The following is a 72,089-nucleotide window of genomic DNA, read 5'->3' as shown; positions in this document are numbered from 1 at the left end:
AAAGTTTAACTCCTTATCACATCTGCCTCTACAGCCTCCAGTGGTCCTGCCTATTTTCCTCCTCTTCTGAATAATATCTGATAACAGGGGGAAATGAACATTTCTTCAAGTTGTTGGCAGGAGGCCCCATTTGCGCAAAGCCATTTCTGCAACTTGGCCATGACTATTACTGCTGGGCTCTGGGTTAGAATCTGTTCTCACTGTCTCAGAGCTGGAGACTTAAGTCTGCTCTCTGAGCAAGACAGTTGCTCCCTGAAAGCTGGGCCATTGCTCTTTGTTGGCCAGACACCACTCAGGCTCTGGATGACACAGATTCCCTGCTATCTGGCTGTAACTCCTGTTTGGTCCCTGGCTCTGGTGATTCCCCTTGTGTCTTCAAATGTAGCATTCCATGGCTCCTTGCTGTTGAGACTTCCCTGGTATTTGGAACTGGGACTTGCCTGGCATTGTGAATCTTTGGGTAGCCACCAGACAGCACTTAGGGAGTTTGGAAGTCCCTTGGAGCTCCTCAATGGAGGACTCATGGCATTGGCATGGTATTGGATGAGCAAGAGCCAGTTTACTTGGGTGAGGTCTTTTAGGACATTAGCTCTGGCAAGGACCCAAGGGGATTAGGCAAACTCACTGAGAGGGTGGCTCATAGAAGTCTGAAGAAAGTAATAGCCCATACTGAGTAATGTCGAAGTGCCTGAGTTACTGTGGAAGATGCTGAGGATGGGATTAAAGGGCTCAAAGAGATAGGCCTGTTGGAATGTGTATACTACGTGAAGCCACAAGACCCACCAGAGTATATTTATGAGAGGGTCCAGAGGACATATCATTCATGAAGCACATTAAGAATATATTGCCTGAGAGAAGCATCAGCATCACTAAGGAATCCAGTGGTGGCTCTTATCCGCAGGCTAGGATCTGTATTAGGAAAGGTGGTACCGAGCTTGGCTAAGGGGATGATGGCGCCCTGAAGAAATAGAGGCTGGAAGTGGCACTCGCCACCAGACGCCAGGGGCTGCAACTCTTGCAACAAGTTGGGCAACGTTTATTTTTTTAAGTCACTGAAATCTTGACGCATGTTTGTTTTAACAACTAGGATTCCCCTAACACAGAAAATTGAGCCTTAAAGGGGCTGCCATAACAGAAAACTAATATATATTGTATTAATTGAGACACTGGATGCCAGATGGTGAGGAAATGTGAGAACTCTCATTTAGTTAGTAATTCATTTCGGAAAAATAGATGTCTTGTGCAAAAGAGCTAACCAAAAGCCTATATTTTATTTTGTTTAAAGGGTACAAAATTATAGAGAGTTATTAATCCTAATAGAAACCCTAAAGAAACATTAACCCTAAAACCCCGACGTTTCCTTAAATGTAACTAAACTTAGTAAAATGCCTGTATATAAATAAAAAAGTATCTTTCTTAGAGGAAAAATCTTAAAATTATTACTTGTCTATAACTAATTGCTTTGTATGTAAAAATGTGTTTAGTTTGCATACCATTAATATACACACTGATCTTCAATATGCTTACATATAATTCTGACATTCTATCAGTTGTGTTTGGAATGTTTCTTGAGTACCTGCATTTTTTTGGTTGTTGTTTAAAATATTTTATTGAGTTTTGGGAACATAAGTATATATTGTTTTCCATTAAAATATGTAAGAGGAAAAATGCTTTACTGAGAGATATACCTATTAAGTATGTGTACTGAAAACAAGATGTTTTCTATTGAGAAAACATTTAACTGGAAGCTATTTTTCAGGGTATGCCTGTAAATTGCACAGGATGAAAGCTGGAGATACTAGTTATGCATTGAAAAGGTAGTGGGATCGATGCATGTAGGTCCATTTGGAGAATTTTCAGAGTCAGACTACTGGATGGAGTGGACCAGAATTATACAAGGAAGTGGTCAGAAATGTTTAAACTTGAAAGGATCTTGGCATCAAACATATTCAAACCTCGTTGAAACCAATACCAGATAGTTACTAGTAAAATAAGACATTTTTTCTGTCCTATTATCACTTCTCACTCACCTCCCTCCAACTGTGGAGGCTTCAGAGGTCACAAGATATGAGTGGATGGAAGCGGGCTGGGAGGGTACCACGGTAAGCTCCCTGTCTTCTTGGTTCCAAGCTAAAAATGTGGAGAAGTTTTAACTTTGAATAAGAAATCTTTCCCACATATTCAGAAGTAATTGACCCCTTCTTATCATGCTTTTGTGATTCTCTTTTTTTAAATTGAAGTATAGTTGATTTACAATATTGTGTAAGTTTCAGGTATACAGCAAAGTGATTCAGTTATTTTTTTCAGATTATATTCCAGTATAGATTATTACAAGACCTTGAATATAGTTCCCTGTGCTATACAATAAATCCTGTTGTTCATCTGTTTTATGTATAGTGGTTTGTTAATCCCATACTCTTAATTTGTTCCTCCCCTCTCCCTCTTCCCTTTGGTAACCGGAAATTTGTTTTCCATGTCTGTGAACCTGTTTCTGTTCTGTGTATAGATTCATTTGTATTATTTTTAGATTCCGCATGTAAATGATATCATATAGTATTTGTCTTTCTCTGTCTGACTTCACTAAATATAATATTCTCTAGAAGCTTCCCTCACCTTCCTATCTGTGCATCTCTCTCCTGCGATTCTGCAGATGAGGATACTGCCAGTTAGCTGGCCTGGAATGGTTCTCTTGTTAGCTCTGGATGCCCTGCAGTCCACCCCTGCTAAAGCTGCCTCTTGGTTTCCAGTGCCCTCCAGGATGCCTTCATGCACAAACCAAGGAGGTTTTCACTCTTTTTTCTCTAATTCGTTTTTCTTATTTTCTTAAGATGTTATTAATCCCCACCCCTACCCCCAAGTGGAGACTTTTCTGTGTGTCTCCATTATATTCATACTTACTTTCCCTCTCCTAGTTCTTTTCAGACATACACGACTGAAACACAAGATGCCAATACTTTTTCCCACTGAGAAGCACTATTTCCCCTCCACAGTGCCATCATTCATCTCACAGTCCCCTAACCCAATGTGTTGAGAGCTTCAAAATACATTTATTTCCTTTCTCTCCTTCCTTCTACCCTAATTCCCTCTCCTTGAGGGAAAATTTGGAAACTTTTATCTCTACCACCTCTTGCCCCAACTCTTAGGTTTTAGGACATGTAGAGTACTTATGAGGGTTTCCCTTACAGTATGTCCTCTTTTGTTCCAGGTTTTATATTTTGCTTTCCCAAATTATCAACCCATTAAAATATGACTTAAGACAGAGGCACATATTCTGTGTTTCTATGTATATATATATATTCATTTATCAATATGGTTCTTTCCATTTTTCGTCATCCCCATCAAGTCTGAGTTTAGTTTCTTTTGTTATTTGGATGGTATTTCTTTTTTTCTTCTTTTTTTTTTTTAAATCCAGATACACAAAGGGCAGTTTATTACTCACAGCAATAGCAATGGCCAGAGTTTCATCGTTTTTTTTGTAACAGTTCCCCCAGCCCCAATTCCTGCAGGGTAACACAAAGAGGGTCATGTGACACATGCACATGTGGGGATGCATTACAGGGAAGGAACTCTGAGCTTAGGGAACACTAATCTTTCAAAATGGATAATAAGCCTGCTTGGTCTTTACCATATAGGGAGGCATTATTTTTATTATAATGGCCAGTAAACAGCTCTGCCCTTTATTATTTCTATCTTCCAAAGCTGTTTGCTATACAAACATTCTTAAAAAGATGTTCCAGAGCAGAGGTAGTCTCCCCAGGAGACACGCAAAAATGCAAGAGACCTCGGAGATGGTCTCCAAATCCTCCTTCTGTGCAATTTTCTCTCTCTCCTCCCTAAACACCCCTCTATGAAGCTTATACTATTTGATAACCCTTTCTTGTTGCAATCATCTACAAACCTTAGGTTACTCCCTCTCATTTTCTGAAGATTTCTGGAAAAATCAGTGCATTGATTATTCATTTAATACAATGACCTTTTGGTTCCATGACTTCTTTTCCTTCATGATCTTAACCTCTACTCTATTTTCTGATTATTTGTGAAACTGAATATCACTTCAAATATTAGGTATTTGATGGATAGTATTTTCTTTCAGATGCTTTGGATATCCTTCTTTTAATGTTATATGCGTATGTATGTATATATTTATTTATTTACTTATATTAAGGTATAATTGACATACATTATATTAGTTTCAGGTGTATAACATAATGATTCAATATTTGTTTATATTGTTAAATGATCCTTATTGCCTGACAGGTATATACAATATTCTAATTTCTAATACAACAAATAGGACTGATGTCTGACGTCCACTTTCCTTTTTTTCCCTTTTAGGTAATTTGTTCTTTCTGTCAAAGAGTTTGAATTTTTTTTCTTATCCTTTAGGCTCAGGATTTTACCATGTTATGACTTAGGCACGTGTAATTTTTCACCATCCACCTGAAAAATAGATAAGCTCTTCTAATCTGCACACTCACATTTTTCTTTCTTTCTTTCTTTCTCTTTTTTTTTTAACTAAAGTATAGTTGATTTACAATGTTGTCTTAATTTCTGCTCTACAGCAAAGTGATTCAGTTACATATACATTCTTTTTATATTCTTTTCTATTATGGTTTACTGTGGGATATTGTATATAGTTCCCTGTGCTCTACAGTAGGACCTTGTTATTTATCCATTCTATATGTAATAATTTGCATCTGCGAACCCCAAACTCCCCCTCCATTACTCCTCCACCTCCCTCCCCCTTGCAAACCACATGTCTGTTCTCTATGTCTGTGAGTCTGTTTCTCACATTTTTCTTTTACTTAGGAATTTTTACTATTACTCTTTGTTTAATTATTGCCACTCTTCCACACCTTCATTTTCCCCCCATTTGGACCTATTGTATTAGCTCTTCTGTTTCTTAGCTTCTCCCATAAGCTTTCTATCTTGATATGTGTTTGTACTGTGAGATATTTTTTGAACCTAAACTTTCTGACCAATAAAATGAGTCTTAAGGGTAACAGGCCTTCATTAAAACGTTTATTGATTTCTTTAGTTTGCTAAGATAAATTTGGCTCCAGAGTGTCTTATTTTTATGTGATGCATTGAATCTTCTTAAGTGCTTTATCATTTGGTTACTTAGATATTTGTACAACTGACTGTTTAAGCAATTCTGTATCTTTGATTTTTTGTGTTCTGAAATTTCTGCTCACCTTGTCTGACTACTAGACTCCTTTACATAAGTTATTTTTAATCTTTAGACTCATTTTGGCTCATACCTGGTTACTATAGTATTCTTCTCAGGATTCCATAGGTGGTGAAAGGCTAAGAAACCTTGGTTTTATGACTAGAAATGTAAAGAAATTACCAAGATGGCCTAATGTTCCCTTCAGCTTGACTCAACTTTAGACAGACTTGCTCTTCATCATGGACCCCTGATCTCCCTTTTCTTACAGCATTTACCTTAGGAAACTTGTAATTGTAAATTCTTTTGTTGCTTATTTCTAAAAGTTTCTTGGCATTTGTAAAACCCAGGAATGTCTCTCTCCAGGACCTAGGAGCTGTTCTTTGAAATGTAACCATCAAGGATGATAGCATCCCTGTCTTCCAATCTGTGGTAATGCAGGAGCCTAACTTCAGTGAGCCCCACTTAGCAAACAGGTGGCTTAATCACAGAGAAAACATGTGCAGATTTGCAAATTTAAGAAAACTCAATGTGCTTGACACATCTCATTGATGAACTTAGCCCCTAACATTCTCCAGTACTTTTCCACCAGCTCACTTCAGCACTTAAAAACTCTCCTGACTTTTCTTTTAGCAGAGTGGAGTTCAGTCTCTCTTCTCTACTGCAATAGTCTTGAATAAAGTCTTCCTTGCATGTGTAATTTTTTCTTGTGCAATTTTTGCTTTGACAGAACCTAGGAAGCCTTCTGGTCTGCATTTTCTGTCTCCATGGCAGGAGAGACTCAGCTCACCAATCAATCTCCCTTCGGGCTCTAGAGAGTCAAGAACACTCATTCTCCTCATAAGATGTCTCTCTCCCATCATGTGCAGCTGAATGTCAAGCTTGTACCTAGATCTGCCACTTCCCAATTATCTCCCTAGACTCTGATGCATTCTTCTAGACACATGCCCAAACTTATTTGTAAATTTAGCCAAATTGCTTCCTATTCTCACCAACCATGTAATCTTTAAATTTTCAAAGTGGCTAAATGTTTATAAATATTCTAAATAACATGAAAAAAGCTACCAAGTAAAAATGAGATTTCCTACTCTATATTTCCTTTGCCCCATTAGGGCTTTGTCATAAAAATGCAGACTTCTGTTTTGTACAAATGTAGAATATGTAACCGTATTTTTCTGTATCTTATTATTTTTACTCCCTGATGTATCTTAGATATATTTAATTTCTAAAACCTTGTAAAATGGTTACTTTTGAGGTCCTTGCATACTACACACCCACATTAAATGTTGGTCAATATTAAAAGCACTTATAAAGTTAGGATATGTTGCACACATAGTCATTGAATCTCCCGAAAGCAATGGAACCAAGGGACAGGAAAAAATGTACTTTCCTGGAAGACTTTGAACAGAGTTTTCCCTTTTAGGGACTTTTAAATTTCAGTGGTAACACCAGAAAGTATGGAACGATTCTGTTAAACTATAGGTGAATTGGTTGAAAATAAACCGGCTGATTTAACAAATTGATCATAAAGACAAATTGCTCAACTTGACAAATTGGTCAAAAATGAATATTTCTAGTCATTGGTTTCCAATTATTTGTAATTTTGTGCACCATGGAGATGCTTTTGCAATTTTTACACACCTTTAAGTATTTTCATCCTTTTATCAAAAGTTGGGGGGAGAAGTAATATTTTTTGTGAACTCTGGGAGGGTTTGAAAAATTTGTACATGTTTCTTAGCATTTTGGTTCAATTTTCTTCTCTAAACATGTCACTGACTGTGAATTGATATTGCAGATACTTCTTTCTATAGCTTCAATCTTGAAGAAGAAATTGTTTGAAATTGCAACAATGTAATGGCATGGAAGGGTAAAAATTATGCTTAAAATGTTGCTGGAAAACCCTGAATTAGAGTAAAATACATATGCAGCGGGAAAAGAGGACAATATGATCAAAATAATTGAAATAAACTCATTGACAGAAAGCTAACTTTAAAATATAGAAACTTTAGAAAATAGAAAATGTTATCCAAATGATATTTAAAGTTTTGAAATTTGCCTTTAGACAAATCACCTGGAGCTAGAAATAAAATTAAAAATTAATGAACACAAACAAAACAAGTATTATGGTTAAAAGAGAATTTAAAAAAATAGAAGGAACAGAAATACAAAAATATATGTTACAAACACCTCTATGTGCACAAAGTTAATAACTGTGATAGGAAATGATTAGCATCTAGAAACGCATTTGTCGTGTCAACTAAATCATTTATGACTTCATCAGTTACCTCAAATTTGTTTTTTGTATAAATCACTTAGTAATTAGCATGCATGATGCCTAGCTGTCCATAAATAACCTTAAGTATATTTTCTGTTTCTGTGGAAGTAACAAGATCTTCTCTATCATCCATTAAAAAGGGGGGAGTATAAATTCAAATCTCTATAGGAAAAACTTTGCTAACATTTGATATATGATTTGAAGTGATAAAATATATTTTGTTTGTGGCTCATGGGTTGAATTTTATCTTCATAGAAAAAGTTACATAGCTAATAAAAGGAATTAAGGTCCTTGGAAATACTATGTTTTCAGATACTAAAATGAACAGATTTAACTCACATTTACTCTCTGTTTTTTTTCAGTAATGGCAGAAGCTCCCATTATTTGTCTTTGTGCTCTTGTTTCCTTCTAGCACCTGGAACTGGCAGCACATCACAGAGCAGACACAAGACTAACAATGGAACTATTCTGGGCAACGTTGTCATTAAGAGACACACTACAATTTCCAAAGAATGCTTCTTTTTGAAACAAGGGAAAAAAACCTATTTAACTTCAGGGAAAGTGAAACGATTCCCTTAAATTGAAAGACAGCATTAAAGAAAAATTGTCTTTCCTTAAAAACCAATTATTTTGAGAAATCTTTAACTATTTAAATGAGATTCAATTTCTAAAAGGTCATCCGTGAGAAATTTTTCCTTTCTAAAAAAAGTTTTACTTCCAACAAACCAGGTATAACATAAAATGACACATTCTCATAAGAATTATATACTTTTAAGTATCCAACATATTTAAACTTGTCCTCTCAATGTAAATAAAATGTAGAAAGGCAGGGCTCTCTTTGTGTTGGTCCTTTTGCTTCAGTGCAGTGAGCTGAGATGCAAAGAAAGCATTTCATTCTGTAATAAGCAAACAGTAATCTAGAAAAACTTTAAGGAAAAATAGAACGTAGTTCACCAGTGGATCTTGAATAGTGTCTGTATAATATTCATAAAGCATGTTTCTATACTGTCTAAGAATGTAGCTTGTTTCCATTTTCATCTTAGTGTTATACTCAATTCTCAAGTCCTTGTAAATCCTCACTCTATTGTAGAAAACATTTTTAAGAATATAATTCATCACTTTGACTTTCTTGAGGAATTGAGGGAGACATTGATGGTGGCAGTAGGCCCTCATCCTGGAAGGCTCACCAGCGCTGGGGCTTTAAATAAGAAAGAGGATCCGAAGCCTGTGTTCTAGCCTAAAGTAAACAAAACAGAGAGCTATAAACAGAGGAAATGTGCTGTGTTCTGGACTCTGTATGGGACTCAAACATATATTCCAATGTGATCCTTCACAGAGAGCTAATAAAATTGTGGAAATCCTATGTACATATCTTGAAGGAGCATCAAAAATAAATTTCATAAATAGACTCAGCAGCTTGGTTTGGAGCTTTGCTGCTATGTATAATGCCCACTTGCTCTTTCTCAAAATTGTGATTTTTGAAGTTTCCTAAATTATATAGTGTAGTGTGACCTTTTAGAATAGTTAATAATAATATTCCTCAATGGTACAACTTCTCCTGAAGAAAGAAATCTTGCTTCTATAACAGTCCTTGAAAAGGCCCTAGGTACCAAATTGCAGAAATTGAAGGAGCAGCTTCTAACATAAATGCATTCTGTAAATCATTTGGAAACCTTTTGCTCAGAGGATTTACAGAACACAGGAAATACGCATTCTAGGATGCACAAAGATTAAAGCAGTCTCTCGGTCTGAGGAAGGTGATGCTCTGCTCATAGTTTTAAGCTTAAAGGACCACTGATCCTGACATATGAAATGTCACCTTGAGTGAATATGAAGTTTCAAATGAAACAGGATGAAGCCCCCAAATAATTTAGCACGTCACATGATGTGGTATCTGATGCTGGCTAAATTTTTGATCTTTACAGGGTTGGGTGAGCAGTGACAAACAGAACACCATGAGGTAAGTTACTGTGTTAGATTTTACTATAAGAGGGAGAAGAACATGCATAGGCAAGTGCACACATAAATATTACTCTGCATAAAAGGTAGGCTGGGATGTGCCGTGCTGGATTGTGTTGAGTGATCACAGGGTGGGGATGTCTGACACATCAAAGAGGAAGGCTGGGGGCAGAGGTTGAATTTTTATAACAGAAATCACCAGATCATTAGCTGTGTTTGCTGGAAATCACCAGATCATTGGCTGTGTTTGCTGGCTTCAGCGTAGGTGGCTCCTGGTTCATAGGAATTGGAAATAAAGGATTTTCAAACAAACCTGTTCATCTCACTTCAATATGTGCACTTATGAATTTTTTAAAAATAGACATTAAATTACTCATCAATGCATATTTCCAAGTATACAGAATTTTAAAAATATATCCTATAATTAATATGAAGTGAATGACAAAGATGACTAGCCTGACAGTCTTGGGACTTTTCCTAAATTTTGCTTAAATTTAAAACTAGTAAAATGCTTGGGTAGAAACAAATTACATTTGCATAAATAAAGAAGACTCTGGAAATTGAGTTAAGTTGTTCATATATATATATTTCAAATAGTAAATATAACAAAATTCTGCTCAGTATTGTAAGCCAGTTAATGTGGAAAGACAAGCCCACTCACTGCAAATACATACACACACATCATATACATACATGACAGGTATAATAGTTTTAAACAGTACAGTTAGTTTTTTAAATAAGAAAAGGAATGGACAATTTCTATAACTAAATGGTAACTAGAAGATAATTTGGTCACTGTGCACCAAAGCAGGAGACAGAAGGCTATAAGAATCAAAGTTCTTTGAGGTTGGGGTTTTAATGCTCTAATAGAAATGAGGAATACAAGTTTAATGCTCAAACTTGTACAATATAGGCAACAGGTATATCCCTGAGTAAGTCAGGGATTCACTGACTCTCCCATCCAGGGACAGGAACCTGGGCAACTGTGCCTACGGGCATCTGGAAGCTGCATATAGTAGCTGTCTAAGCAGGGATATGAAAGGGTGAAAACTTATCAAGGAGGTATCAGAACCTCATGCTTGACTCATTGCTATGGGGCTTGGTATTAAGCTTCCTCCATGGTTCTGGAACACTGAGCCAAGAAATTGGCATAAAACTGGTTCAGAACAGTTGAAACCCACAGGGCCCTGGTAAAAGCAACTTGAAATCTGGCCTGGACAACCCAGGGTTTGGGAAGTGCTTGTAGAAAACAATCCTCATTGAAAATAAATTTATAATCAGGAGTTATAAGCCATGTAGGATTAAAAACTAGACAATTTATAGTCCGTGAACTGGAGGTAAGAAAAATATGAAATAATTTGCTTAAAATATTCAACAAGATTTAAAATAATTCTGGCAATCTGACAAACTTGATGTCTGGGTAAACCATTCCTGAATAGAACACCTAATAATTCTGGATAATATATTTTAAATATCTTTTAAAATGCATAACTGAACAAGCAGGAGGGAGGAAAGAAACATCAGAGGTCAGAAATTGTGATAAATGTGAATCAGAAGAGTTAAGAAAGGACAAAACTGGCATTTGCCCTGAGGCATCTGCCCATCTGTGGTGATCTGAGTTTTTTGTTTTTTAAATAATTAAATCACATTATTGGAGTGAAGGAAAATTGACTTTTTGTTGCCACAGGGCATATTTATTACATGAAAAAAGAAAAGACAACCCTGTTGATAATTGTTAACTTGATGAAGTAGCAGCAACAGTAAGGTTTTAGTTATGTTGAGCAAGATTTTAGGCGTTTGAGGTTCAGCTCTGCCACTTTTTAAAAATAAAAATATAACATAAAGTGCCCACATTTTAAGTGTATGACTAATGAATGTTTGTACAAATGAATACTTGACCTCCATATTATGAAATAGAGTATTAGAATAGACCAGGAAACCTCTCACATATATACTCCCCCATTTCAATCACCAACCATGAAAATCATTATTATGACTTCTATCATCCTATATTTATTTTGCCTGTTATTGCACTTTGCAAAAATTGAATCTTTTGTGTCCGTCTTTATTGACTTAACATAATGACTATCAGATGTACCCGTGTTGCGTGTGGCAATACTTCATTCTTATTGCTATACAATATTCCATTATATGATTATACCACAATTTAATTATAATGTCTACTCTTCAAGACTATTTATGTTTCTTCCATTTTTTTGGCTATCACAAACAGGGCTACTAAAAACATTCTTGCACATGTAGTTTGGTGAACATATATATACCCATTTATGTTGGTTATATACTTAAGACTGGAATGGCCAATCATAGGGTGCACATATACAGAGCTTTAGCAGATTCTGGCAAACTGTATTCCAAAATGGTTTTTTCTCACCAGCAGTGTATAAAGCCCTAGTTGTTCCACATCCTGGTGATATTTCAAAATTTTAGGCTTTTTAATTTTTCCACCCTAATAGATAGGAAGTGACATTGAATCATTGCTTTAACTTGCTTTTGCCTGATGAATGATACAATGTAGTGAAATTCTTATTGACCATTTGGATATCCTCTTTTATAAAATGCCTTTTTCAAATATTTTGACTAGATTTTTGAAATTTAGTTTTCTTTTGTGCTTTTTTTTTTTTTGGTTTTTGGTGAACGTCTGTATTTTACTTATTGATTTGTGGGAGCTCTTTCCATATTTTGAATAGAAGTTGTTGTGTTTTTATTTTTTTACGCTACATATATGAAAATATATTCTCCTACCCATGGACTGCATTTTTCCTTTCTTAGTGGAGTCTTTTGATAAATAGAAATGTTTAATTTTAATGAAGTTGCCCTTACTAATATTTTATTTATAGTTAGGGCTTTTTGTGTCCTATTTAAGAAAAAGTTTCTGCCCTAACAAGAACAAACTGTATGTGCTATGAAATCATAGTTTTACTTTTAAACCCATCAGAGAACTTAGGGTGACTAGAAACCTAACTATTCCAAGGAGGAAGCAGCCTCTCCTAGGAGAGGAGAAGGACCCATAGCTGCTTTTTTCTTTGTACATATAGTGAGAAGAGAGTGAACCTGTGATAGGATAGCATAAGAAGAAACCAGCAGAACCTTTAAAGAATTGTAATGTCTGCATATGGCCTGACATGACTCATTAGTATCCCAAGGGATCTCCTTTAGTGCCCATCCTCCAATTGTTTCACAGAAGGCCTTCACTGAGTGCATGACAGCAGTGCATTAAATGCCCTAGGAAGACAGAACAACTGATAGAGTACTTCTTAGAGCCAGCGGACTTTCACCAAGTATAAAGCAGGCTAGGAAAAGGGCAAGAGAACTGAAAGAATGTTCTCTCAGCTGCACAAGATCACTGAGTTCATGGAAGTAGTGCGTTGAAAATGGGCTCAGGGTAAAAGTGCTGAGAAAGTCCCTCCAGATGTACAAGACTTTCACTGAGTTTCTGAAGGATGGGAGCAGTGGAGAAGGGCTGTGAAAAATTCCCTGGAGGTACACAAGGGTTTCATCAAATGCAGTCAGGTGCTCTTTGCTGGGGGAAAGGCAGGGTAGCTGAGAGGAATCCCCACAATGCACAACAGACCTTTATTTAGTTAAAATTAGAGCCCATGGTAGGCAAGGAACAATGCAGCAAGGTGGAGAAAGATATCTCAAAGTTGAAAAACTAGGAGCAGAGTTGGAAAAGAAAGAGAAGTCCCAAGTCACCTAGAAGGCCAAATACTAGACTATAAAGCAGAGAGGGATCTCCTACAACCCTGAAAATTAGCTCCTAAACTGGAAAGCAAAGAGAGATCTCTGGAAATCTTCCCTGTGCTCAGATCCCAAGCCACACTGAAGGAAATATTCTGATCTCAAAATCAAAATATTGAGAAGCCAGTGGTGAAGTTGATCGAATAAAATCTGCAACAAGGCACAGAACCAGCTGAAGCATATGCTATATTGATTCCTCTATTGCCCTTGAAGCAGCTTAATAGTGGAAGAAGAGTGTCCTTTTTGGAGGTTAAATATCACTGATTTTAATCTTTATTTTTCTTTGGCACACAAGGTCAATATATGATAAAATTTATGAGATATGCAATAAAACAAGAGCATGTGAATCATAAACAATGAGGAAAACAGTTAATATAAGTTAATCTGTGGATGTTTTAGATATTAGTATTATATGTACAAGGAATTTAACTGTGGTTAACATATCAATAGTAAATGATTTAGTAGAAAGGTGGGCAAAATGGGTAAGTAAGTAAATGGGAAATTTCAACAGAAAAATGTGAAGTATAAGAAAAAAAAATGAAATACCAGAACAGAATAATATGGCATCAGAAATGAGAAATTCATTCTATAGACTTAACAATAGACTCTACAGAGTGAAAGAAAGTGAAGACAGGACAAAACAAACTACCTAAACAAATACTCAAAGAGGAAAAAAAAAAAGAATATAAAAAAAAACTGAGCAGAGCTTTCCAATATCTATGAGATAATATTAAACATACTAACATATTTGTAATTAAAGTCCCAAAAATGAGAAAAAATAGGGAGTGGGAGAAGAAAGTTTTGAAGAGATAGTGGCTGAGACTTTTCAGGACTAATGAAAGATATCAATCCACAGCTCCAGGGCCAGTAACTCCAAGCATGAGTACACACACACACACACACACACACACACACACACACACACACAACCACTAAGCTTATAATCAAATGTCTGAAAATCAAAGACAGGACAAAAATCTTAAAAGTAGCCAGAGATAAAAAGATACATACAGGGGAACAACAAGAGCAAAAGATGGCTAATTATGAAGGCTGGAATAAAGTGAGGCAAAATCTTTAAGGTGCAGAAAGAAAAAAATCAACCCAGAATTTCATACTAAATACAATACCCTATAAAAATAAAGGTGAAATAAAGATATTTTCAAAATCAAAGGCCAAAAAATTTTAGCCCCAGCACAGACACATAAAATAAATTAAAAAAGAAGTTCTTCAGGCTTGATGAAAAAATTTTTCTTAAAGACCTTTGGCTCTTTAAAGCAAATATAATGAAAATGCATTGTATGTTTGCAAACTGTGTAGAATTAAAATATATGTCAACAAGAACACAAAGGTCAGTGGTGGGAGAAGTGGAATTACGTCTTTGTGAAGTGATATAATATTATTTAATGTTATTCTGTGATAAATTAAAGATGTCTATAACCGCCATTATTTGTCTTTTAAAATTTTTCTTGAAAATACATTTCAATTTTTCAATACTATGGTACTACACATCTTTCCTCATATTCAGACCAAGCTATCTTTATTTTATGATTTTTTGATAGTATTGTGGTAATATTACTAAAATTTCATTTTCTGTTTTTACTATGTATATGATATACATGCATATATTCATACATACATTTGTATCCACAGACTGTAGAAAACTTCTGTATTAATTATAAAAGCATGTCTCTAGTTTTTTTAGTTTTTCTGTGTACACAATTATGTGAAATTAGTGGCTATTTTATTTCCTTTCTCTGAATCCTTATATATGTCTTAAATTTTGCTAAACTTATTATGCTGGCTACAAACCCCAGTATAATGGTGAATAAAGAGACAACAGTGATACTTTCACTTTTTACCAAACTAGAGGAAAATTTTTCAATATTTTATCATTAGGAATGATGTTTGTTGCAGTTTTTTTTTCTTCTTTTGTCCTTTCTTTTATGTTGTAGATAGTCTTTATCAGGTTAAGAACGTTCTCTTGTGTCCTAGGTTGCTGAGAGGTTTTTGTTTTATTTTGTTGCGTTTTACTTTTCTTTACCTATCCAATCACAGGAATTTTCTTTTTATCTGTTAATGGTGAATTGTGTTACTTTTTTAATGTAAAATGTATATTTCAATCATTAGAAAAATGTCACCTGGTCATGATGTATTTTTCTATATCACTGGTTTCACTTTGCAAACATTTAACTTAGGATATTTGCATTTATAGTCAGGAGTGAGATTGTTCTGTGATGATGCATTCTAATGATATTCTTATGGAGTTTTGGTTTTAAGTTTATGCTTTTCTCATAAAACATATTGGGAAATGCTATCTCTTTTTCTATTCTCTGGAAGAGTTTGTGTGAGATTGCTTTTTTCCCTGTAAGTAGTATTTGGAAGAATGTACTGATGAATCCATCTCTGCCAGAGGGCTTCTTTTGGTCAACAGACTTTAGTAACATTCAGCTTTTAAAATAGACATCAAATTAATCTGATTTTTAACTTTCTTCCATCAGCTGCAATAAGGTGAGGATTTTATTTTATTTTTTGAGAAACATCCATTTTATATAAATTTTCAAATTTATTTTCTTAAAGGTATTCATCATATTTTTATATTATCTTTGTGATGTTGTCACATCAGCAGTGAGGTCCCCTTTTATGTCCCTGATACTAAACTTGTATTTTCTTTTTTGTCTTGATCAGTCTTGCTAAACATCTATAGATTTTATTAATCTTTTCAAAGAACCAATTTAAAAAAAATTTAATTGAAATTTCATTGATTTACAATGTGGTGTTAGTTTCTGGTGTACAGCAAAGTGATTCAGTTATATATACATATATATTTTTTTCCTTTATCATATTCCTTTCCATTATGGTTTATTACAGGATACTGAATATAGTTCCCTGTGCTATACATTAGGACCATTTTGTTTATCTATTTTATATATAGTAGTTTTTATCTGCTAATCCCAAACTCCTAATTTATCCATCCCCCACCCCCTTTTCCCTTTGTTTTCTATGTCTGTGAGCCTGTCTCTGTTTTGTAAATAAGTTTATTTATATCATATTTTAAATTTATTTATTTATTTATTTTTGGCTGTGTTTTGGTTTTCGTTGCTGGACGTGAGCTTTCTTTAGTTGCAGCGAGCTGGGGCTACTCTTCGTTGCAGTGTGTGGGCTTCTCATTGCAGTGGTTTCTCTTGTTGTGTAGCATGGGCTCTAGGGCACGCAAGCTAGATAGTTGTGGCGCATGGGCTTAGTTGCTCCATGGCATGTGGGATCTTCCTGGACCAGGGCTCGAACCCATGTCCCCTGCACTGGCAGGTGGATTCTTAACTACTGCACCACCAGGGAAGCCCCTATCATATTTTAGATTCCACACATGAGTGATATCATATGGTATTTGTCTTTCTCTTTCTGACTTACCTCACTTGGTATGATAATCTCTAGGTCCACACATGTTGCTGCAAATGGCATTAGTTCCTTCTTTTTTATGACTGAGTGGTATTCCATTGCATATATGTATACCACATCTTCTTTATCCTTTCATCTGTTGATGGACATTTAGGTTGCTTCCATGTCTTGGCTATTGCAAATAGTGCTGCTATGAATATTGGGGTGCATGTATCTTTTTGAATTAGAGTTTTCTTCAGATACATGCTCAGGAGTGGGGTTGCTGGATCATATGGTAATTCTATGTTTAGTTTTCTGAGGAAACGCCATATTGTTTTCCATAGTGGCTGCACCAATTTATGTTCCCACCAATAGTGTAGGAGGGTTCCATTTTCTCCATATCCTCTCCAGCATTTGCAAAGCACCAATTTTATCTTTTGATTTTTTAGTTGCTTTTTTATATTTTTAAGATGTATATTTCTTTGTTTTTATCTTTATTTCTTCCTTCTTCTTTATTTCTTAGGTTTTATTTGCTGTTTTTTTTTCTTGTTGGGGTAGAAGCTTAAATATGTAATAAAAATTATATAACTTACCCTGTCTCTCCCATGTAAGGACCAATTGTAGTCCCTTATACTTTATATGTTTCTGATCTGAAGCATTCACTCTTTTTAGGTAATGCAATTGGGATATGTGGTTATATGGTTAATTGAAAAATAATTAAAAAATCACAATAAAAGTTATAGAAGCATATTCATATTTTAAGCATTAATTTTATCTTAAAACATATAAATACAATTGTAATTTATAGCTGTACTGAGTTGAATAATGTCCCTCAAAAATTCACTTCCATTCATAACATGTGAATGTGACCTTATTTGGAAATAGGATTTTGAAGATGTAATCTCATTAAGATGAGGTCATATTCAATTATGGTGGACCCTAATCCAATGACTAATATCCTTTTAAGAAGAGGTGAGGCCAGACACATGGAGACAAGAGGGGAAGGAAATAGTCATGTGAAGATGGAGGCAGATATTGGAAGATACAAACTAAGGAACACCAAGGATTGCTGGCAACCACCAGAAGCTAGGAGAGAAGTGTTGAATGTATTCTCCCTAAGTACCTCCAAAAAGGAACCAAACACGCTGTCATATTGATTTCAGACTTATAACCTCTGGAACAAACGAACAAACAAAACGAATACTTTTTGTTTGTTTGTTTTGCCACCTAGTTTGTGGTACTTTTTTACAGCAGCTCTCAGAAACCGTACGTTGGCTAATCACGTGGTATGGGATGAAGCTTTTTTCTTCACTGACTAGAATGCCAAAGAGCATGTTTTTGCTTAAACTGTGGTTTCCAATTTTAATTTTTTTAAGTGAAGCAATTGGAGTGCAGAATTTATTGAGATTTTTAAAATTCATCTCCCCATCCCCCCAATCTTTTATTGTGGTCTGGCTTGTGACTATTTTGGAAATCATTTTAAATGACATACTTACATTTATCTAATGTTGCTAAATAGTTCCACTTAATTTTTATAAAAACAACCATCTTTGTTTCACATTAATAATCTTTAATCTGCATAATATTTACTTAAACAAATAGGGTTGGAAGCAAGTACAACTGAGTGTAAACATGCAACTGGTGAGAGCTGACTTGTTTTGAGCTTCCACCTGCTGTGAGCATCAACAGGGGGCCTTGTGGCAGAATGGAGAATAATTTTGAATCCAGAAAGTCTGTTTATTGGAAAAGACAAATCTATTTTGGTTTTCTTGAACTTTGTTATTTTACTTTATTGTTTTTTCTTTTTTCCAACATATGCTCTTTTGGTAAGATGCCCACGGAACAAGGGGGGTAGACAGAAAGAAGGGAGATAGATAGGCAGGAAGTAGGGAAGAGGAAGGAAAAATATGCCTATGGATGATCTCCTATTCCAGTTATTGACATCAGGTTTTAAATTCCTGGCTCCATTCTCAAGCAACTTATCTTCCTTCTGATCTGCTTTTCTCAGTTGCTAGGTGATATAAAGCAAGGGACACAAACATTGTTTTAACAGTATAAGAGAAACAAAAATAGCTAGGAAGGTAAATTGATTCCATAGTGAAACAATAAACTTCAGATATGTGCCAGATAAGTTGAGATTGCACTTTTTCCTTCTAGTGTAGATCTGATGGTATAAAAACACCTTAAAATCAGTGAATGTGTCTTTTTCATTGAGCAAATGATAGCTAAAACATACTCAGTACTTAATATGTGCCAGGAAATGTTCTACTTGCTTCATTGTTCTTATTTAACTCCCAAAATAATGTTTGATGTAGATATTATTTATCACATTTTATAGATAATTGGAACATAAGTGTTAGTAATCTATTCATTCTCAGCTTAAGAGACTGAGCTGGGATATAAATCAAGAACTTGTGAAGATAATCATTACTCTATATGCCTTCTGTTGTAGCTTCAAACACAGTGCTGAGCACAGGGTAATGCTCATTTGGTATTAATTGATATATGTAGTGGATTGAATGGTGGCCTTCCAAAAGATGTATCCCTGTCTTAGTTTTCAGAACCAGTAAAAGTTACCTTGTCTGAAAAAAGGGTCTTTTCAGATGTAATTAAATTAAGGATCTTGAGATGAGGAGATCAACCTGGATTATCTATGTGGGCCCTAAATCCAATGATAAGTATCCTTATAAGAGACACAGAGAGGAGAAGGTAGAGGCAATGTGAATATGGAAGCAGAGACTGGAGTGATGCAACCACAAGCCAAGGAATATCAACAGTCACCAGATGTTGGAAGAAGCAAGAAATAGATTCTTGCTAGACCTCCAGAAAGAGTACAATCTGGCTGAAACTTTGATTTGGGACTTCTGGCCCCCAGAACTGTGAAAAAATAAAGTCCTGCTGTTTTAAGCCACTGTGTTAATTTGTTATAGTAGCCATAGAAACCTATAATACAGGAAATTAAAAAAATAATGAAAGAACAGAAGAAGCAGACTGAGAGGCAATGAGAGACATTTGCATCCATTATAATTCGATTTTTGTATAAAAATGTTTCAGATCTCATTTTCCTATTTAATAAACGTACCTACCCACCTTTGAGATATTCACTTATATGAATTTGTAAGTTATTTTTAAGAACCTGTCATTTTCTATTTTTAAAGTAATAATTTCCTAAAAGAAATACATAAAATCTGTCAAATAAAAGCAAATGTAATAATAATTACCTGGGTAAAATCTTGTATAAGGATGCTATGCCTCAAGCAAATTGCTTTTTAACACCAATTTAAAAGAGTTTAGATATCTAATATTTCTCTCAGCTACTTTTATTGAATTTTTTCTCAAAGCTTTGGAATAAAGGAGTATCATCTAGTGGGAGAAATCATTGAATCTCCTTCACCTGACAGTCAAGCCTAAAATAATCAAATTGTGTTTTTGCCTTTTAGTATGCCTTGTATTTTTTCTTGATAGCCAGACATGATGTACAGGCATACCCTGAAACTATTGTAAGCTCTGTTCCAGACCACTGCAAGAAAGCAAATACCACAATAAAGTTAAACCACAGGGTTTTAAAAAATTTCCCAGTGCATATAAAAGTTATGCTTACACTACACTGTAGTCTATTAAGTGTGCAATAGTATTTTATGTCTGAAAAAACAATGTGCATACCTTAATTTTAAAATATTTGATTGCTAAAAAATGCTAACCATCATCTGAGCCTTCACAAGTTATAATATTTTAGCTGGTGGAGAGTGTTACCTCGATGTTGATGGCTTGTGACTTATCTGGGTGGTGATTGCTGAAGGTTGAGGTGTCTGTGGCAATTTCTTAAAATCAGACACCAGTGAAGTTTGCCACATTGATTGACTCTTCCTTTCATGAACAATTTCTCTGTAGCATGCAATTCTGTTTGATAGTATTTTATCCACAGTAGAACTTCTTTCAAAATTGGACTCAATTCTCTCAAACCCTGCTGCTGTTTTATCAACTAAGTTTATGTAATATTCTAAATCTTCTGTTGTCATTTCAACAGTCTTCACAGCATGTTCACCAGGAGTAGTTTCCATCTCAAGAAGCTACTTTTTTTGCTCATCCATTAGGAGTAACCCCTCATTTGTTATAGTTTTATCATCAGATTGCAGCAACTTAGTCACATCTTGAGGCTTTACTTCTAGTTCTCTTGCTATTTCCACAATTGCAGTTACTTCTTCCACTGAAGTCTTGAACCCCTCAAAGTCATCCATGAGGGATGGAATCAACTTCTTCTAAACTCTGGTTAGTGTTGATATTTTTATCTCTTTCCAGGAATCAGGAATGTTCTTAATGGCATCTAGAGTGGTGAATATTTTCCAGAAGGTTTTCAATTGACTTTTCCCAGATCCATCAGAGGAATCACTGTCTATGGCAGCTATAGCCTTATGACATGTATTTCTTAAATAATAAGACTTGAAAGTCAAAATTACTCCTTGATCCAGGCTGCAGAATGGATATCTTGTTAACAGGCATGAAAACAACATTAATCTCACTGTACATCTTCATTAGAGCTCTTTGGTGACCAGGTGCATTGTGAATGAACTGTAATATTTTGAAAGGAATCTTTTTTTTTTTTTTTTCTGAACAGTAGGGCTCAACAATGGTCTTAACATATTTAGTAAACCATGTTGTAAACAGATGTGCTGTCAACCAGGCTTTGTTGTGTCATTTATAGAGCACAGGCAGAGCAGATTTAGCATAATTCTTAAGGGCCCTAGGATATTCAGAGTGGTAAATAAGCATTGGCTTCAACTTAAACTCCCCAGGTGGATTAGCTCCTAATAGGAGAGTCAAATTGTCCTTTGAAGCTTTGAAGCCAGGCATAAACTTTTCCTCTTTAGCTGTGAAACTGCTAGATAGTGTCTTTTTCCAATATAAAGCTGTTTTATCTAATTGAAAATCTGTTGTTTAGTGTAGCCACCTTCATTAATGATCTTAGCTATATCTTCTGGATAACTTGCTATAGCTTCTATATCAGCACTTGCTGCTTCACCTTGCACTTTGATGTTATGGAGGCAGCTTCTTCCTTAAACCTCATGAACAAACCTCTGTTAGCTTCAAAATTTTCTTCTGTGGCTTCCTCACCTCACTCAGACTTCATAGAGTTGAAGAGCATTAGGGCCTTGCTCTGGATTAGGCTTTGGCTTAAAGGAATGCTGTAGCTGGTTGGATCTTTTATTCAGACTACTAAAAGTTTCTCCATATCAGCAATAAGGCTGTTTTGCTTTCTTATCATATATGTGTTCACTGGAGTAGCTCTTTTAATTTCCTTCAGGAACTTTTCCTGTGCATTCACAACATGGCCAATTGTTTGGTGTAAGAGGCCTACCTTTCAGCCTATCTCAGCTTTCGCCATGCCTACCTCACTAAGCTTAATCATTTTTAGCTTTTGATTTGAAGTGAGAGACATGCAACGCTCCCTTTCACTTGAACACTTAGAGGCCATTGTAGGGTTATTAATTGGCCTACCTTCAATATTGTTGTGTCTCAGGGAATAGGGAGGTGAAAAGAGGGCTAGAGACAGTGAACAGCCATTCGGTGGAGCAGTCAGAACACACACAACATTGATTGTCTGCTTCCTTATATGGGTGCAGTTCATGGTGCCCTGAAATAATTACCATAGTAACATCAAAGATCACAGATGACGCATAACAAATATAATAATATGAAAAAGTTTGAAATATTGCAGAAATTACCAAAATGTGGCTTAGAAATATGAAGTGAGCAAATGCCGTTGACAAAATGGTGCCGATAGACTTGCTCTATGAAGGGTTACCACAAACCTTCAGTTTGTAAAAAACACATCTGTGAAGCACAATAAAATGAGGTATGCCTGTGCTAGGTAAAAGGCACTGTTGGAAACAGGCTTTTAATAATGTGGTCCTGAGGTGTGGGGGAGGGAAAGCATCCTACAGGCCTATGATTAGGTCTCCTTCTGTTAGCCTTTGCCTCTGAAACGTGAACTCCACAGGTGTTTCTCATTTTTTTCCCCTCTCATTTTAGGTAGGATGGCTAGAGTGAACTGGGATTGGGTATTTTCCTTCTCCCAGGTGAATTAGGCTCTGCTAAAATTCCAGCAGGCTAGTAAGCTCTGTTCAATTAGTTTCTCCTGAGGGGAGGCCTTGATAAGACCAGAGCGCTCGGGCGTATTTCAAAATAGTTCCCTCCCCGTTTCCCCTGCCAGAAGCAGGAGAGGATTTTTCTCTGATATTTACTGGGAGAAGCTGGTCAGGCTCCTGGAAGTAAAACTCACAGAAGCGTGGGGCTCCCCCTGTGACTGGGTCCCCTGGAATTTTTAGCTCTCAGAATTGTCTGCACTGAGCCTCCAGCAATTTGTCAACCGCAGATTAGGTTTTCCTACGCCAACACTGGTTCCTCCAGAGGTTTCAGCTCGGGTTTCTGCTCTGGTAAGTTGTGATTCTCCGTATCTGCCTGTCTCTCTGGTCTTGGGGGCAGTGTTTTGCCCTGTGACCTCACTTCTCTTATGGATTTAAGCGGGGTTGATTTCTCAGGGTGTTCAGTTTTTTACTTGTTAGGGCAGAGTGGTGATTTCCAAGCTCCTTACGTGCTGACCTGGAGGTCCCCCAAATTTGACTAATGTTGACACAAAAATGTACCCATGTAATCAACAACACAATAAAACTATGAAAGATTTCTGTTATTCCAGAAAATTCTTTTATGCCCCCATCCAGTCAATTCCAATGCCCACAAGAAATGACTCTTCTTTTTTTAATCACCATAAGTTAATTTCACCTGTTCTTGATATTCATGTAATAGAGTCCCACAGTAGCTTTTTGGGTTCGGCTTCTTTCACTCAGTATAATGTGTTTGAGATCCATCCATGTTGTTCTACATGCTAGCATTTCATTCTTTTAAAAATAGTATATCATTGCAAGCATATACCATAATGTGTTTATTCTTCCTCATGTTGAGGATAATTGGTTGTTTCTGTTGCTACAGAATTGTTTTTGTTAATTTCCAGTGTTAAGTTCATGTTGTTATGAGCATTGTGAACACGCTTTTTGTGGATATAGGTCTTGATTTCTCTAGAATAATTACCTGGAAATGGAGTTTCTAGGTCATAGGGTAGCTGCATGTTTAGCTTTATAGGAAACTACAAACTGTCTTCGTAAATGATTGAACAATCTTACATTCCTAGGAAGGTAGGAATACTCCATTATCTCCATACTCTAATTAATTCTTGGTGCTTTCCTTTCAATTTTAGTCTTTCCAGTGTTTTTAAACTGATAGTTTTAATCTGGATATTCCTGAATACTAATGATATCAATGAGGGGATTACTGAAAGAACCTGGTCAGGCTCCTGGAAGTAAAACTCACAGAAGTGTGGGTCCCCCCCCCCACCTACGACTGGGTCTCCTGGAGTTTTTAACTCTCAGAATTGTCTGGATGGAATTGAATACTAATGATATTAAAATATTTTAAAATTATGTTTATTGGCCATTCATATATCTTTTACAAATTGCTTATCTTCTCTCCCTTACCCAATTTTTATGGGGGCAATTGTCTTTTTATTAATAATTTGTTAAACTATATTATGTATCCTGGATACCATTCCTTAGATATATGTACTAAAATATCTTCCTGTCTGGGCTTTCCTTTTTATTTTGTGTCTATTGTCTTTTGATGAGCTAAAGTGTTTAATTTTGATGAAGTCCAGTTTACCAGTTACTTTTAACAGTACATTTTATGTCTTTTCTAAGGTATCTTTGCTAACCCCAAGTCCTCATATATGTTCTTCTATGTTTTTCCTAGAAGATTTTCAGTTTTAGCTTTACTTCTTATGTCTACAGTCCTTTGTGAGATAATTATGATGTGTGGTAAGAAGTATGGGTTGAAGTTCTTTTTTTTTCCCACAAATTTATCCTGTTGTTTCACATCATCTATTGAAAATACTTTATTTCCTTTCATTGAATTTGTTTGGTGCTTTGGTTGCAAAATAAGGAACAGTGTAAACATGAGTGTTATTTCTGGACTTTCTATTCTGTTTGATTGTTATTTTTGTCTAATTTTATGCCGATACCATAGTGTAATGATGAGTATAACTTTCTAATCAGTGCTGAAATCTGATAATGCCAATCCTACAACCTTGTTCTCCTTTTAAAGATTATTTTTCCTTTTCTAGGACCTTTGCCCTTTCCACACATATGTTAAATTGGAGAGCCACTTTCTACCAACAAAAAGCCTGTTAAGATTTTGACTGAAATCACATTACCTCTATAGGTCAATTTGGTTAGAATTTGTGACACGTTTTGTAGTTTTAACTGTAAAAGTCTTGCATGTGTTTTATTGGATTTAGTTAGTTCATCTGATGAAGGAAAAATAGAGTTAATAGAAAGTTAGGGGTAGAACTGAAAAAGTCATCATTAATAAATTAACATTTATCACTGTTAATTATGTGAAAATCATGTTACTCTCGGTGAAGAAACAAGGTTACACACATGCATTGTCTCCAGAAGTTATAACTAGCTTGCTGTATCTAATTCTATGAAATAAATTTTCCCATTAGATAAAATTTTGTATGATAAAACAATGCTTTTATGTGGATTATGAGAGCTAAGAGAATACTTTCTCTTAAAATCATTTTCATAAATCACAGATGCCCCATTATTAAACAGCCATAGTCTAAATTGTCATTGTTTGGATCAACCAAGAGTTTCCTCTTTGACCACCAGCCTGCCTATTGTCAGCAGCACTTAAATCCTTTCATTTGTCAGTATACACTGAAAAGAGGACATTTTTAATTACATGCAGAGAGACTGGGTGTAGAATCTCGGGATGCTGAGAATAAATCCTGCTTCCCTGTGGATGCCTCCTATGAACTGCCTCCATTAACCAGAACAATTCCTATGAACTGCCTCCATTAACCAGAACAACGGACCCTTAGCCCACATGGATCTTTACTGCTGAATATCATCACAGTGCTAACTGATAAGGGTCCTCAGTGTTTCAGAGTCCCAAGTGCACCATAAACATGAATTTACAATTGCTATAGAACGGTGGAGTTATCCTCTACTTTAATCTGCACCTGAACATTTATAGATGATGATATAATTGGAGAAGATGATACTAGATTCATCCAAGTGATGATCATCTTAAAGTCTTACTCTGAAAAGCTTTGGAAATTCAGCCAATGATAGAAATTGCCTTGATATCCTTTATTTTTCTTCTGAATCAATAGTAGGAGTTTCTCGTCAGACTCATCTCATGCAAATGGTGTCATATCTCACCTCAACCGTTTATTTAACAAGCATTTATGGCTTTCCCACTTCATTCCAGGCAATAAATGTCATTCTCTTTCACACTGCTTACAGACTAGTGAGAAGAGACATAAAATAACCGAGTAAACCACAAGTTAAACAAAATATTGTTAGTGGCATGAAGAAAATAGAGTTACGGGATTGAGATCCTGAGAGAGACAAGGGGGATTCTTTAAATTATACATGCCCAGTACGTTTGTGATGGGACCTGAGCTACAGGAAAGAACGGACATATTCAGGTCAGGGAAACTGGTCTTTAGGCAGAAGAGATAACCCTTGCAAAGGTTATGAGCTTCAGATAAGCTTGATCATTTTTTTAGGTACAGGAAGAAGGCTAGTGAGGTCAGAGTGCAGAAGACGTGGGGGATGATTTTACCAAATGGTGTGACAGAGATAGACCAGGAACAAAATCACTGTTTGTTGGCTAAGTTAAGGTATTTAGATTTTATTCTGCGTTGTAGAAAGCACTGGGAGGTTTTCAATGAAAAGTAAGCTTTTAGTTGGTTGACAAGACTAGTGGGTTTGAGAAATCCTGAAATTTCAACATAATAATTTTTAAAGTTAGGATAGGTAAGATGATGATGGTACAGTAAACAAAACTGTCCTTTACGCTCTGAGGTCAAATGCAGTTCTGCTTCTCTTTGCTCAGGATCAATGCAGGTGGGTTTCCCCTATCTGGACAATGCTGGTGGTCATGCAGAATAAAAAGAGAACACCGTGAATCATGTGCTGATTTCTAAGGTTTCTGCTCAGAAGTGATACATGTCACTTCCACTCAAAGTTTTTCATGAAAGCAAGTCACCTAACCAAACTTGATGTTTGTGCAACAGGAAAGGAAGTAATGATACCTCACCAAGATAGGAAAGAGTATTTTTCAGCAATACAGTCTACCAAATAAAACCTCATGTCACCGAAGTGCTTCAGCAATTAACTGTATTTCAATATATAAGATTATGTGCTAAGATTACATATTTAAAGGCAACAAATTTTTAGTCACTTTACAAGAGTTGGATTTGGTCTCATTCCTACAACTAATAAAAAAATTTAAGTTTATACTTAGGACAATTGTAGGCAATATCATAACTTTAAAAATCTGCCACATAAAATACTAATCTTTAAGAGTTTCATAAAATGCCATGGGCTTTCCTATTTCTTCTGTCAACAGATAATCTGGGTTTAGAGAGTTAAAGATCAGATTTGGGAAATGGAGAAATAAAAACAATGTTAATCTAGAAGGAAAAGAAAAGAGAAAATATGGCAGAGAAATGTAGACATCTTCAATACCTATTGTTCCTTTTCCAATGTGATATAGTTGTTGATTTGGGGATAGGCACATGGCTACCCAGAATGGTGACCACATTTCTCACACTCCTTTCCAACTGAATGTGGATATATAGAAGAATTTTGGCTACTGAGATGTAACTGGAAGTGTATCATGGCAGTTTCCAGAAACTTTTCTTTAAAAAAAGAAAAAAAAGGAAAAGCATCTACCCCTTTTATTCTTTATTTCTTTATTCTACTACCTTCCATGCAGGTGCTTCCCTAAACCACGAAGATGAGAGATACATACCAGGAATGGTAGAGCAGTGAACTGGAAATATTGTGGTCCTTGTACATATAAGCCTTAGATGACTTTCCTCTGAACCCATACTTACATGGGAACAAAATAAATCACTGTCTTCTTTTTTAGAACATATTTAAAAGAGAGCAAAGAAACAACCCCATGTCACAAATATATATTACTGTTTTGTAGGAAAAAAAAATAGTGTCAAAAAATTGTATATTAAGTGGTCTCAATTTTTAACTGTTTCCCTCTCTTATGGATAAAAGGAACAGAGTATGAGGTTATAGATCCTTTTAGTTTTAACTGCTGAGATGAGCACTCAATTTAGGACATTTTCATTTTGACACAGAATCGAAGTGAAATACTTTGTCATTTAAAATAATCATAGTAATCATTAGCTTTCTTCATGTAAATTATACATTTGAAACTTGAATGACAAAGATTAAAGACCAAATTCACTGCATGATTGACAGCCAGTTCTATGGTTCAGAGTCTTGAATCAACAGCCTTACTTTTATTATTCTTATTCAATTCATCAGAGCGGGAAAACAGAAGGAAAAAAATAACAACTAACAAATGCCTTAGAATAATAGCCTGTCTGGATGATTATATATAGAAACATAGTAAAAGTCAGAATTATTCTCATTTCTGTCACAGGTTAGTATGTTTTTATTTGCACAAGTAGGATGAAATGGTGGGGTTTGTGAGACAGGACAGTCTCCTGATGAGAAGATGTGATATTTTTTTAAAGTAAAGGGAAAACTAAAAAGAAACACCTGATTATACCAGTTATAGTGAGTAGAGGTTAATTCCAACTTCAACCAATTTATCTCTGTTCTGGGAATCAAATGGTAAATTTTAGCTCTTTTAATGTATGACTAGTGCCTTGATAAATGTTGATAAACAATTCTGTGAGTTATAGAGCAGTTAATTATTTTCAGCTTTAAAATGGTGGGCTCCAGTTATAAATATCAAAAGATAATTTCAGAATGCAAGATTTAATCATTTTATTTTGGTCCTATTAATTTCAGTCAATCTGCCTTTCTGTCTGTCACTCACACACACACACACACACACACACACACACACACACACACACACACACACACACACACATCTGAACAACCATATTTTCAGAGTCCTACCAATTACTAAAACTTTAAATGTATACTAAAACATGATCAGAGGCAATTGAGTTTAGGAAGCAGAAACAGCCTTTTTGTTGCATCTGGGGGACATTTAGCCACTGAAATGAAAAGGAAGAATACAGCTGATTTTGAAAATTCATATCAATTTGGAGTACCAGTGGATGATGGAGCTGTTGTTACCATTGTTTCTTCTCATTCTCCAGTCTCCTGCTCTTCTCCTTCCCCTCTCCCTCCAATTCCCCCTCCTTACCTTCTCCTTCACTTTTTTCTTCCTCTACATCTCTTTCATTTCTTCTTTTTCCTTCTTTCTTCTGCCACTTTATCCTCCTGTTTTCCCTTCTCCCTCTGCTCCTGGTCCTCCTTCCCTTCCCTCTTCTACCCTCCCCCATGTTCTTCGTTCCTCTTTTTCTCAACTTCTCCTAGTTTCTTCTTTGTTTATTTCTAAGAAGAATACAAATATGCTAAGATTAGGACCATCTGATTAATGACATGTTGGCCCTGATATTTTCTGTGCATCGGGAGTATATGATTCTGTCAGCTTGTTTTGTTCCTTTTTCCTTTTATTTTCTTTTCTCCCTTAGAAATAAAATGTTGCATAATTATTGCTATAAAATGCTTCACAGGCAGCGCACTAAGAGATGGAGACTAGAAAATAAAAAGAAATAAGGATATAGGTTGTCTTAACACCCGAAGCCTTTCACATCATTTCCTGCAATATTTTCATTACTGTGTTCCTAAATATGTATATTCACACAACATCTTTGTATTTCAAGTTAGTAATTTCATAAAGCGTGTCCCTTGTATCTAGATGCATTTTTTCCCCCTTAGCTCCAGGCAACTGCTTCATTTTCTGAGGCATAATAATACTTTCTCTTTTCAATTTTTCTCTAGTGTTTATGCTACTCCTACTGAATTTTAATAAATTTAACATTTTCTTACTAATACACAAACATACTCTCTAATCTTCCTTCAAGGCTAAAACAAATCAATTCTAAAAGAATAGAAAACCTCAAAATCCCAGAACTCTTCAGCAGATATTCCCCAAATGCTAGAATATGTTAAAAACACAAGTTAGAAACTTTAAAAATTGCCTTTTCTAAATGATTACTATTACATACGAAAATAAAACACTGGCATAGAGGGGAAAGGATATGCTAAGGATAAAATTATTAGTGTGCAGAAGTGCCTTGACTTGAACGTAGATTTATAACTCATCATTAGTCCCCACCGTCATCCCATTCTTAGCACTTCTGTTTACATGAGAGGGTCATGTCTTCAGCTGAACTCTAGATTGCCGTGATTGTGGTAGATTCAGTAGACTGTCTTGATCAAGATATTTTACAATATCCTCCTAGTGTATTTACCATTAGTGTAGAGACTAACAAAATAAAGGCTGTTTTCCAAGCTTGCAGCAAAGATTCCAGTTAAAATTTAGGTTCTGCCAGTAAGATGTACTCACATACTTGATTTTGATGCTAAGTTAAGTAGGGAAACAGCCAATAGTTTGTGCAATTCATTTTGCTAGCTGAGCTCTTTCAGTAAACTAGAGCTGACAGTTCTGTCAGTAATGTTCTGATCTTTCCAGCACAGTTGCCCTGTTCCTGGAGCTCAGTCCTGTGATAGTATTTTGATGATGCCCAGATGCCTGATTTTAATTAAAAAATCAGTTTCCTTGTCAGCACAGTTCAGTCATGTTATTCTAGGAGTCATTCCTAGAATGAGGCAGAGGTTAGGACATGCTCTTCTGATTCTTTCAGCAGCTTTGTAAGTTGCTCATTCTCCTTAAAATAGTCGGAGACATTTTTGTCATCTGCAACTGAGATCTGCTTGACAATTTTTGGTACCAGAATTGGTTATAAGCCATGTTTCTTCAAGGTTGGGGATCTGGAAAATCAAGACTTATTATCTGACTTAGTTGTGTCCCAATGAAGCAACGATCTTGGAAGATAGGGCACTGGTAGTCTCTTGTATACTATGGCCAAAGTTACTGAAATGATCACCTGTAGTCATTTGAAGCAAAGTGACTAATGTAGGACTTTGGTAGACCATGTGGCAGCTGTCAGAGAACAAGAATATTTCTGGATGAGATGTCTGCTTCTCAATGCACTGGAGTATTTGAGAAAGAAAGCAACAAAGTTAGAGTTCACACGGCTAGGGGCATGTCAGAGAATGAGGTACTTCTTATGACCTCTTTTAAAGTATCTTTTTGAAGCTCTATGTCTCATCTATCTAAAAGCAGATGTATGATTTTGTTGATTCCTAAAGCACCAGGTGGGTTGAATTCATAGCAATGTCAAATCTGTCATGTAAAGATTAAGGCATTGATTAGGAAACAATAAGATGCTTCAAATTGGAAGGGTTAGATAATTCTAAGGTCTCTGAACTCCAGAATGCCCCCGTGTTTATCTAATTCTAGCAGAAGCATAACTCTCTCCCCGTCATATGAAGATGCCTCTGTTTTCTATGGAGATCCTGTTACTATCACACACCAGATTATTATTTTTCAAGGAAATCTTGTCATATTCTACAGCAGTCATTATCTCCTGACCTATTACTAGATGCAGATCCCTGCATGCCCCATGTGTCCAATACAAAGTCAAAGCCAGGAGGAAAAGGGTTACAATGCCAGTGGAATTTCAAGACTTCCCTAATTTGTATTAATAACCCTGGGAAATGTGTGTGGAAATTAAGTCTTATGGTGCTAGATAAGGAAGGGAGAGAACATGATTTAGGTGGGACTAATTTTTAATGAAATGCACTTAATGATGATTCTGGATTCAGTTTACAAAGTTGAACATCTGGAAGGAATATCATTTGTGTGGTTGTTAAATGGTATTCAGGACTTGGTGATGGCTTACAAACAATGAGTTGAAAAGACAAGCCAGTCTTAGATGTAATGGATATTAAAGGACTCAATAAATTAGGTAGATACGTGTAGTACAGTGGATTCATCAAGAGTTTGTTTTCGTTTTTTATCTTGAGAAGACTGTTTATTTCAGAGAACAGATGTATGGTGTAAGATAGTTGTCAAGTTTTATTCTTTTGCATGTGGTTATCCAGTTTTCCCAACACCATTTATTAAAGAGACTGTCCTTTCCCCACTGTATATCCTTGGCTCCTTTGTCATAAATTATTGAAATGTGGTCCCTAATTTTAATGTAGATGTTAAAATATTGGTAAGGAAGGAGCCAGGTAATAGTGTTTAATTGCCAGAAGAAAGGCAAAAATGGTTGCCATTCAATGCAGCAGCACTGAAGTATCAGTAGTAACTGGAATGGTCAACTGACCATGGAGTCCCTGGGACTTAAATAGGCCATCTTCCAAGGTCCTTTTTGATCCATACAACAACATGAACTATAAATCTTGTGATAGGCTTGCTAGGAGTCACAATGATGGAGAGTCTTTTCCTTTCACCTAATCCTTGTCTTCCACCTGGTTATGAATCCCAAATCCTTTAGGGAGGCCCGATACACACCTGAGTACACACCATAAATCTTTCTCTTGATTGTCAATGAATTCACCAGAATCTTGTTAAGAAAATGACTGTGTACTTGAGAAAGGAAAGTATGTAGAACTTTTGGGGAGGATAATAGATACCGGCTTGAGTTAATACTAGTTCTTGACGATTTAGAGGACTAGTGAGGATCAATATAGTATGCAGTATTTTGAAGGTTTAGGTGATAAAGTTTTGACTAAAAGTGATTTTAAAATTAGTATGGTGTTTCCATGAAACTAACTATTGTTTTTGTTCCTAGCTCCTGAGTGTGGTATATTTTCTCTGAAATTGGTAGACTCGTTATTGGTTTCCAGATGCCTGGGGTTAGGGATATTAAAGTAGGGAAGGTAGGGACTTCCCTGGTGGTCCAGTGGTTAGACTCTGTGCTTCCACTGCAGGGGGCATGGGTTGGATCCCTGGTTGAGGAACAAAGATCCTGCACAGCAAAAAATTAAAAAAAAAAAAGGCAACTTAAAGTAGGGAAGCTAAAGCCCTTGAATTAATACTTTGAAAAAAACTGAAAGCAGATTCAATAATATATCCTTTAGGGAAAGTCAGATATTAATATCACCCTAAAAAACTTGGAGGATGGAAGGTTGATGATTCCTATTACATCCACATTTTACTTGCCTCTTTGTCCAAGATAGGACATGGAGAATGACAATATTTTAATGTAAGTTTTTCAGGAGATTTCTTTTGCTTAGTATAGTTTCATATACAACCTTTGTATTGGAGCAGATCAACAAAACCTATCATCTGGCATGTGGCAATAGGATTTAAAAAGTTTTTTCTTTTCTATACCAAATTCTCATCCCCCCCCCCACGATATTAGAAGCAATTTACTTCACCTGGCAGGAGCAGAAATACATACTCATGATCTTGCCTCAAATCTTAGGCTGATTTCCCCTATTTTGGTCTTCGTTGATCTGGATTGTCTCTCCATCTCATAGGTTTTCACCCCCGGTCAACTGCACTAATGGAATCTTGACAACAAAACCAAGTGACAGAAAGTATCAGACTTAGAAAGACACATGTCAGAGGATAGGAGATAAACTCCATTAAATTAAAGGATTTGACATCTTAGTAAACTTTCTGAGTGACAGTAGTCCAAGTATGTTTGTAATGTCCTCTAAAATGTGTAAAAGTCCTTGTACATTTCATTTCTTCTCATTTTGAAGGAGACAAGCTTAGTACATGTTAGCACCACTTCTTCTTCCTCTTCCCCATCCCTCCTCCTTCCCTCCTCCTCCTCCTTCTTTTTTGGTTTACAGGCATTGTATATCATATTTGGCTATAATGCTCTCACGCATTTACTAACATTTTTAAATGGAGTCCAGACTAAACAAACTATCTCCAGCTGCTCTAAGATGGACAGTAAGAGAAGGTCATCCAGCTGTTCTAGACTTGGGGATAAGAGAAGATTCTCTAGGTGATTTGGAAAGCAAGTCCACCGGCTACTTGGCACATAGAACCTGATATATTGGATATACAGTGGTACTCAAAGTGTTTGTGACATATTGGAATGCAATATGAGACTCGTGGTAATCCTGAAGAAGGGAATTGTATGTTAGAATTTTTTTAGTAAAGCCATAATATTGTATTCTTCTTTGGCAAATAACAGTTTCTTAGAGACTGCAGACCTAACAATGACACTTTTAGTGACCCTGTGGTCTGAGATGTCCATCATGAACCATGTGGAAGCTGATCCACCAAGTGATGCCCAGAAATAGTCCCTCATCAGAGGACATGTACATAATATGTACCTACTCTACTGGACTCAACTCAGTCCTAGAAACACAAGCAGTTGTATGAACAAGTATTCTGCTATAATGCCGACTCTCTTACCCCACACCTGTGGCCTCATACGATGTTCATTTTGGCAAGTTGACCTATGTGTTGTTGTTTCTTCATGGTATATTGGCAGCTGCTTGCTTTTGATAAAGCAATATCATGCCTCTCAGGGTTATCCCCAGAAGACAGTTGGGAGAGAAGTACTTCAATGGCACAACTTTGAGTGCCACATGTGATTATCCACTCTCCCTGGAAGGAGATATGACATGAGATATAATTCTACATCATTAGCCTGATGGGCTGACCAGATGGTCAGGGAAATAGAAAGAACATGATTGGAGACTTAGAACAGTTACAAAGATGAATCTTTGCCAGAGTGTAGTATATTTGTTTTTCATGTGAACGCTCATGAAAGAGCTCACACTGTAGCTATGGCACTCAATAATAAGATAGAGAAGTGATCCCAGTTGAGGATCAGTTAGCTTCTTTCCCCATTGCTTCTCTGAATGGGCTCATGATCAAAATGGCCATGAGGATAGAGACGGAGGTTATGTATAAGTTGAAAAATGCAGATTTTACCTTAGCAAGTTTGATCTGACTGATATCTTTGCTTAACAACCAATCTACCAGAGAAAAATGATGAGTCCCTCATGTGATATTATAGGCTGGAGAGAATAGCCAGCTACCTTGTGACACGTCAGTTATATTGGGCCTTTTCCACCGTGGAGAAAGCAGTTATTTTCTACCACTGGAATAGGTGCTTATTCTTTAAGTAGGTTTGCTTTCCCATCTTGCTATGGTTCTGCTAGCATTTCATGCCACTCCTGCATTTATGCTCTATTAATTGTCACTGGATATGAATACCACTCACTTTTTATTTAAAGGGATGAGGCAGTGGGCTTATTTCAGGAAGGTGCGACCCAGTCTTGCCATAAACTTCATCACCTAGAAGTAGCTGACTTTTTTAGGAAAGTGGTATAGTCTCTTGAAGACACAGTGGGTGACAATGTCAGTCTTATTTCCTGCATAATCATGAGTCTTAAAACAAGCAATAGAATGGAAGTGACAGACTTTACTATTATATCTAGTGACCCCCCCCAGGCATCAAAAAATTAAGGCAGGTGGTCATTGTGTTGGCTGGTGGTCAGTCCTGATTATCAAAGCGGTAGAAAACTTCTGCTACACAGTTGGACAGGGGAAGTATGTCTGGAACCCAGGAACCATCATATCCTAGAACTGTCATATTCAGTACTTAAAAGTTAATAAAAGACTTTAACAAAATAATGCAGGCAGGTCCACTAAGACACATTTTTAAGGAATGAATGTTTTGTTTATCTCACCAAGTAAAGAGCTCTATCCAACTTATATCTGAGGAGAGGAAGAACATGTAATAATTGCAATGGAGAAAGGAAGTTATAAATAAGAGCTATAATCTTTTGACAGGATAAAGAAACAAGGTGTATAGGAGTGTGATAGCCACCTCTGTCTATCTGTATGTCTGTCTCTCTCTTTATGTCTTTCTCCCTCCCTCCTTCCCTCTTCTCTCTGAGGTATGTGTGTGTGTGTGTGTGTGTGTTTATGCATGTTAGAAAGAGAGAAAGAAAAGAGAGAAGTGTGGTGTATCAAGAGCATATGCTGTATGTATGTGCTGTATACATTTATAATTGTGCCCACAGGTTAGGGGATGTTAAGGGGGGTCTCTGACTGAAGTAAAGGGACATGAATATTATTCAGAGATGAAAGCACCAACTGGGAAATTGGGTCCTTCCTTTTAGGAAGAGTGTGATAATGTGGTTTTTTGAAGTATGGTTGTGGTATTTTTAAGCTGGAACCTGTTACTACTATTGTTGTACAGATTAAGTATAGGAAGAAGTCTGTGAGTCCTACTGAATTACCAGAGATGGGAACTGTGGCCCAGAGGTTAGATGGGTTCTCACCCATCCCCACCCACTCCCGGTGTGCCATCTTGTATCACAAATCCTAGAAAGGTAAATGCCAGATATTTTGTAACTAGGATTCCACATGTGTGATTTGTATTCCATCAATCATATGCACTTACACAACACTTGAGTTTGGAAACTAGTTATGAGAGGACAGAAGTGGCCACATGTGGGCCAGTCTTTTTGCTAGCAGGAAGTGCTTGGCACCGTGACACTGGGGCCAAGAGTTCTGTCATCATCTCCCTGATATCTGAATTACAGGTGAGGTGCTATGTTCGTGGAGCCAATGGTTGTTGCTCTCCACCTTCCTAATTGTTAGAATCTGGGATTGCTTATAGAAAAAAAAAGTTAAAATTAATTATAGGAACTCAAATGACTGAGTCTTTTGTTCATACTGCTCTAATGCTTTGCTTTTCAGTGGGTGGCATTAAAAATAGGTTCCTCATGCTGCTGTTCCTTTCATTGATACTGAAATTTTATTTACCTCATGTTTATTTTCTTGTCTAATATCTTACCAAGTGTCAATATATCGAATAGATTTATTAACAGCATACCCTGGCTAAAACTTCTGAATATCATACTGTGTAAGCATACCTCATTTTATTGCATTTTGCTTTCTTGTGCTTCATAAATAGTGTTTGTTTGTTTGTTGTTGTTTTGTTTTTTTACAAATTGAAGGTTTGTAGCAACTCTGCCTGGGCAAGTCTTATCAGTGCCATTTTTCCAACAGTATTTGCTCACTTCGTGTTCCTCTGTCACATTGTGGTAATTCTCACAGTATTTCAAACCATCCACCAGCAAAAGGATTATGACTTGCTGAAGGCTAGGATGATGGATAGCATTTTTTAGCAATAAAGTATTTTTAAATTAAGATACGTACATTGTTTTTGCAGACATAATGCTATTGCACACTTAATAGAGTTACAGTATAGTATAAAAACTTTTATATGTACTGGGGAACAAAAGAAATATGTGTGATTCCATTTTTGTGATATTCACTTGATTGCAGTGGTAGGGAACAGAACCTGTAATATCACTGAGGTATGCCTGTAATTATGTCAAATGCTTATTGCTTTTGGAAATGATTACTTCTGTGATCAAAAACAGATTAGCTTTTAAAAACATGGTTTTAAATATTTTAGCTGCTTTATTTACATAATTCTATTATAGAGAAAATAAAAGTCACTCTACTTTATATGATAATTATGTTTACATGTCACTGTATATATAAAGTGCTTTTATATACATCAGCTTTGAATTTTTGTGGATTACAGACCTATGAAATTTGAAGTGTTTGTAAATATCATGTGTATTTTACAAACGAAAAAATAATGAAATTCAGGAAAATTCTGTCCAACATCTAGGCTATAAAATTTAAGAGTGAGAGTCTTCAGAGTATGTTTTACTATTTTAACAAAACTTTTTAGGTTTTTATTAAACAACCTCCCTAGTTTCTCACAATTTTTAAATGCATCAAAAACTTGTTTATGTATAAGAAACATAAGTGATTAGAAGTCCATGATTTATCTTTCTAAATTTGCATTATAGAAAGAGTTGATATTTTAAATAAAATTTTTATCTTTATTGAATATTTTCAGTATTTGGATAGATAATAACTTTTTTAACTTGACTCAAGCATATCATTATTTGCAATAAAAAATGATTTTGCTTTGCTGTATTGAAAATTAAGTGATTTTTAAAATGTGAGTTATGATTGTATCAAAACCTTCTGGTCTTGTTTTTTTCCAGTAATATTGAGAAATCACATACCCAGGTAGATGAACCATTGACCTATTGTGGTTTAGAAAATTTTATACATTTTAATTTTCACTATTAATTTTACTACTCCCTCCAAAATTTTTTCAGTAGATACTCAGCACTCATTGTCTCTGTAAATGAAGTATATCTAGGCAAGTAGGTGGGCAGTGCAGAAATTTGATACACAGATATGTTTAAAATATCTACACAGAAATCTGGCTTACATGGTAATTGTTTTTCACTATCAAGAATTTATTGTTGCTTTATTATAGTGGAACCTGACACACTGCATGGAAAATATAAATAATCATCAAGATTCAGATATACTTCCCTAATGACTTCATATGACCTGCCACAAAATAAATGTTCAATAAGTGTGAACTGAAAGTTTTTGTGAGCTACCTTTGCAAATTATGGTCCCTTTCACCATGCTTACACACAAATAACCAAATCCATCAATGGTTTACTTTATCTCTTGAGGGCTTAGGGTAATTCATTTCATGCAATAAGCACTCAAGCGATTTCTTGTTAACAACAAATTGCAATAATCCACACAACCCTCATTTATCTTTGTCTCAATAGCAATAGACTATATTTTCTTTGCCATATAATCCAATTTATATTGTAAAATAGTCACATGAGCATCCCTCCCATCCCTTGCAGTCTCTGAAGATAAAATATAAGAGACACAAGACTCAAATGGCAATCTTTTATTTACAAAAATGATGGGGTATATGTGTGAGTTAGTATACATATATATGCATATATACAGATACACTTATACATACATACAATATATAAACACTAGTTAGGGAAATTACCATTTTATACTAAAATGTAGTAGTTCTCATGGGAAATATTTCAGTGATATAAAGAGCAAAGGGTTTTATAATGGCTTTCCTGTCATTTGTAGGAATATCTTAATAGGAATAAAATATTATATAAATGTTATATATACAAATTATTTATAATTCTATATAATTTATAAATTTATATTTATACATTTCAAATTTATTTTATATGTAAAATATTAAGGCAGAAAAATATGAGTAAAAGGGTACAACTAGAAAACAATGTTGGCATAAATAGGGTATTGAAGTATGATGAAAGATATTTATTAGTAAAATCATCTTCAGAATGAAATTTGCTGTTATTTGCTTTTCATAAATAAATAGTTTAGGCATACACAATTATTACTTTGGATTTATAGACTACAAAAAAAGTGCTTATTAAAAACTTTAGAAACAACGAGGATTTAAAAATATAAAATGTACCATGATGTTTCCATTTGTTTGATTTGTTATACTGTAATAGTTGAAGATGGTGGGCTAGTGTTCCAAAGAACCATCTTGCCTGGGTTTGAATGCTAGTTTCTTTTATAGAACAAAGAGAAGGAGGTGAGGAGGTAAAGTTTAAAAAAAAAAAAAAAGGCAATAAGTTGCTGCCAATATTTTCTGGTTCCAACCGGACTCCGAAGGGAATGTGTTAATTTCTTTTTTCCTGTAGCCATTCACAGGTGGACCTGGTCAGGCTATCTCCTGTAAGCTAAACAAAGGTATTTTAGCTTAACGTTCAGGCATGGGAGATAGGGTTCCTGGAGATGGGCCATTATGTATACTTTAAGCTATAGGCACCATCCCTTTAGTGATTCACTTTTAGCAAAAGCAATAGAATACAAAGGTTAAAGTAAAAGAAACATGTCCAATATGGAGTAAGATTTGTTCTTCTCTATTACAATAGGCTATGGGGAACACATCATTTTTGATAAATAGTCTTTTGCAAAGTAAAAAGGATGGATATCGTGGTTAACATTGCAAGCCAAAACTTGGTGAATCATGTTTTTTAACATATCAGAAAATAGGGATACTACATAATACATGTTAATAGGACTTTTGCAGAGGCACTTCTCAAGGGATTAAGACTTTTTAAAATTAAGATATTCTATCAATAGAATATTTGTGTACAAATCATGTAGACAATGTAAATGATTAACTACATTTTCCATTTATCAATTTATACTTTAATTGTGAGAAAGCAAAGTTAGACAAATAAAATATTAAACATAGACATTTAATTCCATTTAAAATCAAATTTTGGTTCAGAGGAAATGTTACAATCACCTGCCATCTTCTGGCAAACTCTTTAATTCTTAATTCTTAAATTTAAAACAAAGGGATGGATATAGGGGGAATTCACAACATCTCAAGAATCTGAATGTTCTCTTAAGCAAAGAAAATCTACATTTTTCTCTGCATTCCTTTAATTTCCAAGTTTTTAACTGAATAAAAGGACAATAGTGTGAAGTGAGCTGTTGCATTCAAGTTGAAGAAGAGCTTGAATCAAAGAAAATATGAATATCCTTATTGGGATAACTGTCAGTTGATCAAGCAGCTCGTTAAACATAATCCACCTATAGTCAGTTTATCAAGAACAGTTGATCTACATTAAGGGAAACAAAACATTTATTATATTCCTTTTAATTTTAGATCATAAAATATGTCCTAAGAAATGATTCTTTGAAATATATCTGCATCCTATTTGTCTCTGCAAACTTACCTTAGTAAACCGTTTCTTCCCCTTTCCATCATTTCTAAAATCTATCTTCACGCCTTTATACATCAACCCTCTACTAATGTGCCTGTTAATCCCGACCACCAGATAGTTGCAAAATATTTTTAAGTAACAAAAAGTATATTCCTTTAAATTAGTTTCTTAAGCTACACTCAGATGCAACATTTTCCACTTATTTTAGACTAAATTTCTATATTTTATGTATAAAATACATAATAAAGGATGCTTTCTTTGCCTTTATACATGTATGCTCTTTTTTTCTATGCACTGTGATGCCTCAGTCTTTTATGACTCGACTCAAAGTCAGCTTTTCTGGGAAACTTTCCTTGGCTGCTCTAGGCAGAGTCAAGTGCTTTTATTTTGTTTTACTTCTTTGTTTTCTTCTAGATTCCTATAATTCTTTTGCTTGAGCCTCCTACCTGGACTTTAAAATGTGAGGGCAGGGACTTTGTCATCTTTGTGTCTGCAGCATTTAGCAAAGCAACTGCCACACTGTGATCACTTAAGCTTATTTTCAAAAATCCTTGCTGGTAAAAAGGAAAAGGAAATTATAATGTGAGTTACAGTATTTTCATTATGAAGTTGCATAGCAGGAGTAATATTGAAAAAGTAAGAGAACATAAATCATTTGTACATGGCTTTTTCCCCTATCTTTGGCAATATTCATTATGTGACCTAAGGCTTACAGCAACATATGAAATTTGTTCTCATAAAACAAATACTATTTTGACACACTTTCACCCTCTTCTACTAACTGGTGTGTGAATTCTACATAGAGATGTGATTTTAAATGGTATATATATATATTTAAAAAACACTATGGTTTAGGAGAAAAAAAATAATGCTAGGTAGTACTCTGGTAGAATATAATGCTGAGAAAACCATTCTAGTGTGATTGTTGGCTACGTTTCCATTAGCAGTGACAAAGAGTAACAGAAACATGAAGTTGGCACACAGCTGATGTTTGTTTACTGATATTTCAGGGACATCAAGCATTTACTTAATATCTCTCTACACAAAGGCCAAGTCCTAGAGAGTCTCATTACTTTGTCCATGGTCAAGCTGATTGGCTGAAAGATAATAAAAAAGGTAGTTAGTCGCATAGCAGACTAACAGAGTTATCAGGGAAGGCATCATTATTTCTCATGGTCTTTCTCAAAAAAATCCCTTATAATTTCAGCTGAGAATATGATGTGCTGTGATGACAACAAAATGAGTCTCTGTAAGTGCCTGCACCTTAGTTAGGTCAAGTATGCACCATGTTTTGTTGTCGTTGTTTTCTTAGCCAATATATTCATATGTAAAGTTTGTTTCTAATCAATCAAGTTTCTCTGTTATGACCGACACTTATGTGTTTAACTCTACTAGCTATAGTCCTACAATGGTATTTACATATTTTTTTTACCTTTCTATAATAGTTTCATAGTGAACTGACTCTAATTTTATGATCAATACTCTGATCCAAGTCTTAAGGACCAATGTCTTCACTATTTATAGCAATGATTTCATAGGATTTCTATTTCTCCCTTAATTTCAATCCATGGTGAATACAATCCCTAGCTTATTTTGCTTAAGATATCACTTTTATTATTCTCCTTAAAAATCTTAAATATCTCCTATTCTCTGAGAGATGAATTTGAAACTTTTATTTACATCTTCTCATTCTTGATCAACCAAAATTTCATCTCGTTTTCATACTTTTCTGTGGTACTCCTATATGCAAATTAGAACCCTCACTTTCCCTGACCATTTTTTATGCATTCCCATTCCTGAGCCCTATGCCATTTTTCCTTCAGAAAAATTTTTTTGATCATCAAAGACCTAGATAGACTTGATTTTTAAATTTATTTTTTATACAATTTTGAAAAGTTACTTTGTGTTTTAGTTATTACAAAATATTAGCTATACTCCGCATGTTGTACGATACGTTCTAAGCCTATCTTACACCCCATAGTTGGTACCTCCCACTCCCTCAACCCTGTATCCCCCCTCTCCCCATTGGCAACCATTAATTTTGTCTCTATATCTGTGAGTCTGCTTCTTTTTTTTGTTTTATTCACTAGTATGTTGTATTTTTTAGATTCCATATACAAGTGATATCATAACAGTATTTACCTTTTTCTGTCTGACTTATTTCACTTAGCATAATGTCCTCAAAGTCCATCCATGTTGCTGCAAGTGGCAAAATTTTGTTCTTTTTTATGGCTGAGTAGTATTCCATTGTATATATATATAACATCTTTATCCATTCATTCATCAATGGACACTTAGGTGGTTTCCATATCTTGGTAATTGTAAATAGTGCTGCTATGAACATTGGGGTGCATGTATCTTTTCGAATTAGTGTTTTTGTTTTTTTCAGATGTATCCCTGGAGTGGAATTGCTGGTTCAAATGGTAGTTCTATTTTTAGATTTTTGGGAAGCCTCCATACTGTTTTCCACAGTGGCTGCACCAATTTACATTCCCACCAATGGTGTACAAGGGTTCCCTTTTCTCCACATTCTTGCCAACATTTTTTATTTGTATTCTTTTTGATGATAGCCATTCTGGCAGGTATGAGATGATACCTCATTTTGGTTTTGATTTGCATTGCTCTGATAATTAGCAATGTTGAACATCTTTTCATATGCCTGTTGGCCATCTGCACCTCTTCTTTGAAAAAAAAATGTCTATTCAGTTCTTCTGCCCATTTTTTAATCAGGTTGTTGTTTTTTTTTTTTGATGTTGAGTTGTATGAGCTGTTTTTATATACGTTGGGTATTAATCCGTTATCACTTCTTGCTGCTCTAGGCAGATTTCCACAGTAAGAGGCTTCAGTGGCACCTTGCCTGGAGTAGGAAGGTCTTCGGATGCTGATGAGGAGCTTAGATTGTTGTTTGGCCATCCTCATCCTGTCAAGTAATATCACCCTGTCAGCAGCCTATGTGTGTAAAATTCCAGAGAAAAAGATTCTAAAACTTTACTCTTAAAAATAATCATTTTTTTTGGAAAGGAAACCTCTAATATTACTCTTTAAATTACTTTTAGTGATATTTTTTAATTTAAGAAATCACTATTTTTATGTTGTCAGCCCTTGTATAGTATCGGTACACTTTCACAGTTTTTTTCCATTATTTTCTGGTCTCTCAGTCTGTCATCATTGCTTGCTTATTTGTTTTGTTGAACTGTGTTGCATTTAAATGCAACTTTTTTCTTTTTCTTTTTTAAGATAGTTGACTTTGTATTTTAGCAATTCGACTATGTTGTGCTTTCTTTTGATTTTCTTTGTATTTATGCCATTTCAGGATGATTGAGCTTCATGGAACTGTGGGTGTTTATTTTTATAAAATTTAGAGAAATTAGACCCTTATTTCATCAAATATATTCTCTGCAACTTCTCTTCTTTTGAAACTCCAACTATATATAAATTCAGCCCCTTGAGAATATCCCACAGTTTACTGACACTTTGTTTACCTGTTATTTTGTTTTGAATATTTCTTCTCTTTGCTTTAGTTTGGAAATATCCAATGAGTTATGTTCGAGTTTACTAATCTTTATTTTCCAGTGTCTAGTCTACTTTAAATCTCACATTTATGTGTGTGTATACATATTTTTTGACATCTTTATTGGAGTATAATTGCTTTACAATGTTGTGTTAGTTTTTGCTGTATAACAAAGTGAATTAGCTATACGTATACATATATCCCCATATCCCCACTCTCTTGCACTGCCTTCCCACCCTCCCTACCCCACCCGTCTAGGTGGTCACAAATCACGGAGCTGATCTCCCTGTGCTATGCAGCTGCTTGCCACTAGCTATCTATTTTACATTTGGTAAGGTATATATGTCAGTGCTAGTCTCTTACTTCATCCCAGCTTACCCTTCCCCCTACCCGTGTCCTCAAGTCCATTCTCCTTCTAGAGAAATGGAAATAAAACAAAAATAAACAAATGGGGCCTAATGAAACTTAAAAGCTTTTGCACAGCAAAGGAAACCATAAACAAGACAAAAAGACAATGCTCAGAATGGGAGAAAATATTTGCAAACGAAGCAACTGATAAAGGATTAATCTCCAAAATATACAAGCAGCTCATGCAGCTCAGTAACAAAAAAAACAAACAAACAACCTAACCCAAAAATGGGCGGAAAACCTAAATAGACATTTCTCTAAAGAAGATATATAGATTGGCAACAAACACATGAAAGGATGCTCAACATCACTAATCAGAGAAAAGCAAATCAAAACCACAGTGAGGTATCACTCTGGCCAGAATGGCCATCATCAAAAAATCTACAAACAATAAATGCTGGAGAGCGTGTGGGGAAAAGGGAACACTTTTGCACTGTTGGTGGGAATGTAAATTGATACAGCCACTATGGAGAACAGTATGGAGGTTCCTTAAAAAACTAAAAATAGAATTACCATATGTGTATACATTTTTTAGAAAAGAGTTTTTTTAATTTTAGAATTTCCATTTGCTTCATTCTTTCCATTTTTATTCTGAAATACATCATCTACTAACTGTTAGGTCTACTTTATCCTATGATTTTAAAATATATTAATAATAATTGCAAAGTCCTTGTCTGCTACTTCTAATAATTGGTTTATCTGTGCTTATGCTTTAAAACACTGTCTTTTCTATTGATTACATGTTTTTGGGTTTTTTTTGGTGGAGTATTCTGATCAACTTTACTTATATTCACGACATTATATAACATAACTATATATATTGAAGCATAATATTTCTTTGTTTCATTCATTTATCAGAGAGTCCAAGCTTTTTCTTCTATGTGGAAGTTAGTTTGAGAAGTTAGACAAGTAAGTTCGAGATTCCTTTTTTTTTTTTAAGCTCCTTTCTTTCTTTCTTTCTTTCTTTCTTTCTTTCTTTCTTTCTTTCTTTCTTTCTTTCTTTCTTTCTTTCTTTCTTTCTTTCTTTCTTGATGTGTTGGGTCTTCGTTTCTGTGCGAGGGCTTTCTCTAGTTGCGGCAAGTGGGGGCCACTCTTCATCGTGGTGCGCGGGCCTCTCACTATCGTGGCCTCTCTTGTTATGGAGCACAGGCTCCAGACGCGCAGGCTCAGCAATTGTGGCTCACGGGCCTAGTTGCTCCGCAGCATGTGGGATCCTCCCAGACCAGGGCTCGAACCCGTGTCCCCTGCATTGGCAGGCAGATTCTCAACCACTGTGTCACCAGGGAAGCCTGGGATTCCTTTTAAAGTCAAGTTTGATCTCAACCATGGATTTAATTAGAGCCTCTGCCACTTCCACATTTTTTGAAAGATGTGTGGTATGTGAAGTCTTTTTTGGGAGGCATCTGAAAAAAGTCTGGGCTTGGGTATGATTTGGAGAAAATTCAGTATGTTGTTGACCCTTGAACAACAGAGGTTTGAACTGCACAGGTCCACTTATATGTGGATTTTGTTCAATAAATATGTACTATGGTATTACATGGTCTGCGAGCAGGTCGAATCTGAGAATGCAGAACCATGAATACAGAGGGTTATATGTCGATTTTCAACTGCATGGAATGTTGGCACCCCTAACTCCTACATTGTTAAAGGGTCAATTGTACAAGTAAAATAATCAAATGAGAGATTTTTAAAAAGAAACAAAACAAATTCATCTTGATAAAGGAATAGTTAATACAAGCAAAAAGTAGGGCAATAGAGAACAGAAAAGGGAGAGAGAAATTGTCTCCTGGTGTATTAGTCAGGGTTCTCCAACTGGGAACAGAACCAATAGAAGGTATATATATATATGGTTATATATTGTAGGGGCTGGCAAGTCCAAAATCTGTAGGGCAAGCTGGCAGCCTGGAGATTCAGGTAAGAGTCTTGAGTCTGAAGGTGGAAACTCAGGCAGAATTTCTATATTCCAACCTGGAGGTAGAATTCCTTCTTCAGGATCCCTCAGGTGTTCCTCTTAAGGCCTTTAAGTGATTGGATAAGGCCCACTCACATGGAGGCTAATCCGCCTTATGTAAAGTCAATTGATTGTAAATGTTAATCACATATAAAAATTATCTTTACAGCAGCATCTAGATTAGCATTTGACCAAATGACTGGTCACCATAGTCTAGTCAAGTTGATACAAAAAATTAACAATTATACCTGTAGAGTCAAGGAAAATTTTACAGAGAATATTTCAATTTAGAGTGCTCTGAAAAGGATGATTGAAATATGGAAGTAGAAGAATATGGGCAGGCATTTCATCCAAAAGGGAAGGCAAGAGTAAAAATATGGCAACCACTAGAATTTCCAATCATAAAGTGAAATTCCTTTGTGCTAATGCTTACAATTCAATTCCACTCCTTTTCAAGGACAGTTGTCCAGTTGACTGGAAAAAGGGAAAATTATATGCATAGTACAATCATAAAATCTTAAAAGTTGAAAACACATTAGTAATCATTTATTCCAAAATTACAATTAGTGTAGAATTTCTATATTGTCCACCTGTCATTTGGAGACCTATTTTTCTCTTGATTATTTCCAGTTTGAACAGCTAATTCTCTTATAGGATTGATAATGCAAGATTTGTATATAATTTCTAAAACATTCTCTACTTCTGAGAATGGCAATATTATAGTGGTTAGAGCAGAACACTGTAGTTGATACTTCTTGGCTCTAATCCAAGTTCTAGCACTTATTAGCAGTGTGACCATGTGTGTATTATATAAGTTTTCTGTGTCTCCAGGAATGTCATGTGTAACATGGGAATAGTAACAATACCAACGTTCTCAGAGTGTTGTTAGAAATACCTCAGATAGTCCAGATAAAGCGCTACATCTTGCCTATATAACAGTCTATATCAGCTATTACTATTATTCTAACAGTATAACATTGTAACATTGTAATATTAATAATATAGCAATCATTGAAAAATAATAAGAAACAATATTATGTTGACGCAAGATGGCATTGACCCTGTAGTGGGGTTAGAACAGGATTTGTGCTAATTCCTCTTTCATAAGAAAAACCTTCTGATAATCATTTCCATTTCTACTCTAAACATTTTCAATTCATTCAACTATTATTCATAAGGTAGTTTCTGTTGAAACCTGTGTGATTCTCATCATTATTCAGGATACACTGCATTTGCCAGTGTCCTTCTTGAAATGTGTTCCCTAGAAATTAAAGTTTTTCCAGATATGCCCTAATCAGACTGTCCCATTCAGAAGAACTATTTATTTCCTTGAGAAAACACTTTATTTCTACTTAGGCATCATAAGCTTGCTTAGGCTCCTCTCTACCCCTGCCCAGTAAGTTGATGGCTTTGTGGTGTTTATGATCAACTGAAACTCATAGGTCTTTTCACATGATCCATTATTATGTCAAGTTCCTTATTCTTTTCTTTTTTTTCCCGTTCTCTCTTCTCTTTATTATCAACACTGTTAAATATTGACCATATATTTGCATACCTCTTTCTTACTTACAATGGAATATTGGAAGGCTCGATCATTAAGTGTGAGCCCCACCAAACTAGGACTCATACAACACTCTCCCCCAGGCCTAAACTTGTGATATCCACTGGTTTTCTTTTTTTGTTGTTGTTAGTTTCTGCTTTATAACAAAGTGAATCAGTTATACATATACATATATCCCCATGTCTCTTCCCTCATGCATCTCCCTCCCTCCCACCCTCCCTATCCCACCATACTAGCTGGTCACAAAGCACCTAGCTGATCTCCCTCTGCTATGCAACTGCTTCCCACTAGCTATCTATTTTACATTTGGTAGTGTATATATGTCCATGCCACTCTCACTTTATCCCAGCTTACCCTTCCTCCTCCCCATATTCTCAAGTCCATTCTCTAGTAGTTCTGTGTCTTTATTCCCGTCTTGCCCCTGGGTTCTTCATGACCTTTTTTTTTTTTTTTTTCTTAGATTCCATATATATGTGTTAGCATACGGTATTTGTTTTTCTCTTTCTGACTTACTTCACTCTGTATGACAGACTCTAGGTCCATCCACCTCACTACAAATAACTCAGTTTCGTTTCTTTTTATGGCTGAGTAATATTCCATTATATATATGTGTCACATCTTCCTTATCCATTCATCTGTTGATGGACACTTAGGTTGCTTCCATGTCCTGGCTATTGTAAAAAGAGCTGCAATGAACACTGTGGTACATGACTCTTTTTGAATTATGGTTTTCTCAGGGTATATGCCCAGTAGTGGGATTGCTGGGTCAAGGTAGTTCTATTTTTAGTTTTCTAAGGAACCTCCATACTGTTCTCCATAGTGGCTGTATCAATTTACATTCCCACCAACAGTATATGAGGGTTCCCTTTTCTCCACACCCTCTCCAGCATTTATTGTTTGTAGATTTTTTGATGATGGCTATTCTGACTGGTGTGAGATGATCTCTTACTGTAGTTTTGATTTGCATTTCTCTAATGATTAATGATGTTGGACATTCTTTCATGTGTTTGTTGGCAATCTGTATATCTTCTTTGGAGACATTTCTATTTAGGTCTTCTGCCCATTTTTGGATTGGGTTGTTTTTTTCATATTGAGCTGCTTGAGCTGCATGAGCTGCTTGTAAATTTTGCATATTAATCATTTGTCAGTTGCTTCATTTGCAAATATTCTCTCCCATTCAGAGAGTTGTCTTTTCATCTTGTTTACGGTTTCCTTTACTGTGCAAAAGCTTTTAAGTTTCATTAGGTCCCATTTGTTTATTTTTGTTCTTATTTCCATTTCTCTAGGAGGTGGGTCAATAAGGATCTTGCTGTGATTTATGTCATAGAGTGTTCTGCCTATGTTTTCCTCTAAAAGTTTTATAGTGTCTGGCCCTACATTGAGGTCTTTAATCCATTTTGAGTTTATTTTTGTGTATGATGTTAGGGAGTGTTCTAATTTCATTCTTTTACATGTAGCTGTTCAGTTTCCCCAGCGCCACTTATTGAAGAGGCTGTCTTTTCTCCATTGTATATTCTTGCCTCCTTTAGCAAATATAAGGTGACCATACATGTGTGGGTTTATCTCTGGGCTTTCTATCCTGTTCCATTGATCTATATTTCTGATTTTGTGCCAGTACCATACTGTTTTGACTACTGTAGCTTTGTTGTGTAGTCTGAAGTCAGGGAGCCTGATTCCTCTAGCTCTGTTTTTCTTTTTCAAGATTGCTTTGGCTATTTTGGGTCTTCTCTGTTTCCATACAAATTGTGAAGATTTTTGTTCTAGTTCTGTGAAAAATGCCAGTGGTAGTTTGACAGGGATTGCATCGAATCTGTAGATTGCTTTGGGTAGTGTAGTCATTTTCACAATGTTGATTCTTCCAATCCAAGAACATGGTATATCTCTCCATCTATTTGTATCATCTTTAATATCTCTCATCAGTGTCTTATAGTTTTCTGCATACAGGTCTTTTGTCTCCTTAGGTAGGTTTACTCCAGGATATTTTACTCTTTTTCTTGCAATGGTAAATGGGAGTGTTTTCTTAATTTCACTTTCAGATTTTTCATCATTAGTGTATAGGAATGCAAGAGATTTCTGTGCATTAATTTTGTATCCTGCTACTTTACCAAATTCATTGATTAACTTTAGTAGTTTTCTGGTAGCATCTTTAGGATTCTTTATGTATAGTATCATGGCATCTGCAAACAGTGACAGCTTTACTTCTTCTTTTCCAATTTGGATTCCTTTTATTTCTTTTTCTTCTCTGATTGCTGTGACTAAAACTTCCAAAACTATGTTGAATAATAGTAGTGAGAGTGGGCAACCTTGTCTTGTTACTGATCTTAGTGGAAATGGTTTCAGCTTTTCACCATTGAGGGCGATGTTGACTGTGGGTTTGTCATATATGGCCTTTATTATGTTGAGGTAAATTCCCTCTATGCCTACGTTCTAGAGGGTTTTTATCATAAATGGGTGTTGAATTTTCTCAAAAGCTTTCTCTGCATCTATTGAGATGAACATATAGTTTTTCCCCTTCAGTTTGTTAATACGGTGTATCACATTGATTGATTTGTGTATATTGAAGAATCCTTGCATTCCTGGGATAAACCCCACTTGATCATGGTATATGATCCTTTTAATGTGCTGTTGGTTTCTGCTTGCTAGTATTTTGTTGATCATTTTTGCATCTATGTTCATCAGTGATATTGGTCTGTAGTTTTCTTTTTTTGTGACATCTTTGTCTGGTTTTGGTATCAGGGTGATGGTGGCCTCGTAGAATGAGTTTGGCAGTGTTCCTCCCTCTGCTATATTTTGGAAGAGTTTGAGAAGGATAGGTGTTAGCTCTTCTCTAAATGTTTGATAGAATTCGCCTGTGAAGCCATCTGGTCCTGGGCTTTTGTTTGTTGGAATATTTTTAATCACAGTTTCAATTTCAGTGCTTGTGATTGGTCTGTTCATATTTTCTATTTCTTCCTGGTTCAGTCTTGGAAGGTTGTGCATTTCTAAGAATTTGTCCATTTCTTCCAGGTTGTCCATTTTATTGGCATATAGTTGCTTGTAGTTACCTCTCATGATCCTTTGTATTTCTGCACTGTCAGTTGTTACTTCCCCTTTTTCGTTTCTAATTCTATTGATTTGAGTCTTCTCCCTTTTTTTCTTGATGAGTCTGGCTAATGGTTTATCAATTTTGTTTATCTTCTCAAAAAACCAGCTTTTAGTTTTATTGATCTTTGCTATCGTTTCCTTCATTTCTTTTTCATTTATTTCTGATCTGATCTTTATGATTTCTTTCCTTCTGCTAACTTTGGGGTTTTTTTGTTCTTCTTTCTCTAATTGCTTTAGGTGTAAGTTTAGGTTGTGTATTTGAGATGTTTCTTGTTTCTTAAGGTAGGATTATATTGCTATAAACTTCCCTCTTAGAACTGCTTTTGTTGCATCCCATAGGTTTTGGGTCATCGTGTTTTCATGGTCATTTGTTTCTAGGTATTTTTTGATTTCCTCTTTGATTTCTTCAGTGATCTCTTGGTTATAAAGTGGTGTATTGTTTAGCCTCCATGTGTTTGTATTTTTTACATATTTTTTTCCTTAATTGATATCTAGTCTCATAGCCTTGTGGTCAGAGAAGATACTTGATACGATTTCAGTTTTCTTAAATTTACCAAGGCTTGACTTGTGACCCAAGATATGATCTATCCTGGAGAATGTTCCATGAGCACTTGAGAAGAATGTGTATTCTGTTGTTTTTGGATGGAATGTCTTATAAATATCAATTAACTCCATCTTGTTTAATGTGTCATTTAAAGCTTGTGTTTCCTTATTTATTTTCATTTTGGATGATCTGTCCATTGGTGAAAGTGGGGTGTTAAAGTTCCCTAATAAGATTGTGTTACTGTCTATTTCCCCTTTTATGGCTGTTAGTATTTGCCTTATGTATTGAGGTTTTCCTATGTTGAGTGCATAAATATTTACAATTGTTAGATCTTCTTCTTGGATTGATGCCTTGATCATTATGTAGTGTCCTTCTTTGTCTCTTGTAATAGTCTTGGTTTTAAAGTCTATTTTGTCTGATATGAGAATGCTACTCCAGCTTTCTCTTGATTTCCATTTGCATGGAATATCTTTTTCCATCCCCTCACTTTCAGTCTGTATGTGTCCCTAGGTCTGAAGTGGGTCTCTTGTAGACAGCATATATACGGGTCTTGTTTTTTCATCCATTCAGCCAGTCTACATCTTTTGGTTGCACCATTTAATCCATTTACATTTAAGGTAATTATTGATATGTATGTTCCTATTACCATTGTCTTAATTGTTTTGGGTTTGTTATTGTACATCTTTTCCTTCTCTTGTGTTTCCTGCCTAGAGAAGTTCCTTTAGCATTTGTTGTAAAGCTGGTTTGGTGGTGCTGAATTCTCTTAGCTTTTGCTTGTCTGTAAAGGTTTTAATTTCTCCATCAAATCTGAATGAGATCCTTGCTGGATAGAGTAATCTTGGTTATAGGTTTTTCCCTTTCATCACTTTAAATATGTCCTGCCACTCCCTTCTGGCTTGCAGAGTTTCTGCTGAAAGATCAGCTGTTAACCTTATAGGGATTTCCTTGTATGTTATTTGTTGTTTTCCCCTTGCTACTTTTAATATTTTTTCCTTGTATTTAATTTTTGATAGTTTGATTAATATTTGTCTTGTCATGTTTCTCATTGGATTTTTCCTGTATTGGACTCTCTGTGCTTCTTGGACTTGATTAACTATTTCCTTACCCATATTAAGGAAGTTTTCAACTATAATCTCTTCAAATATTTTCTCAGTCCCTTTCTTTTTCTCTTCTTCTTCTGGGACCCCTATAATTCAAATGTTGGTGCGTTTAATATTGTCCCAGAAGTCTCTGAGACTGTCCTCAATTCTTTTCTTTCTTTTTTCTTTATTCTGCTCTGCAATAGTTATTTCCACTATTTTATCTTCCAGGTCACTTATCCGTTCTTCTGCCTCAGTTATTCTGCTATTGATTCCTTCTAGAGAATCTTAAATTTCATTTATTGTGTTTTTCATGATTGTTTGTTTGCTCTTTAGTTCTTCTGGGTCCTTGTTAAACATTTCTTGTATTTTCTCCATTATATTTCCAAGATTTTGGATCATCTTTACTATCATTATTCTGAATTCTTTTTCAGGTAGACTGCCTATTTCTTCTTCATTTGTTAGGTCTGGTGGGTTTTTACCTTGCTCCTTCATCTGCTGTGTGTTTCTCTCTCTTCTCCTTTTGCTTAACTTACTGTGTTTGGGGTCTCGTTTTCACAGGTTGTAGGTTCGTAGTTCCCGTTGTTTTTGGGGTCTGCCCCCAGTGGCTAAGGTTGGTTCAGTGGGTTGTGTAGGTTTCCTGGTGGAGGGGACTAGTGCCTGTGTTCTGGTGGATGAAGCTGGATCTTGTCTTTCTGGTGGGAAGGTCCACATCTGGTGGTGTGTTTTGAGGTGTCTGTGGCCTTATTATGATTTTAGGCAGCCTCTCTGCTAATGGGTGGGGTTGTGTTACTGTCTTGCTAGTTGTTTTTCATAGGGTGTCCAGCACTGTAGCTTGCTGGTCATTGCGTGGAGTTGGGTCTTGGCGTTGAGATGGAGATCTCTGGGAGATTTTCGCCATTTGATATTATGTGGAGCTGGGAGGTCTCTTGTGGACCAGTGTCCTGAAGTTGGCTCTCCCACCTCAGAGGCACAGCCCTGATGCCTGGCTGGAGCACCAAGAGCCTGTCATCCACACGGCTCAGAATAAAAGGGAGAAAAAGAAAGAAAGAAAGAAAAGGATAAAATAAAATAAAAATGTTTTTAAAATAAAAAACAAAAAATAATTATGAAAAAAAAACTTTTTAAGTAATTAAAAAGGAAGAAAGAAAGAACAACCAAAGCAAAAAACAAATCCACCAATGATAACAGGCACTGAAAACTATACTAAAAAAAAAGAAAAAAAAAACCAGACAGACAGAATCCTAGGAGAAATGGTAAAAGGAAAGCTATACAGACAAAATCACACACAGAAGCATACACATACACACTCACAAAAAGAGAAAAAGGGAAAAAATATATATATATCTTGCTCCCAAAGTCCACCTCCTCAATTTGGGATGATTCATTGTCTATTCAGGTATTACACAGATGCAGGGTACATCAAGTTGATTGTAGAGATTTAATCCGCTCCTTCTGAGGCTGCTGGGAGAGATTTCCCTTTCTCTTGTTTGTTCGTACAGCTCCTGGGGTGCAGCTTTGGATTTGGACCCACCTCTGCGTGTAGGTCGCCTGAGGGCATCTGTTCTTTGCTCAGACAGGATTGGGTTAAAGGAGCAGCTGATTCGGGGCCTCTGGCTCACTCAGGCCGGGGGGAGGGAGGGGTACGGATGTGGGGCGAGCCTGCTGCGGCAGAGGCCGGCGTGACGTTGCAGCAGCCTGAGACGCGTGGTGCATTCTCCCGGGGAAGTTGTCCCTGGATCACAGGACCCTGGCAGTGGCGGGCTGCACAGGCTCCCGGGAGGGGATGTGTGGAGAGTGACCTGTGCTTGCACACAGGCTCCTTGGTGGCTGCAGTAGCAGCCTTAGCATCTCATGCCCGTTTCTGGGGTCCGCGCTGATAGCCGTGGCTCGCACCCGTCTCTGGAGCTCCTTTAAGCGGCGCTCTTAATCCCCTCTCCTCGCGCACCAGGAAACAAAGGTCCAAGAAAAAGTCTCTTGCCTCTTTGGCCGCTCTAGACTTTTTCCCGGACTCCCTCCCGGCTAGCTGTGGCACACTAGCCCCTTCAGGCTGTGGTCACGCAGCCAACCCCAGTCCTCTCCCTGGGATCCGACCTCCGAAGCCCAAGCCTCAGCTCCCAGGCCCCGCCCGCCCCGGCGGGTGAGCAGACAAGCCTCTCGGGCTGGTGAGTGCTGCTCGGCATGGATCCTCTGTGCGGGAATCTCTCTGCTTTGCCCTCCGCACCCCTGTGGCTGCGCTCTCCTCCGTGGCTCCGAAGCTTCCCCCCTCTGCCACCCGCCGTCTCCGCCCGCAAAGGGGCTTCCTAGTATGTGGAAACCTTTCCTCCTTCATGGCTCCCTCCCTCTGGTGCAGGTCCCATCCCTATTCTTTTGTCTCTGTTTTTTCTTGTTTCTTTTGCCCTACCCAGGTACGTGGGGAGTTTCTTGCTCTTTGGGAGGTCTGAGGTCTTCTGCCAGCATTCAGTAGGTGTTCTGTAGGAGTTGTTCCACATGTAGTTGTATTTCTGATGTATTTGTGGGGAGGAAGGTGATCTCCACATCTTACTCTTCTGCCATCTTGAAGCTCCTCTGTAGTTCCTTGTTCTTATTTATCAGTAGTTGCCATGCACGTCATGTATTCAGACCAAAAACAGAAGGTTTTTTTTATCCGTACAAAGTTCCTCCAAACTTATTACTTATTAAATGAACCATTGTTGTTGTTGAGTGTCCATATCTTTACCAATTCTCATTCTATTACCTTATTAAACTTGCCTCCTCTTGGTGGAAGTCACGGTTTGATATATAAAACTTCTACATCTTAATCTAAAGCATTTAAAAACATTTCCATAAGCACAATATCAAGCCCTATAGCACAAGCCCTATAGCACATAATTATGGACACCTCCTCCAGAGGAGTAACTGATATGTTTAGACCCTTTTAAGTAAGATTGTTAGAATATGTAATAATTTATCTAATTCCTTTGCAATTTACTTCTCATTTATCTGAAACAGAATATTCTTGAAAAGAATATCTTGAAGTGCTTTTCCAAAGTCCCTGCCAAATAAGATAATCAATTTATATAACCCAAAAGAAAGAAACTATTAGTTTTTATTACTTATGTTTAGTAAATCTATGTACTTCCCAATGATATCGTCTACCTTCAATGTGCTCATAGTCATTTGGTTAAACATGCAATGGGCTCATAGAATAGAAGGCAATATTGATGGCATTCCAGGAAATGAAATGTTAGTGGCTAATCAGCCGAAGCTGCTAGCTCCTCAGGAAAACACGTGCTTTCCTTTCTTTCTGAGCCTCAGCTAGCTGCATTTTCCAGCCTCCTTTACAGATAGAGGAAGCTGAATGGTTGAGTTCTAAACAATGGAATTTGATTTGAAATGATATCTGCTCTACAAGGACCAAGACTTTTAAGAGGCAGATGTGTCTCCTCCATGTTCTCTGTCTCTCTTTCTGTCTATTCTGGAGAGAGAGAATTATAATATTTTATGAAATAGATGAATGGATACTGTTTTCTGAATCAGGACTAGCTAAAAGGAGCCAGCTCTTCAGGAACACCTACTTTAAAAGGTTGCATGAGGGAGAAAAACTTATTCTGTGTTTGCTCTTTTATATATTTTTGGGTTTGTTTAATACAGCAGTTCAACCAACCAAACCAATTCATTCCATAATTACCATACAAAAATATTTTTAGCCCATGCTTAAAGAGCTTTAATAATGGGAAAAAAAACTCACTCAGTTAAGTAATGTGCTTAGCCAATGCAGAGCTCTGATTGTAAGAAAATTCATCTTTGTTTAGCTGAAATAGTTTCCTAAAGAGGCTTTATAAAATCCTGTTCTTCGTTCAAAGAACCACTCTTTAAATCTTTGCACAATGAGTATGTCTATTGTCTGCTTCCTAAATGATGTGTGGTGCCTCACTTATTCCAGCAAAATTAAGAGAGTTCTGTCTTCCAGACCCAGGAAGACCTGTTTTTACAGTATACGAATAGCAAGTTTCAGGTATAGTGATTCTGTATCCCTTCGAAGTTACAGTTAACCCAAAATAATCTGCAGCATTCTCTCTGGAATACTATGAACCATGTGCCAACCATCTTTGGGCACCATAGTGACCAAATGTGAGGAAACTTCTGGTGTTTAATCATCTGAGTCATAGACACCATCTGGCTCTTCTTCACGCAACTGATCTTGACCCAAACAAGTGAACCACTCTCAGGCTTTCTTCATTGAGGAAATAGACATCTCCAGGACATCTCAGAAACTTCACCGTTTTTAAGCAGTAGGACCCCATTCCAAATTACTCTGCTAAGGGAAAGTTCTCTGAGGAAAGGAATGCTAATTATTTGATTGCTTAGCCTTTCGATTGAATGACCACATCATTAAAAATAACTTCATTGGTCCATTAAAACAAGCCACAGGGCTTCCCTGGTGGCGCGGTGGTTGGGAGTCTGCCTGCCAATGCAGGGGACACGGGTTCGAGCCCTGGTCTGGGAGGATCCCACATGCCACGGAGCAACTGGGCCCGTGAGCCACAACTACTGAGCCTGCGCGTCTGGAGCCTGTGCTCCGCAACAAGAGAGGCCGTGATAGTGAGAGGCCCGCGCACCGCGATGAAGAGTGGCCCCCCGCTTGCCACAACTAGAGAAAGCCCTCGCACAGAAACGAAGACCCAACACAGCCATAAATAAATAAATAAATAAATAAATTTTTAAAAAAAAAAAAACAAGCCACAAACTCTGTTAGTTTTCTGAGAAATTGTGCTAAAATTTCTTTATGCTCTGACATTACTCCTAATGTCATTTTCACATATTTCCCTGACTTTCTGGCCCTGCAGTACTAGCCATTATTACCTTGATGTTTGTGAGGTTCAGGAATCCACAAGATCACTTCTGAAACCAAGTTTTGAAGTCCCCAAGATTACTGTCAGTTTTGATAAATCATTAGAGGAATTCACAGAGCTCACTGAAAGCTACCCTACTCAGGGTTATGATGTATTACAGTGAAAGGATGCAGATTAAAGTCAGAGAAGGGATGCATAAGGCAGGGTCCACACATGATCTTCCAGTTGTCCTTTCCCAGTGGAGTTGTAGACAGTGCTAATTTCTTTCAGCAATATTGTGTGAATATGCATGGAGTATTGACAACCAGGGAAGCTCACCTGAACCTTGGCTTCCAAAGTTTGATTGGGTCTTGGTCACGTAGATACAACTGAATACCCAGGAGTCTGACATTAGTCTCCAGTAGCTCTGGAGGTTGAGCTCATGTTGAGTGACCCAAAGCCCCCAGTGTAAGTCACATTGTTAACATAAACTATCTGGTGTGGCCCAAGGCCCGCAGGTAAACCTGAGGCACAGAGCTCACCTCCTAGAAGTTGAGGGCAAAGGCCAGAACTCTTTTTGGGTAAGATTAATCCCATACTGCAAAATGCTTTACCTTGGGCTTCTTCTGATGTGGTTTAATAATAGCACATATGAAAGTTATAAAAGTCTATTTAATAACTGATTGATTCATTCAACAAATAACTATTGAATACTTATATGTACCAAGTTCTCTTCTGTGCCTTTCCTGATCTTTGGACTTCAGCTTATTTCATGTTTTTTTCTTGCCATTCTCTTGAGCTTGAAGTTTTCCATTGACTTAAATGAGGATAATTCACTCATGATCCTAACAGAAGGAAGGCTATCCCAGCTGACCTCCCTCATGGGATTTTGTTGGCATTAATTTGCCTGGAAGATACCTGACACTTTATACCTAACTGCCTATGCGATCCCAGCCAATGCTCTCTCTCCCATTTCCTATCATTCTCCACCTCCTTCCTCTCCCACTCAATCCAGTTTCCACCACACTGGCTTCCCAACATTCTTTAGACACTTCCACATTAGGGATTCTGCACTAGCTATTCTTTCTTTTTGAAGTTTTACCCCACAGATATCTGTTTGAATTTCTTTCTCAACTCCTTCCTACCTTTACCCAAGGGTCGTCTTCTCTGGGAAGGCTTTCCTAATGCTTTATCTAAAATTGAAAGCCTCTTCCAAAACTTTCCATGCCCTATCCCTGCTTCATTTTTTCTCCTTGACATATAATTCAACTCAACATATTTAATATTTTAGTCATTGTAATGTTTGTTAATGATTATGTTATATGTTATAATGTTAACTGCCTCTTCCCTCTAGAAGCAGACATCAAATGCCAGGAATTTTTGTCTATTTTGTTCACCATTTTATCCTGAATATGTAGAATAGAACTTGATGGATAATAAATGTTCAATAGGTATTTGTTTAACGGATGAATAAATGAATGAATCTCTATGTATTTTCACATAAAATGTACTGCTATTAAAAAATATCTATCTTTTTTATTCAGTTGGATGCTTTAGATGTGTCCTAAAGTGCATGCCTTTTTATTTAACCCCTTTAGCTTCATCTTTGAAAGTTTGTTGGGCTAGTTCAAGGTAGTCCAGGCTTTGAAGTCAGTAAGGTGTAGATTTGAATCTCAGTTTTTCCATTACCAGCTGAATGACCCAGTACACTTTAATAATTCCCTCTAACACTCAATTTTCACAACTTGAAGTAGAATATCTACGTCACAGAGTCATGAGAGTTGTGTCACATGACTTTCTTAATGAGTTTGTTCCTTTTTTTCCCTTTCCACTGGCATATTTTTAGACATTGATTTCATCCTTTAATTACTTCCACAATACTTCAGCTACATATGCTCAAAAAACCTGAAATCTTGCTCTCAATCTCTCTTTCCAAGATCATTGCTATAAATTATTAACCTGACAAGGTGTAAAACACTCAATAGAACAGACTATGAATGTGTTCCTAATGAATCCATTTGGCTGCTAGTAGTCAGCTGTTCTTTTTCAAAATATTAGTTAATCTTATATGTCCCATCAGGACTCTGTTTTTTTTTCCTTTCAGAAAAAAAAAATGTGAACAAAGTTGCCCATTCCCAGTGTTTTGGTATTTCTTCATGATTACTCAAAATTCTTGTGATGGTCAATCAATCCCATTTACAGTTACTTTTCGTCTCCTTGGGATGACATTTTTCTGAGACAGGAGACCTCATAGAGAGCAGTGAGATATACTCTGACAACTACTTTCATGTCTTAGTTTTCACTTTCCCTTACAAATGTTTGCTGTATATGTTTTAGTTTGCAAATTCTTTTCCTTTATGGGGAACATAGAAACAATAAGGTGGCATCTGTTTTTGCAATGTTAGTTATCAACGTTACACCATCAACTCCGTGGAGAGAGCCTAGCCATTCATTGTTAACCTTGTTCTGTATGCATTTAACAAACACAATCTTTGAGTTTTTAAAAATTATTTTAAGTCCTCAGCTGATACTATTCTTAAAATTCTGTAATAGTCTCTAATCTTCTTCATATTGGTTTTGGTTCTTATTTCCATCTTAAGTGTTTTTATTTCCATCTTAATATATTCTTCTAGCATTTAATTTCCACAAAGCTCAGGTACAACTAAAATAATTTTTAAGGTAGACCCAATATTTCTTCCTTGCATATAATTGCATAGCCAGAAATACTTTTTCTGAGAGCATTCCAGAATTGCTTGAGTCATTGTCTGCCTTTGAGACATGAATTAGTACCTTTCTTATACCTGAACTTTTAAGTCTGTCTTCCAAAAGTCTAGGATACATTAATCATTCTGCTCAGTCTTCAATTTCAAGGCTATCAAAATTCTATGATGACAAAATGGCTTTCTCCCTAGGTTGCCGTCATTTCTTCCTCACCGACTAATTCTTTCTTTTTATTGGTAAGAAGTCATGAGAAATGAATCAGTGAATAATTCAGTAACTTCTTTTTCCCACAAAAGATCCTTTTTCATTATTTCTCCATTGAAATGCATTGTTTTCAATACTTTATTTCCAGACTAACATAATAGGCTATGTGTTCTTATTCTTAAATATTGAATTGCTTTTAAGAAGTTAAAAATACTAAAAGTAAGCCAAAGACCTCCATAACTAGTTTTAGAAGTCCCTGGTTGTAATGTCTAGTTGAACATATTTCCAATGCTTGGGAAAATAAAACTTTCAACAAAATCAGAATTTTCAGTGGATGTCTAGAAAGATGGAGTTTCATAATAACTATAATAGCTTGCCTCTGAGTCAGTTGTGTAATCTATGAGGAAGGTATTACTGGTACACTCTTGAGAGCTGAATTTTTTAATGTATATTTCTGCAATAATACACTTTATTTCTCTCTTGAATCTTTCTTAAACATTGAATTAACTATGGTGAATAATGTGGTGACAGATGACATAATCAGATTGCCCTCGCTTAGAATCAAAATATTCTTCCTCAGATTTCACTGTTTCCAAGATTTTACTTCATCTGAATATATTCCTGATATATTTCATTCACCTAACTGTCTACTGGATCTATTTATTTCAAACAAATGGAAGTGTATTTTCATCAACTATTAGAGTTGTGGTATTCATATTTATATTCGTAGTATGTCCATAAAATAAACATGCTATGTTTAAATGAGGATCATATTCAGCTTTATTTTTACTGACACAGATTTGTGATCAAAATGTTTGGAGGCCACTGATTTAGCTATTGCTACATTGATGCTATTTCACAGGGAGTGTACAGGCAAAGAAAAGTATTCCTAGTCAAAATTAATCACTCAGTCCTCTATCTTCTCTTTGCTCTTTTTATCATAGTCATAATGGTTTTGCTGTCCTGTCTTGTAAAGTTAATTGAGCACATGCCTGCCTTTGTACTTCATTGGGGGTTCAGCAAAATTGAACCAGTAGAATACTCCCTTGAAAAATTTTCTTCCCTTGGCGCTGGTATTATTACAATCTTGCAATTTTTATTCTGCTTTCATTTTCTCTGTCTCTTCTTCTTACACATTCCCTATATGTTTTGTTTTCCCCAGGATTTGGCTTTGGCCCACTGCTGTTCTCATTGTACTACTCTTTCTTGGTATTGGGTTGGCCAAAAAGTTCGTTCGGGATTTTCTGTAAGATGTTACGGAAGACCGAAAAGAACTTTTGGCCAACCCAATAGTTTATCAAACACCAGTGGGATTTCAAATACCATGTACATGCTGTTGACCCTCAGATCATCTTTTTAAAAAAATTTTCTTTTCCTCCTTTTTCTCCCTGTCTCAGTGAATTAAACTACTGACTGTTCAAGCCTCACAACCCCTAACCTCCCTGCTCTCATTAAATTCTATGCTCAGTTAGCCATAAATTATTATGGATTCCACATGCTTAATATCTCTTTCATTCACTTGCTTCTCTAATTTCCAACTGCCATTGCATTAATTCAAAATTCATCTATTTTTACCTGGATCACTGGAATAACTTTAATGGATTTCATCCTCATTCTGTCATGTGGAGCAGATTTATGGTTTCCAGTTTCAGCTAGGTTCTCAAAATTATTTGGCAATCCTTTTCCTTGTCACTCAAATGAATCTTGGCTTTATAGTCCTGACCTATGTACTAGCATGAGCACAGCTCTCTCCCCCACAATGCCTAGTAGTGATTTGGGGGTCTAACAATGATGCTTTACAAGTAACCGTATGGGAATTTGTCAGCTTCTGTCTTCATGCCAAATTGTCCCTGATTGTGTTGTTTGCTCACAGCTGCTTCTGTACAGCTGCTTGTAAGAAGCCTCACCATTGTTCCAAACTAAAATGCCAACATTCCTGCCAAGGAATTTATTTCTAGATATTCTCAGGATGTCTCATCTTTGGGATAATGGAATGATTCTGACTTTGTACTGAGGCAGGGAGAATGCTACACTTCATCACCTAAGCCCCAAAGCATAATAATCCAAATCTCTCTACTAGAATTTTGAAAGTTTCTGAGCCTCACCCCCTAATCATATGTGCGCTCATTCAATCATGCTGCCACAAGTGTAGCAGACATCTATCAGCTCCCCTTGATTATGCTTTATTATTCTTTCCAATCTTTCCTTAGCCAAAATCTCATATGTAGTTAACAGATACAAAATGCAAGAAGATCGTCATTTTAATGGAATCCAGTAGATACTGAGATATGTAGAGGGGGATGGAAGGAGGGAGCAGAGCTTTTACTCCAAAACAGAAGTAGGAGCAAAAATATTCTTTGTTACCATTATCTGAATTCACTTGCCTTGTGGACTTCCCTTGGCTTATATTATGAATATGGAACATTCTATTCAAAGCCTAGTTTCCTTCTTTGTTGTTCATTTATCATTCTCCTTACTTTAAATTGATTCTATTGCTTCCAACTTCACAAAGAAAAAACAGTTCCTTAAATCATTTATTTATTTCTTCAACAAGCATTCACTGAGGGCCCGAAATATACTAGGAACTATACTAAATATTGTGGCTATAACTATAAAACATACCTTTTTCTCCAAGAAGCTTACAGTGCAATAGGGGAAACATTAGTAAATAAGTAAAATTAAGTGTTAACACTGCTGTGGTAAAAATCCATGTAGAAATCGGGGGGCTCACAATGAAGGGATAGGAAAATTCTGTTGGGGATGGAAATCAAAGGCTTTGTAAAGGACGTGAAGTTTCAGAAGTCTGCATTTGATTACATAAATATTGGGTATCTATCCCACAAATATCTTAAGACTGTTTTGAGCATTAAGGTTTATAAAACATAAGGAGTCCATTTGTAACATTTAAAACCTTAAATGTATGGTTTTATAAGCATGTGTATGTGTGAATATGTTTTCATGGGTATATTTTTGTGACTGTTCATGTGAATGTGTGAGGGGGAAAGGGGCAGAGGGACAGAAGGGGAGAGGGGATGGGGGAGAGGAGGAAATCATTCATGGCCACCTGTTAAAAAATTGTTTTTGTTTTTCTGTTGTTATTCTAACCACACTGTGGATGGATTCTGTCAATTATATAAATATCATATAATTTGACCTAAATTGTTCTAGTCTATCCATTAAAGAACTCTTTTGAGCTTTCTATGTTCTCACTTTCTTCATTTATTTATTAGTTAGTTATTTAAGCTTTCATAGAGTACATACCTATGGAAAAGTACTGTGATAAAGCTATGAGAAAAATGAAGGTGATTATCTAAATGAACAAGTTTGTTCTCAGCATTCAAAGTAGTTTACATAGAAGGGGATGGACAAAATCACAGCTGAGTGTGAAATAAAGCAGTCCAAGTTTTCTAAAATTTTAGCGTTGTTATTATTAAAAACCCTTTTTATATTCTCTCCTAATAGAGTAGTGAAAGAACATAGTAGTCCTCCTCTGCTTTGGGAGAATATTGCAGCTGAAGTATAAGGGAGAGACCCTACCGTTAAGAGTGGTGTGCTCATGGTAGAGGGTCTTGCTCAAGTTTCTTTATTCACACTAGCATGTATGTGATTGACAGCAGCTTAGAGAAATACCACTTCATGCATTTATGTGCAATAGAATAGAAAGCCTTCCTTTCAAAGGCTATCAGGGTCTCTTATGGAAGTCATTAGTCTCTAAAAGGAGGGAAATTTTTAAATTTTTGGCTGTTGCTTTTTGGTTATTGTGCCAGTCCTGCCTTGAAATAACACCAGTGTAAGGGTCTAACATATAGCGTTGTGATTTTGTGATTTATAATAAGAACTATATATATTTGCTCTTCCTCTAGCTTCAGGTACAGAGCTCCTAAAGCCCTTGGAATGTCCTAAGTGATGAGAGGCAGAAAGTTGTCTTTTACGTTAATGAGGTGGCTTCTGGACTCCACCTAAGGATGGAGACTGGTTGCCAGGAGGACTACCTATGTGATTAAAGAGTTGGAACTTTCAGTCCCTTTCCCCTGAACTTCTCCTGGGGGGTGGGGGGGGAATGGGCTGGAGGCTGAGTCAGTTGCCAATGGTCAGTGATTTAATTAAACATGCCTATGTAGTGAAACTTCCATAGAAACCCAAAAGGATGGGGTTTGGAGAGCTTCCTTGTTGGTGAGCACATGGAGATTTGGGAGGAATGGTGCACTCTGAGAGAGCAGAGAAGATCCACTCCCTTTTCCCATACCTTACCCTATGTACCTCTTCCATATGTCTGTCCCTGAGTTAAATCCTTTTATAATAAACTGGTGATCTAGTAAGTAAAACGTTTCTCTGAGTTCTGCAAGCCACTCTAACAAATTAATTGAAGCCCAGGAGGGGATCTTGGGAACCTCTGATTTATAGCCAGTGAGTCAGAAGCACAGGTAACAACCTGGGCTTTTGACTGTCTTCTGAAGTTGGAGAGGGTGGGCAGTCTTATAGGACTGAGCCCTTAACCTGTGGAATCTAATACTATCTCTGGGTAGAGAGTGTCAGAATTGAGTTGAATTCTCAAACACCTTGCTGGTGCCAGAGAATTGCTTGGTGGTGGTTGGAGAAGTCTCCAGCCCCCCATGTTGGAATTGGATCCAGGAACCCAAAAAGAAGCGTATATTATATTTTTGAGTAAAGGTGTATTACTCTGATTTTGGTTGGGAAACCAGAACTTCTTTAAGGACTAGGGGAATGAAGTGATTCAATATAGAATCTGGGGCTTCTGTGAACGTGGAAAGAGGGGGTGAGGTGGGGGAGTTAGTGGCTAGAGGGGTGGTGATGAAGGTCAGGAGTGTCAAAAAACCAGCCACTGATGACAGCAGCCTGAAGCACTGAATAAGAGGACTCCAAAGTTGATAGGGAAACTGCTACCAGTTCTGGAAAAAGATCTTATAAACTTTATCAGTCTTTAATGGAGAAGCAGGCAATTAGGGAGAAGTCTGAGAAGGCCCAGTGAGTGATCATCATGACCTCCTGAGAGAATCACAACTGCTTCCAAACCTGCTGGAGTTCGTTCCCCTTTTGTAACTCTCTAACCCGGAAATAGATGTGAAATGGTGTTCTGGGAAATGTAGTTCCTGGCTTCTCTGCAATGTAGAGGAGTCCTTAGCAGTGGGTGCTAGTAGTGCAAAATGTACAGCTTAATGATCCAATGAGTGTGAATCATGTAAGCAGGACTTGATGTTTGCTATTCAATGATAAAAACATTGAAATTTATTTTGTAGTAAGAAAGTAAATTTTTGACTGTACTTAAATTTTGCATAGTTTCTCACCATATTCTGAATATTTTGAAATTGAATGGCTCATAAAGAATATTAAGTTTTCTTCAGCCTGTAAAAAATCACAAGCCTAGTACACTGAATAGCATTATACTGAAAAATATTACTTATCTAACAAAAGTTTTTAAAAAAATTATCTTGATGTTTAAATTTGGTTAAGTTGATGACATGATAAAATTATACTATTTCTGCTTATCACTAAATACATCATGGCAAGAATGTATATGTGTATTTGTTCACCTGTAAAATCCAATTAAAATGCCATTTCTATTTCTAAAAATGTTTTCCTGAGCAATATGTGTCTGTATATATGTGTATGTGCATGTGTGTCTCTCTATATATGCATATATGTATGTAGATGTGTGTGCATGTGTGTATGTATATATTCTTATATATCAAGCTGATATTTTGTCCACATTGCTAGCTAATCATAGTAATGGCATTTTTTATTTATAGCAGTCCAATTTCTTTAATAAACACTGTTATTATCTGTACTCCTGAGCCAAATCCAATACCCTACACTAGTCAAAATGCATTATTTTTAATACTCAGTATTCCCGGTGGTAGAACAGTGATTCTTTTCTTATAAAAATTCTGCCTTTTGGGCATCAACATTTTTCAGCTTTAAATAAGACAAAATTGATTTTGTTGCAGCAGCCTAGGTTTTTGTGTAGACCTATGTTAAGATACTTTTTAAAATTAAATGTCAAATCCAGCTTGGCACTGGAACCATAGTGCATGCTTGACGTTTGAGGAAAAGCTGTCAGCTTGTCGCTCCTTGTCAAATTGCAAGCTGCCTCGTTGTGATTAGTGTAGGCTGAGGGATCACTGTTGGGCAGGACTTCATATCACAAGTGGCTCAGTACTGTGTGACTTGGGGGGGAAATTGGAGACAACCTATTTGTCTTTGGGAGATTGAGTTTTATACTTTTAATTATTTAAGGTTTTCTTTTAGGTACTTTTCTCCCAGATGAACCAATACATCAGAAATCCTATTCAGAGTTAGGCATGGAAAAGGAAAGCTGAAATCTTTCGAAGTAGTGATTCCCATGAATCTTAGTGTCTGGTGCTATAGTTGAAATGGAAGATTTTTATTCTATTTACCAGGGTGAGACGCTATATTAATACATTTTACATTTGGAAAATTTCAAGCCAGAATGTAATTGGTAGTTAACTACAAGGACTTGGAGAACTGAACATCTCAGTTCTTTACAGTAACTCATTCCCTGTGGTGATAGTTTTCTGTGAGATTGTGTGGGCCTCTAATAAATTAGAACTCAGAAATAACTATCCAAATAATTAAAGCTTTCCACTTCCCCCAGAATACACAAACCAAAAGAAAAAGAGAGGAGACATTACCTACTCTTTCCCCACTCAGGAATCCAAAAGAAGATAGACACTGCTTTAACTATTAGGACAGCAAGCGGAAAAGCAGAATTTGAAACTAAAATGAGTGACATAAAGGTGTAAGGGGGCAGGGGGATTCATTCCCTGAGGCGGTACCCAGCAGCAGCATTGAAGGCATCTTGTGGTAGCAGCTGCAGTATCCATGGGTAGTACCAGGGTCCTACTTTGTCTTAAAATCTATTTTTTTCTATTAGCATAGCGGCACCAGGTTTCGTTTGGTTTGAATGTGCTTAGTTCATCTTTTCTACCATTGTGTTTTCAATCTTTCTGTATCCTTTTGCATCTCTTCTAAAGAGTGTGAAATTGGATTTAAAAAAATTCAGTCTGATAATATTTGATTTTTACTGGAGCATTTGGTCCATTTACAAGCAGTATAATTACTAACAGGTTTGCTTTTTTTATTTATCATCTAATTTTGAGTTTTGTATTCATTTTACTTGCTCCATTCTCCCTCCTTTCCCTCTCCCCCAACATCTTTGCCTTTTTGGGATTGAGTGTTTTTACTATTTCCATTACTTTCCCTTCTACTTTGGAGTGTATATACCTGCTTTAGATGACTCTAAAAATTATAGTACAAATATTAAACTTATCAAACTGTAAAGTAAATGAATGACTTTTTCTTCCTCCCAGAAAATACAAAGATTCAGATCCACTCATCACTCTATGCAAGTATTTAATTATATTTTTTACCCTGCAATATACTATTTTTATTATTTTATAAAGTCAGTCATTTATTTAAAGTCATTTATTTACATTTACTCATACTTTTATCCCTTTTAGTGCTTTTTATTTCTTCCTAACAGACTTTTGATCTGAAACTACCTTGTTTCTGAGTCAAGTATAACCTTATAGCAAGGATCTGCAGGTGGTAAACTGTTAGTTTTCATTTGTCTGAAAAAGGTCTTCCTGCAGGCTGCCCATAATATTTATCTAAAAGGTCTTTGTTTACCCTACTCATAACATTTATGGGGATCATAGCAAAAGATGAAATGGAAGGCTCTGGACTGTAGCATACCCCATATTCTCTTCCCATCCCCAGCTTTGTCCTTCACTGTGAGGACAAAGCCTTCACCTTGGGGGCTTTGGGCAAGGCTCCCGATTGCCCCAGTCTAAGGGTAGGAGTATTTATTCTGTGGTCATTCATTCCTAAAAAATATTTTCTCTGTATAAAATTCTAGTTTAATAAGTTCTTTTGTTTCTCAGTCATCAGAATTCTATCATTTGCTGTCCAGAGTCACTCTCAGCCTAAAGTCACTCATTTGAAAGTGATCTGATCTTCTCGGCTGACAACTTTTAAGACTTTCTATTTGTCTTTGGCTTTCTGAAGTTTCACTGTGATGTGTTTAGCATGGATTTCCTTTTATTGATTCTGTTTGGGGTTTATTGGACTTGTTGAATTTGAGGGTTGGTGACATTAATTAGTTCTCCAATATTCTCAACAATTATTTCCATAAATGTTGCCTCTAATATTTAATCATTTCATTCATTCAATCATTATGTGTTTATCAATTACCATCCATATGACAAGCGCTCCTCTTGGCACTGGGAATACAGGTCTGACCAAAATAGCCCTGCCCTAGTGTCACTTACATTCTACAGAGGACAGACAAACAATGAACATACAAAAAAGCAAAATCCATAGCACTTAATATGATGAATTAAGAAGAAAAATACAGCAGGAAAGAAGGTAGAGAGTGTCAGAGGCAGAGATGAAATTTAAATAGTGTGTTCAGAGAAGACCTCAGTGAGAGAAGGTTATTTGAGTAAATATATGGAAGAGGGAAGGAGGTGAGATTTTCATATATCTGCAAAGAGAGAATCTCAGGAAGAGGAATTCACAAGTGTAAGAGTCTTGATCATGTTCACAGATCTGTAAGGAAACTGACCAAGCTTATGCAGGGTAGTATTTTCATTTCTTCAATCCTTTCAAGAACAGCCAGTTAATGTTCTCATACATAGAAGAAAACAATAGAATTGTTAATTTTCAATGAAGAGGCACATTAAACACAATATTCCTAGAGTAATAAATAAGTGCTGCAAATGCTGATACACATACTACACACACACATATGACTATATCCTTTTTTGGTTTATTGAATGAAACTTAATTTCTTCATAATAGCTAGTGGTCTATTTTAACACAGAGCAAGATGTTTTGTTTTTCAATGATTATTTTTATATTATTTGATCTAATCTTAAAATAGTGGAAATTTCATCCCATCATGTGAAAGTTCTCATATGTAAAAAAAAAAAAAAAAAAAAGTTACTTTTAACATTTAATTAACACAATTTAAAAGCTCTTTTGGAGATAAATTTGGGGAATGATTTTTCTCCTTTGGCTAGAAATGAATATTCCTTTTGAAATTCAGTTTCTACTTTTTGATCAAATTTAACCAAATTTAAGGTAACTTAGAATCTATACAGAAAGTGCATGAAGATTTTGCAGGGCTGTGCATAAGTTTGTGTTCTATTGGTTTCATCATCTTTGATGGAGCTGGTACTAATTAAAATGCTTTTAAATACTTTAGAAGAACTGCACTTGGGGAAAACGTTTTATCATCTTAAAATATTAGCTACGATTAATTTGCTTTAGCTCTTTTGTGCAAATGATTTATAGAATCTTCAGAGAAATGAGATGAAAGGTGTTCTTTCAGGTCAAGACTGTTTAATCAAGTGAATGTCTCCTTTTCTTATCTGGGAATACTCATTTCCTAGAATCATAAGCAAAAGAGGATCCATGTATAGAACTTACTTTGCTTCTTGCTTTACTTAAGCCTTTATCTTGGCAAAGATACCATCCTCCATCCCTGAGCAACCTACTATGGTTCTTTGGGCTTCTTTTGTTGGGCTTCTAACCTTTTTCCTGTACATATCATTAAAGGTTTCATATCACATATTAACTTTAATTAACATCTGTATGATGACAATTCTAAGATATCTATCTCCATTCAAGATTTCTCTCCTGTTCTAGGGACCTATATATGCAACTGCTTATTGGTTATATCTGTTTTGATGCCTCAAGATTGTTTTAGATTTACCCTATCCAATTTATTTTATTCCAAAAATCCCTTTCCTCCTCCCATATTCTTTATTTCAGTGAATGACATTACCAGCTACTATGAAACTCGAGTGTAATTTATCTTTAACCCTGTTTTATTTCCTTATCCATATTAAGACGCACCTGACCTTTCCAGAGAATAACTTTTATTTTTAAAAGCTTTACTGAGATATAATTCACATACCATATAATTCACCCACTTAGAACCTACAATTCAGTGGCTTTTAGCATAGTCACAGAGCTGTATACCCATCACCAAAATCAACTTAGAACATTTTTATTACCCCATAGAGAAACTCCATGCCACTGTGCTATGTCACCCATTAATCTTCTCATTTGTCACAGCCCTAGACGACCACTAATCTACTTTTCTTCTCCATAGATTTATCTATTCTGAATTTTCATGTAAATAGAATCACTTTGCATAATGTTTATCCGTATTATAGCATGTATAGTATTTCAATCCTATTTATGGTAGAATAATTTATCAGTGTATAAATATACTACACCTTATTCATTCCTTTATTCATCAACATTTGGGTCGTATCCATTTTTTTTTTTTTTTTTGCAATTGTAAATAACACTATAATAATCATTCATGAACAAGTTTTTGGTGGACATATGTTTTCATGTACCTCGGGCATATACCTAGGAGTGGCTGGTGGAATCATATGGTAGCTCTGTGTCTAACCATTGGAAGAACCGGCAGATGGTTTTCCAAAACAGTTGCAGCATTTTGCATTCCCACCAGCAATGCATGAGTGTTCCAAGCGTTTTTATTATTTGTCTTTTAGGTTGTAGTCATCCTCACGTGTGTGAGGCAGTATCTCATTTTGGTTTTGAGTTGCATTAGCATGAGAGCTGATGATTCTGAGAATATTTTTCATGTGCTTATTTGCCATTTGTATATTTTCTTTGGGAAAATTCTATTCCGATCCTCTGCCCGTTTTTAAACTGGTTTGTCTTTTATTTTTGAGTTTATTTTTGAGTTCTGATAGTTCTTTATATATTCCAGATGCAAGTACCAGTTATATACATAACTGTATGTATACATATACATATCAACCAAAGATGGTCTCTGTGTATTTGCCCTTACAGTGTTCATTTCTTCACTGCAGGTTAAGACTTGTTAGCTCAGAAGCCCACTGTGGTAGCTCCAGTTTTTACACATCAATCCAAACAGCCAATTTTTAGCCATTTAGAGCCTGCTTGCTTAGCACACCCACAAGACTTCACCCCACATCTGCTAGCAATAGATGACATAAGCCCGGAGCTATAAAGATACCAAGCAACACCCACACTTCAGCCAGCATAGCCCAATAAAGTTTGTATATGCTGCTGCCACCTCATGGTCTTATCTTTTTTCTTTGTCAGTCCCCAAAACTCTCGAAGCCCTTATAGTACTTTATCAGATATATGATTTGCAAAATTTTTCTCCCATTCTGAGGGTTGTCTTTTTTCTTTCTTGATGGTGTCCTTTGAAACACAAAAGTTTTCAATTTTGAGGATGTCTAGTTTCTTTTTTTTCTTTTGTTGCTTTTGTTTTTGGTGTAATATCTAAGAAACCATTGCCTAATCTAAGGTCACTAATGTTTATACCTATGTTTTTTTCCTAAGAATTTTATAGTTTTAGCTCTTATATTTAAGCCTTTGATCCATTGTGAGTTAAATTTTGTACACAGTGTGAGGTGGGTGCAACATCATTCTTTGTACGTGGATATCCAGTTGTCCCAGCACCATTTGTTAAAAAGATGATCTTTTTAATACCACTGGTATTGATCTTTTTTCCCCAGTCTTACGGTTGTTGCTTTAGTTCATACCACCATTTTTTTCTGCGTTTATTTGAAACAGACCCCTAACTGACTTACATTTGTTTCATCTTGCAAATTTATTTTCTGTACTACAGCCAATGATCTTTCAATTGTGTCCCTCTCTTGCTTAAAACTTAAAGTAAACTTCACTGATTGCAGTTGCAGTGCAAATGTCTTAGTATGACACAGAAGTTTTGTCTTGTCTCCCACACTTGCCCTCTATGCTTCAGCTGTATTTTGTGTACATCAAGTACAACCCCTTCCAATTTTGTGCCTTTCATATGCTGTTTCCTCTTCTGGGAAAATCTCAGTCAGTATTCTTTAGTTCTAACATAGACATCAATTATTTGAGAACAGTTTCCTTAAACAACATAAGTCAGTTTCTCCCATGGATTTGGACTCATTCTTATCATGGTGTTTATCACAGAGTACTATAATTGCCTGATGATTGTCTTTCCTCCTCAAGTTTGTAAATCCAGTGAATTGAAGGACTGCCTTTTTCACTCTGGTATTTTCAGGACTGAGCATAATATTGGGTACAAA

Source organism: Balaenoptera physalus (assembly GCF_965194825.1).
Source record: "Balaenoptera physalus genome assembly, chromosome: 5".
Taxonomy (NCBI): Eukaryota; Metazoa; Chordata; class Mammalia; order Artiodactyla; family Balaenopteridae; genus Balaenoptera; species Balaenoptera physalus.
This window is presented reverse-complemented; position numbering follows the sequence as displayed.